A 70889-nucleotide genomic window follows, 5' to 3' on the forward strand; every position below is an offset into this window, starting at 1 on the left:
TTAATACATACTAACAATTGGCGTTAATATATTCATCTCCGAATTTATGACAATACCACAGTACTACATACATGTATATATATGTATACAGTACTACGTATCCCTTATGCTGTTAAAGGCGCTGCCAACTATAACTTTGCCAAGTATCATGTCTCAATATATTTTGTGGCCTGCATGCGAGGCCTAGGCTCGCGCCTGAATCTGTTATCATGTCTTATGTTAGCAGCATTCAAGTAACAGCTTAATTAAGGGATACAGCTTACTCAATATGTATATGGGTAATACATGTATAAATTAATACTGCACTACAATTATCCACGGGTGTAGAGTACATCGAATTATATACGGATTCTTGATATGATCAAGAAACAGTCAATTTCTATATATATATATATAAGTACAAGTAGTTTCCGGCCTTCGGCCGGTACTATATGTATATCAATCAGTCCAATATACAGGCAAACCGCTTTGCGGCTTATTTCTCTATTTACCTGTCAGTCGGGGCTCTCAGGCCGCTGCGCGGCCCTCGACCCCTCCTGGCAGGCAAAGTCCATCACTTTATCTAGATCCGAGTCTGATCTGGTCAATATGTGACTTTTCTGATATATTATCCCCCATATATCAATGGATAAGTCAGACAATTTCTCCAGTTAAAACTACAGGTATATCCCTTTAACAGCTACCAAACCGCTAAAATCGAACCACTATCGATTCCCAGAACCAGTAGAAACCCTATTAACACTCTAACACCACTCAGCACAATACCCTATGTTAATATCCAACACAACATGTTTCAAGTGAAACAAAAACATCTCTCAATGAACCAATCAGAAGACTATAAAAGCACATTGCATATGCAGGTTATAATTATATACTTATTAGATATGTACATGTATTTTATCTTTCTATTCTCTTTAGGCCCAGCGTTTGTCCTCATCCATACAAATGACTGTGCCATTGATCTAGCCAGTATTATCATAAAATACGAGGATATGATAATTATAAAAGGGTTCTAAAAGGGTTCTAAATGTGCATGATATATACGTGCGAGGCATATAGAACATTTAGTATACATAGACACAAATATAGAGCTTACAGGTTAGGTATGGAATATGCGTATATGGTGCGCACACTCTTAAAGGTGACACGGCGGTATCTGGGAGTGGAACAATCGTGGCTGCAAAGTGAACTCCAAGGCCAATGAGAGGGCTTAATCCTAGCCACTTTGCTGTATTCCTGCCGCAATTCGCTTTTGAGGGGGTATAAATGGGTATAATACTGTTCCACTTTGCTCAGTCTTGGCACTTTTTACAGACAAAAATACACAATTTCAACCTCTAATAACTTTACAACCTAGACAGATATCAAGAATCTACAAATAGAACTAAACTTCATCACTAGTACTAGAGTTCTATCATTGCACTTTTCTTTTACCATTTTTCGTTGCAAAGTTATCAGCCATTGATATTTTGTCGCGATCCGCTACCTTTAAGAGTGGGCGCACCATATATACTACATCTATAATTACAGTACCGCGCGAGAAAGCGGATACAATAGGTATAGTAGCATGCGCGCACTTCTATTAATTACGCATACGGCCAGAGCGCTGTAATGATACAGTATCCTATTCAGTGGTAGATACATGTATGTATTTATGGGTGTGTTTGGGAACGCCTACATGTACACGGAGGTTAACAGGGACATAAAACTCTGAGCTACCCCAATAAAACTTGTACAAACGGTATCTGTATCTAGCACGCCAAAACTAAATTTCTCAGTTCGCAGGTTGTTAACGGGACTATTGCTTAACGCAGTTAATTCTTCAAAATGGCCCTAAGATTACATTTTCCAAGGATCTGTATTAAGTCTTGACTCACGAGTTCTCACTCGACTTTCCTTAGGAATCGGTGATCACGTGAGACACCAGTGAGACGAGTCTAGGCTTTCTTTCTTTTGTTCTTCTTTTTTTTTTTCGTCTTGAATGGCCCCTTAGAGCTGATGTATAATTTAACGCCAGTCCAGTTACTTGTCTATGTAATCAAATAATTACATGTAAATAATTAGCCTTGCAGAAACGTTACCTAAAGCATGGGCCGGGTATGTCGAGATTGGAGGGGATTTATGTGTTCCTAGGGAGTACCCTTTACGTACGTACGTATGCAAGTGTATATCTCAATAAGGATAAGAAGTGCCTTCACAAAATTGACTTTCCATTGCTCGTTGCGTGATGTCCTGGGTGTTTTCACATATTTCAGGTATGAGAAGACGCAAGCTTATTACTTATAGGGCATACATGGATACATATACATACTACATGCAAGTAAATGTACATGTACAGGTGTGTGGGGGGTGTACATCTAGCTACATACATGTATACATGTATGTGCATTATTTATCGACACAACACACACTCATGTATGTTATTCCTTAGAGTTTTCTACTAACTACATGTAGTACGACAAATCGCGTTTTGCGTTCAGGTAATCTTGAATAGGCCTAGTATATGTACTTACATGTACATTACAATAGAACTTCGGAAAGTTGCACACATGAGTGTGATTAATTTGGGCTTCTGCTCCTGAGGAATATTACGTGGTCACGATAACTTTCTATTTGAGCTGCGGTGCATGCCTCTGTTCTACATCTTCTCCAGTCTTGTGACCAGCTAATCTCGCTGAACTCTTTCTCTCCTATATATCTACATCTCACCTCAGCAATGGGGAAAAGAAAAGCATGTCCCGACTCTACACCCAAACAGAATAAAGGTGGCCGGATACTTCGACCACGTTCTAGAGGGGTGGAGTCAGTAGCAGGGCTTTCGAGAAGAAAAGATGAACAGTCGTCAACCTCCAAGAAAATCCCAGAGATACCTCCACTTGTTCTCGATACATCAAACGCAGCATCATCTCCCTCCCCAGAGTGTCTTTTGGAACCACCTGGGAACTCTTTGACTTCTCGACAAATCACCAAAATTAATATCCTTACTGTCATCTCCAAATCTCTTTCTGGCCTCCGTCTGCGTCAAAGCCAGTTATTGCTACGGCGAGTCCATCCTGATTTTCAGGCTTACGCTTCCGCAATCTCACGTTCTGCCCTCCTCGCCGATAAATTGCTCGCATTCCGGACGTCAGGACCTAGCTTCATCGCAATCAGAAATACTCTTTTACCTTCTGTAGATACAGAGGTCAATGCAGTATTTCTAATTCGCTGGGTGATCATGCGTCTATACGCTTTTGGACACCCGGACCTAATCATCTCCCTAGGAACCGTAAAAACCCCTAAAGATGTCCTAGAGGCTAGAATAGCCTACAAAAAATCTACTGGCTTGGGGGTCAACTCATTACCAGCTTACGGAAATGTGAGATTTAATCCGAAACACATCCCAGGGCACATCGAAAAGATATTCAACATAGTTCCAGAGTTGTTTGCAAGGATATGTGAGGAAAACAAGATGGGGGGCAGTGTCATTTTATTCAAGCGGATGATTGAACTGATCGGGGAGGCGGGCATTCCTTTTCACAGTCCCGGGTCAATATTTCAGTGGTTACTCGCATGCGATCTGGCAGAGCTTGATGGGATCGTGGCGCCGCCGACAGCTAGAGATTTAGCTAAGAGGGTTGAACGATCAGTGAGGGAGAAGAAGGGTGGTTCGGGAACTTGGGGTGGACTGATTAAGGATATAGAAGAGCATCACTGGCCAGAGGCGACTGAAGATGTTCTCACCGATCATCTGGAACGGATTTACCATGGCGTTAGAGAAGGTTTAAAAACGCAGGAGAATATCTTTCGTGAGCAGGGATTTTGGTATTCTGATCTAGAACACTGCTTGTGCAAAGTAATCCGTTCTGAGAAATATTGAATACCCAAATGGCCTGAGAAACCTGTGATTGTCAAAGATTGTATTGGTTGATAATGAGATCTACATATAGAACCGTGTATTCATGTCCACAGATACACTAGATGTTTTGAAGGCTCAATGGGTCAATATCAACAACAGGCAGAGAAAACAGAGAATCGATGTCTTTACAATGAGCTGGAGAATAATGAACAAAGCGACGTGAGAACAGGTAGGGCTGCCTGAACTCTACGTAGAAAAAAAGAAGATTACTAGGTTTGGGTGCCTATAGTAGCCTCATGTCATTAACCTTTAGCCCACTCATTAGGTCAGTTATTGCCGCGGTAGGTTATTGCTGCGGGGCTTTTGTTTCCAGTACTATATGATGCATTGAGGTAATACATGTGTATACCTTCTCATAGTTTCTTAAGTCGGAAGTCCGCAGTGTTATACCGGAAAAGTGTTTAGGGTGTATAAGTAAAGCCCATCTGTAGAGGTTTTCATAAACACCTCTATATTGACCGCATAAAACATCTTTTCATGAGATGGAGGCAGGATCGTGATATTCTAGCTAATATATTGGCTCAGTGGTTTCTCCATTTTCATTAAGTTACAACTCATGTAATGAGTTCTGTTGCTCAGAAAGAATTGTATAGTATGGATTGTATATATATTACATGTCTAAATAGGATAGTCAGGTATCTCTGTCATCACGAAAGGTCTCTATTGGCTGGTTAGTTACCTCCCATCTCCGGTGGGTTACAGCTGTCGATAGGCAAAGAATTGGGCGCATTAAGGGAGACGACATGTATGTTTTCCTAAGTCATCAAACCATGAGTTCTATCGTGATCAATATATATATATATATAAGTAGGCCCTCTAACCAGTATTATAATTTTCATACTTTCCATCAATAGTTCTTCTCAGTTTCTTCCGGAACTAACACTTCACGCGAGCAAGGGGGGGGGGCCAACATGCCGCGCAGCGGCAGGCGGCCCCGACTGCGTGAGGAATCGATTTATTTCGAACCATTGCACGTATAGAGCTGTATGTATGCTTAATTTGAACTCTTAAATAGAGCTATGAGTTTTCTGGATCCTTACATAAGTACTTTTCTTTTAATATCGGGGGGTTCCTCGAATTACTAATGTTTAATTTTTATATGCGGCCGGAGGCCGCTCCTCACTATGTTGTACATGTATATACATATATATACATGTAACTCTCATGATCAGGGTATTCGCTTCTTCAAATACATGCTAGCGCTCTTATAGGTATGTGTATGTGCTTATATGGACGTGTATTCTGAAATATGTATGAAAAGAAAAATAAGCATCAGCAACCTACCTTATTTTCCAAAATATAGCCTTATATCTGTATCATAAAGATGACTGACTAGTAGGCTAGTACATACTTAATCTATAACAGATTTCCTCCTACAATATATATGGCATGTGCACTCCAGAAGTACTTAGATGTTTGAAGAGTCTACTGCAGCGCCATGCAAGAAGTGTTGTAATGCAGCGTTAGGAAGGCACATGTTCCTAAAAGTGAATACCCCTTCTATGTCAAAACTAAAAGTCCTGGGTATGTAACCCCCAAAACATACCAAAATTGACTTTTGAAGCACTCGCCAGCAATCAACGCTAGTTGGTAGCCCTTAGAATTTCCAATAATACTTAAGTAGTGTTTATGTTACGACACCCTGAAGCTCGATAATTTTGATTGTGTGTGCTGTGGTACCCGCTGGGAGTTGAGTGATATTGTGGATGCCGTACGTACGTACGCCAATACCTCGATTTCCCATGAAAACTTGTTTTCTTAGTATTATCTTAAGGAGTCCTTAAGAAGAGTGTGTCTACACCTGCTATTTTTATGTTATTGAAAATATATTTGATCAGGAAGTGGATGCGTCACCGAATATCACTCGGTAGTTTTGCCACAATCACGGAGTATCACTCGCTTGTTCTCTGCAGGATTAATGTATGGTGCGCCCACTCTTAAAGGTGACCAAAAGTAGCGGAAAGTCAATCGCCGATAACTTTATGACCATGATAGATATCAAAAACTCGGTAAAATAGAAGTATAGTAATAGTGATGAACTTTGGTTCTATTTTACCGAATTTTTGATATCTATCATGGTCATAAAGTTATCAGCGATTGAAAATGGCTGTTTTTGTATGTAAAAAGCGCCAAGACTGAACAAAGTGGAACAGTATTATACCCATTTATACCCCCAGAAAAGCAAACCTGATCGAGTTGTGGTAGTGGTGCTAGAAATGAGCCCTCTGGTTGGCCCAGGAGTCCATATTGCAGCCACAATTGTTCCATATCCATATGCCGCCGTGTCACCATTAAGAGTGTGGGCACCATAGTTTCTCCTTCCCCTTTTTTGTTTAATTCATTAATTTGCAAGGTTAATGCATTTACAACCGATTAAGTTATTAAGTGAGTAAGAATTTACATCAGCTTGGTGATTGAATTTGCTGTAATATGAGCAGCAGTAGAAGGGGAAGATTAGAAGAAAGGGTAAACATAGGCTGGAAAGCCCGGTGTAAGAAACGTAACTAGCAAATCGCAAAAGGATGTACTGGTTTATTCCAGAGGGGTCACGTTTTCTTTCCTTCCATGCCTAAGCTGGTAACCGATTACAATATTTACCGAGTGGATGCAATACATTTACAGCAATAGCTAAACCAGAATTAGAGTACATTTTCGATTAATCGACCTCTTCGATATACGAAGACTCTGCCTTTGCTTTACCTTTCCCCTTTATATCGGCTTCCGTAGCAGTGGTAGTGCCATCGGTGCTATCAGAGTTATTTGCCCTTGCTTGTCTCTCATCCTCTTCGATTTGCTTTAGCTTCTCTTTGCCTTCTTCCGTGGTAGCGTCAATGATCTGGCTTTCAAGCGATAACATGCCCCCCTAGAAATTGGTGAGTATTATTACGTCCAATTATTACTGACGTAGGGATTTACCTCTCCAAGAAGTCCAACAATTTCTTCCGCTTCCTCAACGCTCATTTTTCCAAGTACCTTATTGACTTCGTCTAGACTCCCACTCTCGAGTGCTCTTTGTAGGCCTGGCGGAAAGGATTCGAATATCTTCCTTGAGCCTTGTATTTCCGGGTCTTCCGAGTCAGCCGATGGAACGGCAATGGTGATTTGAGTGTTAGGATCGACAGCGTGCAACTGGATTTGTTCCACTCCGGCAGCTTGGTTATTGCGTTCTTCAGCCATGGTCCTTGCACGTTCACGAATTCGTAGGTAGGTTGTCGAGACATCTTCGTGAAAGACCTTCTGTGCTTGGTGGTTTGGTGTTGTTATACTGGACGCATTGTTATCAGCAAGGATACACGCATGGAATTTCGTAGGATATATACCGTTTGAAAAATAATGCGACACCGTCCCTTCCCAATTGGCGGCAGTATTGTAACAATAGCGCCTGGTGTACGCATTGCTTTGCATACTCATCTTTACCCTCAATCTGAGCATTGAATGCCTCGATCAAGAGCCCATCTGTTTCTCTCTCAGCTACTACTGCTGGATTTCGTGAGACATATTCCATGCACTGCCTATAATCGCCAATCTTAATCTTTGCAAATTCTCGACCCAGTCTTGTCGGCTCAATATGGTCTTCATTATCATCCTCCGCCGATTCTTCCAAATCTGCCTCGGCGCCCGAAGATGTAGAATCATTACGAGATTCTAGGGGTTTAGCACCCGGGTTTAACTGTTCCACGGCGTGTACTTTCTGAGAAGTCTTCTTCTTCTTTTCCGAAGCAGCTGGAAATGGTACAGACTTATTGACATGGCCAGCAGAAAATCCGTCATGGAGCTGATCACTTGTGATCTTTGAACTTTCCTCCTTTTCCAACTCCGCCAATCTTTTACTAGACTGAGCATAAACTTCTGTAAGTTTCACCTTATGTCCTTTAAGCTTATCTAAGAACGCCTTTGCGCGGTCTACCGGGGATTCTTGATCGATTTCTTTCTTTATTGAGTCGACTAATGATGCCATCATTTGTGCATATGTGGGGGTGTTTAGAGGGAGAGGTGGTGTCTTTTGCTCTCCTTCCTCGGACGAAATATCGACAAGAGCTTGGAGTACCACTTCCTCTGGGGATTTAGATGTAGAACTAGATTCCAAAGTGGAAATAAGTTTCGTCAGGCGTTTGAGAAGAACATCATTCATAGAAAGTTCCATGCGTATGTTGGTGATATTTTGTTTGCGTACAGCGCGCGTCTCATGTATCTGACGCCTCTTGGCGTTGATAAAAGAGCGTTTGTCGACATTAGCTATGGACGTTCCTGTCAGCTAGGATTTAAAGAAAAGAGGGGAAGGCCTTTGCGCTTACGGTGGACCTCAATATCAGAGTCATCGGATAATTCAATCCTATTATTTGCGGTTTCGTTAGCTTTAGGGGGCTTGCGTTCTTCCTAACACAGGGGTAGTAGATTGTAAAATGAGAGGAGTACAGAAGAGAGAGGGAAGATACTAAATGAATGAACAAGTTGGAGCACCTACTTATCCCACTTGGAGTAATCAAGAACCATGGCTGATCTTTGTTACTGACTATCGAGATGGACAAGTGAAGGCGGTGTGCTTAAATAGTAGCTACCGATTATCGAAGGCGGATCGCTACAAGGTAAGTGTAGATGGATGGATGGAACGGATAATATAGTGGTAGAAAAAGAACAAAGAGGGGTGGTGATCGTGGGTTTATGTGTTGATGAAAACGATATGGTGCTGATTGTTCGTGGGGAGTGCTTAGGCAGTGTATAAAGTAGGTATTTGAGGAGGAGGGGTCGTGCAGTTAGTTACATACGCAATTGGTCACACTACTGGCAGTGATCAACTGATCGGAGAGATAAGGATAGAGTGGAGGTAACTGATGTCTAAATGCTGTTGGGTGGTTGAGTGAGGACCTGCACCGGTCGACTGCAAAGCTTTATAATTTATAAACGGCTATGTAAACCGTTTCTGTATATACTCAAGAGTGCAGTAGACCATGGCTGCACAGTGTATCGTGAGATCTTGAGTCGTCTAGGCACTTCCATGCATATCATGCATGTTCTCCATCCAACCATGGGTCTTGGCGAAGTTCGGCATTCACCACCCCCACCATCAATAATATACTGTGCTACCTGGTGCTTTCAACCCTCTACCATTTGCCCGCCAAACAGAAGCATCGCCATCGAAAATTCTCGAGGCGATATATTGCTCCTTTCAAACGTTGAGCTATCGAGGCTTCAAAGGCACTCGAGTGTTCGCTTCTTGCGATCAATTTCCATGTCATGCGCTCGTTGATCCCTCTTCTACGCTCAGGGCTCCGAGGCTCCATAGTCTCGCCCCCTAGAGCACTCCTTCCACTACCAGCTTCACAATGCCATTCATATACTACTTCAACTCAATTTAATACCCTTAGATGCTATCCCAAAAAGTCTATTTCATTTCATATTGCTCAATTGCGCCCCCAAAGCGCTCTGAAACCTTTTCCGGGGTTCTTTACACAGAGCCGTGTCACTTGGAATAGCTGGGTCCCAAGAGAACAACGTTACCCATTCTCCACATCACGAAAATCGAACTCACCCCAGCAACCAGATAATAAGGCCAAGAAACAGGATATAACACCGGCAGAAGTTGAAGGTTTTGGACGCTCCGAGAAAGCAACTCGTGCAGCTCAAGTTAATCTTTCGGCAAGGCTCAATAAAGATGGATCACCAAACTCAACTAAACCAGGAATGGGAGAAATTATTCGACTCTTAAAAATTGCCCGTCCAGAGGCGAAATGGCTTGGAGGTGAGTGTTTGAGTATGTTAGGTTTAGCAGTACATTTGAATTCTAAAAGCGAATTCCAGTTGCCTTTGTCTTTCTATTGGTTAGCTCTACCATTACGATGTCCATTCCGTAAGTATTCACCGAAAAAAATGCACGAGGATATGTAGTCATACTAAAAATGTTCAAACAAGCTTCTCTATTGGAAAAATATTGGATATGGCAACAAAGCCTGAAGGAGAAGCTGGAACATTGTTTGGATTGGCACTTCCACAATTTTACATGGCTCTCGCAGGGGTATAGCACATTCCACATATTTTTAGGCGTGAACGGCGGGTTAATATTGATCCAGGTTTTAATTATGGGCGCTGGGGCCAACTATGCGCGCATAATTCTCCTTCGTATTGTTGGTGAACGTATTGTTGCCCGTCTTCGGTCTCAACTATTTCGTCGAACCTACGTCCAGAACGCCGAATTTTTCGATGCAAATCGTGTAGGAGATTTGATTTCACGTCTTTCTTCCGACACTGTGGTCGTTGGTAAAAGCATCACTCAAAATATCTCTGATGGTCTCCGAGCCCTTGTCACTGGTGGTGCTGGCTTAGGATTAATGGCATACGTGAGCTTAAAGTTGACCGCGGTTATGACTATCATGTTCCCCCCAATCGCTATCGGCGCTTTCTTTTACGGAAGGAGTATTCGAAATTTGAGTAGAAAGATTCAACGAAATGTCGGAACCTTGACAAAAATTGCCGAAGAGCGTCTCGGCAACGTCAGGACGAGTCAAGCATTTGCTGGGGAGATCTTGGAAGTTGGGAGGTATAATCGCCAAGTTAAAAAGATCTTCGGGCTCGGAAAACGAGAGGCTTTGATCAGTGCAACCTTTTTCAGCAGCGTAAGCAAGCCTCTCTATGGATGAAAGAAAGTGGGCGGATGATTATTCGTGGCGCTTTCTTCCCTAATTTCCTACTAAGGGATGTGGTTTTTAGACAGGATTGATCGGAAATATGACTATTCTTGCAATCCTTTACATTGGTGGCGAACAGGTGAAGTCAGGTGCGATTAGCATCGGTGAATTGTCTTCGTTTTTGATGTAAACCCTTATCAACGCCCCCTCAAGAGGTTTTTCTAAGCGAAAATTAGGTACACCGCATACGCTGGGTCAAGTCTTTTTGGACTGTCAAGCTTTTACTCCGAACTCATGAAAGGGGTGGGCGCTGCTAGCCGTTTGTTTGAGCTGCAAGACAGAAAGCCATCAATTTCCCCTACAGGTCAGCTCCTTTTATCTTGGCGGTATTTGAATATTCTCGGGTCTCGTGGTTTATCTATCGTGGAGATAAAAACTCTCTAAAGATGAACCACGGTGCCCAGGGACCTTTGGAGGATATTGGTAATACCGCTGGAGTTTCATTTATGACTGACTTCCATACTAGCTGGAAAGCCTGTCACATCGGCCCGTGGAACCATAAAATTTGAAGATATTGTTTTTAGCTATCCGACCCGCCCGGCAGTCAATATTTTCGACGGATTGAATTTTGAAATTCCTCCGGGTACAAATGTTGCTATCGTCGGTTCCTCTGGGGGTGGAAAATCTACAATTAGTAAACGATTCATTTACTTCTTTTCTTCTTTTTTCTTCTTTTTTCTTTCTTTTTCGGTTAATGGAGTTCTAATCCCAATTTATAGGCTCTCTACTTCTCAGATTTTATGCACCTGCATCTGGTTCAATCAGAATCAATGACGTAGACATTTCGACATTTAACCTCAAGTCACTACGTCGAAGAATTGGTGTCGTTGCCCAGGAACCCGTCCTCTTTTCCGGAACGATTGCCGAAAACATCGCTTATGGAAAGCCCAATGCAACAAGGGCGGAGATCATTACTGCTGCAAGGAAGGCAAACTGCCAGTTTATCTCCGATTTTCCGGATGGCCTCGAAACCTCTGTAGGTGCTCGCGGTGCCATGCTTTCCGGGGGACAGAAGCAGCGCATTGCTATTGCTCGAGCTCTTGTTAAAGATCCCGATATTCTCATTCTCGACGAAGCTACTTCAGCCCTAGATGCCGAGTCTGAAACCGCTGTAAACGAAGCCTTGACGAAACTCATGCGTTCGTCCTGTACAACTATTAGTATTGCCCATAGGCTTTCAACTATCAAGAGAAGCGATCGAATCATTGTGCTGGGTTCTGATGGACGAGTTGCGGAACAAGGAACGTTCAAGGAACTGAGTTCGAGAGATGGCCCTTTTAGTAAGCTTATGGAATGGCAACTTCACGGAGGGGAAATCTCTCCAAGACCGCCACACGGTCTACCAATTGAAGCTGAAGCATTGATGGAAGAGGCGGAGGAAACAGAGGAGACGATAGTTGAAGATGACGAGGAAGAATCTCTGAAGGCCAAGGGTTCATCGGATAACGATTCACATCAACGTTGATGATCCTGAGTTTATTTTTGGACGGTCGTGAAAAGAGTGAGGTATGCGTACACACGCACACACACACGCCGGCACATATACACATACACACATATATACATAGACTGGTTGGGCTATAAAAGTTAATTTTACAACGAATTTAGTGGTTTGGTGGTTTGGGGGGGAGGGGGTTGTAAAATCAGTAGCAAGTAGCTGGCCGTGTTAATTTTCCCTGTTTTCACTTATATACCGAACGTAATTCGGCCAGGGGAAGATCACCTATACCCGGTAAGAGTTTTGTATAAGGTTGAGGGTTGTTTGTACATACATACATATGTACATACAGACAAGTTTGTCATTCGATGTATTATAGAGTAATACTCCGCTCAAGATTATGTTCCCAGCGTTTAGTGACCACTTCTCTCGTAGTTCGCTAACAACTTTCAAGCTGCACCACCCGATACCGGCCACAGGGTTAGGTTTAGTTTTTTGTATCCCTTAAGCCGTCAGGACAGATTTCAATCTCGTTACTCATACCTAATGCGGAAGTCGTGATATGAACCTCGCAGAGAAATGATCATGGTGCGTAGCTGCTCACGCTAGTTCTTATCATTAAACCGTGATAGATCACCTCATCATGATCACTTCTCTGCGAGGTTCATATCACGACTTCTGCATTAGGTATGAGTAACGAGATTGAAATCGGTCCTGACAACTTAAGGGATAAATCACAGTCGTATATGAAAGCATACCGAAATTGGACAAAATCGGAAATCCTCCTAGCCTTCAATTGTCTAGCGAACCATAAACCCCACGGAAGCAACTACATGTACATGTAGTTTTTATGGAACGAAATTCTAAAGCCTCCTGTAGAAAACAATTTGTCCTGATAGTATTGTGTGCATGGCCGTTCTGAATAACATTGCTAGAGTAGATTCCTTAATCCACATTGTTCTTCAATTTTGATTTTATGTTCCTATTTTTAAGTATCCATTCTGTTATGTACTAGCAAATACATACATGTACCGTAAAATCTGAGAAATTTCGTTGCGCTGTAGCGGGATCTTTTACACCAAAACTTGCAGATTGACGTTAAAAGACTGCCTCTGATAGGTTTATATGCGCATTTATTCCTGCTACAGCGCAACGAAATTTCTCAGATTTTATGGTATACATGTACATGTATGTAGTATACATGTATGCATGCTTCACGGTGACTCCGGTGTGCCCATGGAAGGGAAACAAACCTAACCCTCTGCAAAATTCACGAGAGACTAACGGCAATTTTGGATCAAGCTATACTTACTCAGGTTAGCTATAGACTAAATACAGCTTATCGCAGCAGTACTACATGTACCGGGTGTTGAGGGTAAGTGATCAGAATCTGATAAGTGGATGTTGCGGTGAGTACGTGTATTTGTCTTATCAGATTCTGATCACTTCTCGCTACACCCTAGTACTCTAGGTATGGAGTGGTCTTGTTCTCCGAGCGCACACACGGGTTTTGAGCAGCAGGGTAACTTGGTCTGTTTCACAGAGTCGCCAAGTCTGCCAATTAATCCTCAAAAAAAAATATACCCCGAACCTTATTCGAGAATTCATTCAACCCACAATTTAACAATGAAGCGAAAACATGGCGAAGATGAAACCACGGCGATAGCTGACGAGTCAACACTTGACTCAAATTCCTCCTTTTCCAGTCTAGGCCTAGATGCTAGATTATTACAAGGTATCGCAAAATTGAACTTTGCGCATCCTACATTGGTACAGGCGAAAGCTATTCCTCTGGCATTGGAAGGAAAGGATATTTTAGGTACTAGTCTTTCAAGTCCCTATTAAAAGGAGCGGCTTGAGAGTGTTCCTAAAGCTAGAGTGAAGACTGACAATAGTTTGTGTCTAGCTAGAGCAAAAACCGGTTCCGGGAAGACAGCAGCATATTTATTACCAATACTCCAAGCAATACTCAAACGGAAAGAGGTACTTCATGTCGATGCGACAAACCTATCTCTATAACAGGCTAACTTAAAATTTGTGGGACTATAGAGTTCTCCGGACGAAAAGTTCACAAGTGCCCTGGTCCTCGTTCCAACGAGGGAACTTGCACAACAGGTTCACAGGACCACCGAGAAACTTGCAGCTTACTGCGCGAAAGAAATTAGAGCTGTAAACATAGCCCAAAATGTGTCGGAACAGGTTCAACAGTAAGGACCTTTTTTTTTCTTCAAAATTACCAGATTTCCAATACCATGAGTGTTCTACAGAACTATAAAGAAGTAGAGCGCTAACATGGTCGTCTTTCTTGAAATATCCAGGTCTCTGCTCGCCGAAAGACCGGATATAGTCATTGCTACACCTTCCCGTGCTCTCGTCCACAGCAATCTTTCAGCGCATGTCCTTACATCAAAGGTTACCCACCTTGTAATTGACGAGGCTGATCTAGTGTTATCGTATGGATACGATGATGATTTACAAGCTGTGGCAAAGGCACTGCCAAAGGGCCTTCAGACGTTTCTCATGAGTGCTACATTAACTGCGGAAGTCGAAACATTAAAAGCGCTTTTTTGTCGGAGTCCAGTAATACTACGGTTGGAGGAGAATGAGGCAGAAGACGGAGAAGGCGTGAGTCAATTTGTGGTCAAGTATGTCCTACAGAATTGAACTCTGATTTATAGACACATAATGGTTGACTAACTAACCAACCAATTGTGAGGGAAATAGGTGTGGAGAAGATGAGAAATTTCTGCTGGCCTACGTGATTTTCAAGCTCAAGCTCATAAAGGGGAAGTGCATCATCTTTGTTGGCGATATAGATCGGTGCTACCGTCTCAAGCTCTTCTTGGAACAGTTTGGGATACGAAGTTGCGTCCTCAACTCAGAGCTACCCGTCAATTCTCGTCTTCATATCGTGGATGAATTCAATAAGAATGTTTACGAAATAATCATCGCCACGGACGAAAACGAAATTTTAGGAGACGAAGATGAGGAAGACGAAGGGAGAGAACTAGACGAGAATGAAGCAACACCACACAGGGCCTCAAAAGCCCTTAATGATGAAGTAAAGGGAATAGAGGTAGCAGTATCCAAAATGTCTCTGAAGAAAAAACGAAGGAAGGTTCGCCGGGACAAGGAATACGGCGTCTCCCGCGGCATCGACTTTCAAAACGTCGCCTGCGTCCTCAATTTCGATCTTCCAACGACCTCCAAGTCCTATACACATCGTATTGGCCGTACCGCACGCGCAGGAAAGACTGGCATGGCGCTTTCTTTCGCTATCCCTGCGGAGCTTTTCCGAAAACACAAACCTACCAGCTTCTCAACCTGTGGGAATGATGAGAAAGTACTTGCAAAGATTATTAGACACCAGAAAAAGCGTGGGAAAGAGGTGAAACCTTATCACTTCGATATGAAGCAAGTCGATGCATTCAGGTATCGTATGGACGATGCGCTCCGTGCCGTGACCCGTGTTGCTATCCGCGAGGCTCGTACACGGGAGATTCGGCAAGAGCTTTTGGCTAGCGAGAAATTGAAGCGTCATTTCGAGGAAAATCCAGAAGATTTAATTCACTTGAGGCACGATGGCGAGCTGAGAGCTGCAAGGATTCAGCCACACTTGAAGCACGTCCCTGATTACCTTCTTCCAACAACTGGGAAGGCTGTTCTCTCTTCTGGATCTTTGGATTCCACCGGTAGAGGAGGCTTTGTGGGTATCAGGAAGAGCAGCGACAACAGAATCAGGAAGGCCAGGATGAAGAAGACAGGCAAGGCCGGAGGGAAAAGTGCTGGAGCTGGGGGCAGGGATCCATTAAAAATGTTTAGAGGTGGGAAAAAGTAATGATAGTGAATAACTTAAGCGTATACATGAGCTAGTGAAGTCACTAGGAAAATTGAGTTAATTCAGAGGCGATTTAATTGAGCTTATCAACTTATTTCAAACTACCTAATGCTTAACTTCGTATATAGATTACGGGGTATTGAAAGCTGGGATGAGAAGTTATTAGTGATTTAATGCGAAGGCAGTGTTGGAAGTAAATACGATATCGGAGATAATGTTATATGTTAACGATTTCTGGTTGAGGTATGGTAGACCTTTATAAATTTTTCTTAAATCCTGCCAATCAAGTAGAGAAAAAAGAGGGATAAATTATGTAAATTATGTAGGTGAGAGGCTTGAGGTTTTTTTTTTTTAAATACCATACGCTCCTCCCCAATTTTCGCAGGTTTTATGCCAACTGCAGCCGACCGGATCGAAGATGCTTGACGCACTATAATGCTTCACACTGCACTCAAAGTACCGGTGATATCAATATGTTCCTATAGCGGTGTTAACGCTCGAAACTCTAACTCAGTAGTAAAACTTCCTCGTATGGTAAAAACGGCCGTTCCTTGAAAATGACAAAAGGGCAATATTAAACCTTCTCACCATTGCTATATTCATCTAACAGGATGCGTCTTTTATACACTTCTTCTTTTATATATATTACGAGAAATTTAATACTCATAACACTATGTCGTCATGAGTTCTCACTCGATACCCATTCTGGCGGGAATGCTAGATCCATAAAACCTTCCCCCTGAAGCAAGTACCCTCCGTCGAGAAGGGGTTCCCTTTTCTATCATCACTTAGCACACTGATCTGTCTGAGAGATCTCGGTTCATGATCACCGATTTCTCATGCGTAAAGGGGGGGGGGGGGGGGGGGGGGGCGGTGTGTGCTATCAATGGTGGAGCGTCGTCATCATCATCAGGTTTGCAAAGCTTTAGAGCCCGTCCATAAATCTTAAAGCGCGGGACCGGCCCCCCCCCAACCCCCCCTTCCAGCGTACACCCAAGTATGAATAAGCCCTAGCGCATTCCAAGCAATGAATTCTTCCAAGGTTTTCGGGCATATAATTATATAAATTAGAGTTGAGTGAAGAATGTGTCTGAAACTCCGCAAACCTGGTTAACGCAAGCTAGCGAAGATTTGGCACTCTGTATTCATCCTATATATATCATGGTCAACTGTAGTATAAATTACCAGGACAAGTGGGGGTTAGCAAATAACGGCTATTGATTGGTATGAATAGGAGGGAAGCACATAGACTGTGGGGACAGCTTTAAAGAGCAAAAGATGGGTTGACTGATTGTGTCTGGCTTTTACCCTTTTGGGGAAAGTCTTCGGAAAAGTATTAATTACAAGTACAAGAAAGAGCTTCCCTGGCCTTCTATATCCACCACCAATCTCCTCTTCCAGCCTATACCCAGGGGGGAAACTTCTCCACATGTAGAGTGACGGGTAATCTCTATCCAGGTCCCAGAATATTGATATTCTGCTTGAGCAATATACATGACTGCCACCGGTACTTAATTGTGATATACGAAGTTACCCTAGATGCGACAAAGATATGGAAACAGCTTGCAAAATAGAGTCACGAAAGGGAAGGACGCAGTGAGGAAGCCGAAGAAGAGAGAAGGGAATTGGGCTACGGATGGGGAACGCTGAAGGATGCAAGGGACGAGGAGTAACGAGTTTCTATTTTCTATTTTCTAGTATTTCCTTACGATGAGAGGTGGTGGAGGCAGAGAGGTGGTCTGGGGACAACTGTAAGGCCGCATGCAATTAATGAATTAAACCCCCCCCCCAAAAAAAAAGGTTACCCTAGATCTTACCTATACCAGGCGGGCGGCCACTCGTGTTACTACATGTATGATTTCCTAACCTTTTTTTTTTTAGCCCCTTTCTATATCTATTGTATACATGTACATACTAATTACTAGTCTCGTGCCCAGCCTGTGTTTTCTTTGATTCTACGCACAGCGACAACAAAGTCTGGGAACGATACTAATTACCTACTTACAGCCGTTTCATACAATTAGGCCGGCTGAGCGTCGCAACACATACATGTAGTGTGAATCTGACGTTTCTGCCGTATTGCCTAATGAAGCTATGGGAATTACTTAGAGAGGTAATCGACTGAAGATTGACACTACATGTATGCATTACGACGCTCAGCCGGGCCTTGAAAACGGCTGTAAATGTAACATTGCGAGACGATAACACTGCGACAAAATGAGTGAAAATCATATACTTTATGTATCACCGTATTTGAAGACGTTTTACGGTTTGAATTCAACCAGACCCTAACGACTTACTTCACTGAACCCCCGCAAGAATAATCTCCCAGCCTATAATTATATTTTCCCTTGTCCTCAAGATTTGGGCAAGGAATGGAGGAGTGGGCAAGGCAGGAAGAAAAGAAGAAAAGAAGAAAACCCATAGTTTACAAAAAGCATATCAAGGTGCGAGGCGTCATGACCTACTGTCAAAGATAGTGTAAATCATCCCATCAACGTTCAATTTTTATTGCCACCATTGCACGTTCCCGCACTCGACGTCTACCCTTCGCCTTCGCTAGGTTATCCTCCAATGCGGGAACGAATCGGCGGTATGCCGGGGGCTCGTCTTTCACAGGAATTGGAGGCGGGCGAGGCATGTTCGGGTCAGGAGGGGGGAGAGGTGCATGCTTTTTCGGCTTGATGACTAGAAGAATAATCATGCCGACTACCAAGAGCAGTAAAAGTAATATTGCCTTTCGTTTAGTTGTTCTGCGCTGATAACCAGAAGCCTGTTGTGCATTTATGAGTTCTACAGATCCCTGATGACCAAAATGTAGACAGGAAACAAACCACTGTCATTTCTTTGTCTGCAGCTTTAATATGTACGCTCATCTGTTCGACATTGTAGTCTATCCTGTCAAGTAATGTACCTTGGTCTATTACCATGGTCTGCAATTCTTTAAATATATCGGCGAGTTCTATAATCCCTTTTGCAATGTCCGTGATCTCTCGCTCCCGTTGCATGATAGCAGCATCGTTCGAGGTCAGAGTAGCCGACTGCTGCAGCGCTGACTGCGAGAATGAGATATCTGCGGAAGGATCCGAGTCTTGGTAAAGTTGAGATGGTGAACCAGCGCGATCCAGCGGCGTCGTCATCCCGGAGAGGCCGCGGAGTTCTTAGAGTTTAAAATCAGTACTTCACTTTTACTTCCTGACATTCCCGACACCCCGGCGTGCAAATTGAAACATACTTTTAAGATAAGCCGATTGCTTCTTTCTAAATGACGTACTTGCTTCTTGAACCTTGGTCGCTAGATTTATCTGAATATTCTTGCTCATGGCCTCTTCTGCTCTAGACACCTCGCCGGCCGCACTATTCACCATGATTTGCACTTTGCGTATCTTATTTTGACACTGGTGAAATGCGCTCGTGATTTCGGTTGTTAGTCTTTCAATTTCCCCCTCTTCCGCTGACCGATTGTCATCGAATCCAGGCAGAACGTGTTTTTGGTGCAACTTGTCCAGCTTGGCAGACTTGCGTGCTATGTCCACCAAAATTTCGTTGACGTCGTCGGAAACATCGGCCCACCGTGGGGGGAGTAAATCCATCTCAATGATTGTGTCTCCATTATTGGAGAATGTGTCTTCGGCGTCATTAGATGAGATGAGGCCACGACGCTCTTCGTCCGTGTGGAAGCCGGGGGAGAATGCACCCGCAGAGGGGCCGAAACGAGGGCGTTTAGCTGGGTGGTGGGAGTAAGACTGGCGATAGGAGATGTATCTTTGGGAGAATAGGTAGTTAGATAATAGGTGGAGCAAAAAGACACGAATCTCATCTCACAGGTTGGTTCTATCCCGCCACATTGGCTTGTAGGTGCGCCAGTGGTGATATTTAGGTTAACACAAGACAGAGGGTTCTGCCAACTGCTATTTCAGGAGGGGGTGGGTTTAATAAAGTTGACGATGCTATGTATCTATGGCCGGGTTTTGGTCCGCAGATATGGAAAGTGCAACACCTCTTCAAAGGGAATACAGCTGCAGGCGAGGGTCCTTCCTTGCTTGCGTCTAGGGGATTTGTTGTTTAGTTTTAGCAAGAAGTTTGCGGGGGGTTAACAATTGAAGTCTACTCTATTCGCGGATCTTCTTAGTGTCGGAAGTGTGAAAGAGGCTCAGCTGTGATCCATTGGGGTATTGGTATCTTGGTATCTACTCGGGTGTAGCAATAAGAACCAGAACATGCAAGTGAAGAGACTGGGATTATATGGAGTGGCGCCGCTCTGCCATACAAATAACCTCATGGCATGTTCTGGTTCTAACCCTTGTACCCGAGTACTACATTATGCGTCTTCGCCAAGGATTCGCACCTGACTTAATGCATTTTGATACTTCGATTAGTTACACGGTAGTCAAGAGCTTTGCACTTAAGTTACATATCGTTCCCGGCATCGTACACCAATGTGAGCTTATTTAAATATACGGGTAGATAGGGCTACATGTATGTACTAAAAATACGTACACAAGTTACTCTCCTCACGTAACCATGTAACCCCTAAAGACTCCCCATTGCTGACAGCTTGTTCATCGTTTTAGTTGAATTCAGAGTGTTAGGTACAATTGGAATGTAAAGATAGAACGGCTAAACGTATAGCGACCAAGATGCCTTTAAAACACGTGACAATCGCGAACCTTGATTAACTAACAGAGACAACCCTCTTGTCAACATGGTCCCTACACTACGTACCAACTAGATACATGTAGTGTGATTAAAAGTAGCCCGGTTCTGTTAAAGTAGAGAGGAGGAGCAGGGGAACCATCTAATATGTAGAGCCGATCAAAATAACTTGTAGTGCACGTGGTTGAGAAGTGTTAATGCCTGGGTCTGAAATCGCATATACATGTAGTTAAAATCATATGTCTCTATGCCAAATACTCGTTTTTCCTGACGTTTGTGGACGTGACAAATATTGCATACCATACAAAAATACGCCAAGCTCATGATTTTTGGTGTATGCAATAGTGGCCCAGCTCAAAAACTTCAGGAAGAGACGAGTATGGTGGCGGACACGACAACGGGGTCGGTAGAAGCAGAAGAACGCCAAATCTATCTCTTCACCACAAATCAATGATTTTTGAATTCAGCCACTGTACTTCTGTAGAGAATCAGTAGGAGAATCAAAGTACGGTCTGCAAATTAAATTAGGTTGTGTTGTGTTGAGAAAAAAGGATTTCAATTTTGTTAGGCAGGACAAAGTTTGTTACCCATACAAATTTGTTAAGGCCGAATTGAAATACTCACGAGCCAGCACTCGATCTGTTCTTATTAGGCTTAATAAATTCCCTAAAAGGGACTGATCAGCGCCTGGAACTTTGTTACTTCTGCCAAGACCGACCCCGTTGTCGTGTCCGCCACCATACTCCCAATTGTACATGTATAACGTACCTTTGCAGCCCAAACACATCATTAGGTTGGGACGGTTTTTACCGGTATTAGAGTAATGGCATGCCGGCATCGATTAGTCTCGGTTCTATTCCGCTTTCCATAACTATGAAAACTATATGGATCTACATGTATTCACGTTATGTAGATATATATACACATTTACGAATATAGCTTCGAATCTTCAACACAGCAGAAACCAGCAAAGCCGCACGAGTAGCTTGCATGTTAATTTACAGGTATGTACATGTACCCGTGCGTCTTCGCCAAGGATTTTCACGTGACTGAGAGATCAAGGCGTTTGACCAATTGAAACACCGAAATCCCTTTCTTCACCGAGTCAGGTGAAAATTCTTGGCGAAGACGCGCGAGTAATCATGCGGTTTTACTACATGCAGATAGTAGCATGTTCTGGATCTGGATAGGTCCTATGTTGTGTATGTAGATCTTTAGTCAACTACAAAAAGGAATGGCAGACTGGCGTTCGATGTAAGTAAATGTATGTACATGTAGTCCTCGATAGTTGTAGATTAAGTGACTACATGTACCGGGTGTTGAGGGTAAGTGATCAGAATCTGATAAGTGAATGTTACGGTGAATAGGTGTATTTGTCTTATCAGATTCTGATCACTTTTCGCTACACCCTAGTACATGTACTCTATTGAGACTCTGTATAGGTATTCTGTTCTGATGTATTTCTGTTTATCTGCTCTTGGCATACAGTTCTGTGCAAGCGTCCGCCTAGAAATTGTCTTGCGTCTTGGCATGCTAGTGTGAAGTTGGTGTAACTGGTTTCTCACCAAGCTAAGACTATTTAGTTTGCTGAGCTCTATGCCCACCAATGGAGGTCAGCGGCATGGGTTCCAGAAAGGGGAGCGCGGGGCACTATGCTTCAGCCCTGAAAGAGTTCTTGGCACTTCCTTCCCCCTCTTCCCCTCCACAAGCCAGCTCTTAGTTTGTCTCCTGTTTCTTCAACTCCTCTTCTCCTCCCGCACCCTCTTCATCACAAGAGACTCCCATCAACCATCTACACCTCACGAATCTTTCACCCCCACAATTTCATCACCACGAGCATAATCCAATATGGTATGTTCTCTACCTTCCTTGGCCTGGGCACTGCATGGCTGTAGCTGCCCCGCCTTTCGTTCACAACATCACTTGCTCTAGTAAAGAGGCATTAAAGCTGATAATGGTGTGCCATAAAAGGCCGATTCACTTTCTGAAGACCAGGTCTCCGAGTTCAAGGAAGCGTTCTCCTTGTTTGTAAGTGTTATCTCCGATTCTATCCCTGATCTGAGTATCACGTCAATAATCCTTTTTATTTTTGAGAATTTACTAACTTGACTGTTAATGTGCAGGACAAAGATGGTGATGGTTAGTAATCTATAGATTCACCTATCTACCGTTGTAAAGCATGCGATGCTTGTGATGGATGCGAATAGCTCCGATCAAGCTTCTGATAGTCGATATCCCGCCGAGAAACAGGGCTAATTGGGGGTTCAACTTGGCAGGCCAAATCACCACTAAGGAATTAGGAACCGTCATGAGAAGCTTAGGACAGAACCCTTCCGAGTCTGAACTCCAGGACATGATCAATGAGGTTGATGCCGACAACAATGGGACTATCGATTTTCCTGGTAATTTGTCTCACTGACTATAACTAGCTGGCACATGTCCTAATATTATAAATCTAGAATTCTTAACCATGATGGCTCGTAAGATGAAGGACACAGACAGCGAAGAGGAAATTAGAGGTATGAATTACTCAGTTCAACCCTAAGCACTATAACTGACTTGTTCCTTTCTTTAAAGAGGCCTTCAAAGTCTTCGACCGTGACAACAATGGATTCATTTCCGCCGCCGAACTAAGGCACGTAATGACTTCCATCGGGGAGAAGCTCACCGACGATGAGGTCGATGAGATGATCAGGGAAGCAGATCAAGACGGTGATGGAAGAATCGATTGTATGTCCAAACTATTCCCCCCTCTCAGCTCAGTCCACTGACACTAACAATCATTGTAGACAACGAATTTGTACAGCTTATGATGCAGAAATAAACTGAACATGCACGCGGAAGGAAACAGTTGTAATCATCTGGGCTGCACAACCAGGCTAAAACCACAGGAATAATTTAGGAAATTGAGAGTTGGAATACTCCTACAATGAATCGTCTTTAATTTTTCTCTCATATCTTTTATCCCAACATGCACTTTGAAAGAGCCCTAGAGTACCGATCAGTACCTCCGTAGCGCCGTTTTGAAGGGTTATTTCCAACACGGAGTATTCCTTTTACTTCTTTTTAACTTATTGCCTTGATTTTCTCTTTGTGCCCGTTACATATTGTTTTTGTCTATTGATCGGCTCTTGATTTTACTTCCCTTTTAGGATTATCGATTTTTCCAGAACGTCTGTTGTACCTACACTCTCACTTTTCATAATAAAGCAAGATCTCCATGGAGCATAAACTTAACCAAAAGACTATGTGAAGAACAAGTCTAAATGAAAACACAGATTATATATAAGACCCATCCATGCGCCAAAAAGTAATACCAACTCTTGATTATCAAAAGTTATAGCAATCATTTCAGCACAGGCTACTTCTGTAGATGGGAGGTCCGTCTGCCAGAGTCCATCAGAAACAAATCAAAGAATGAAAATACAATTATATTATACAGATGAATCTCTTGGGTACCATTTGTCTCGATTTCACCTTGAACCCCATCCAGCCATTGTTTTTCCTCTTATCCCTATACCCGCTGCAATAACTACAATCTCTTCCATCCTCATCTTCCCTGCCTCAAACACCTCATGGACCAGGGCCATGACTACCTTGTAATCACCTCGACATATTTCCCACCGCTGCTTATCTACGCAATCCCAGGTATTTTCGATAACGCGAAGCTCTAGATCCATCTTCTGAACTCCCTCCTGAGCTTGAACACATAATCTCCGGAGATCATTTTCAAATGATTGGAGCGAACGACGAGTATTTGAAGGAGGTTGATCCGAGGATGTCAGCAAAGATAACAAGCAGCGTAATATGTTTGTGACCGTTGGTATATGATCCTGAATCACTTTTTCGAGGGCGAGGTGGGTTGCGTTTCCAGCAGGATGACGAGGAACCGGTTGTACCGACCGAGATCGCGAGCAAGCAGTAGGCATTTTTTTTCTTTCCCTTTTGCTTTTTCCCAGTATTTTTTGTTCAGCCGATAGGTTGATTATTCGGACCGTTGGTTTCAGCGTGCGGATGGATGAGAGTGAGAAACGTAGAAGTTATAGATAGTTCTCCGACGTTGCGACACAAAACACGGAAGTTGAATTATTTAAGTAGCTTTGGTGAGAATTTAGGTATGTTGCAAGTTTACAAAGAAAAAAACCACAGGTAGATTTAGAGCGGCTGCTGTACTGATAACCACCACGTTCAGTTTTCAATGATCAAAAACAAATTAGATATCTTGCAGGGCAAAAACTTAAATAAGTAGCCACGGATGATAGTAGGAAGAGTCTTATAATTATCAGATCACCAGCGACGACATGACCAAACCCCCTTTCCGTTTCATCTTTGTCACTGTATCTTCGATCCGCGATCTTGATCACCGAGCGGTCTGATGTGCTAGCATGTCAATCAATGCAACCACCTAACAAATAATGTCCAAACACCCAGGTGCCGAAGAGGAGAATGAACATATCTATAGGTAGGGCCTGTGAGGGGGAGGTGTGGTCATAAATCCAGTAAAACCCGTGCATTTGACCGGTTTCATATTCACAGTGATCGGTGCCTGGTGGTGAACTTGTCGCGGCAATGAATGAAATGACCGATTCTCCCTGATCAGGCCGATTCGGCCGTTGCCAAAAGAAGCGGTGGGATGGAAAAGTCTTATGAGTTTAGAGAGATTATCTATCTACCCGTCTGCGTGGCAGGCCAGGTATTGTGCTTGGTCCGGCGCATATCGACCCCAGGATCTCATAAGCCTTATCTATTACTGGACTAAGATCAATGCTCACAAAGTCTTGTCACGCAACAAGCCAAGATCGATTCGTTCGGTTGAAATAATCACATAGACCTTGCGTCGCGCTTACTCTCAGGTATGAAAAGGTAATAAGTAGCAGTGCCATCGGGCTAGAAAGCTCAACATCAGTATGAGCTCGGCAAAGAATTATTACGCAGAGAGCCATAACTCTCATAGGGAGTGCAGAACGCCAAATGGAGAGTTAGTGGACATAAGATAAACGCTATCTATGTTCACCGCGAACAAATACCACTATGGTTGCATAATGCTTTTCGGCCCTACTTTCAGCACTTGATATTGCGTCAGCAACCACAACATTTAATTATTTTAGCTCCGTAAGAATGATCTTAGTTTGTTCTGTACAGCTTGTAAATATAATGGGTGGTGGTCGAGCAATTGAATTTTCGAAGGTTGAGTTTTATGTATAACCACTCAGCAAAGTGTTCGTGATTTAGTTTTAACGTCAGTGCGCAGTGTGGCGCACCGAAAACTATCCAATTCGCGACCTGGTCCATGCCACCTGTACTAACCGGTTCTGTAGGTCATGTGATATCAGACTGACAGGTCACGAAGAGGTGAGAATTAATGATATTTGAACGACAGCGGGATTCTGAGGGTAAATAAGATGAAATTTAGCCCACAGGAACAGCGCACTGCTCATGATATTGTACAAATCAAGCGGAACACAGAACAAAGGTACAGATATTACAAGAAAAGTGAGAAGTAGGTGCCCGCTGTCCTTTCTTTCCCTCTCCTCAGTTTCAACCTACATGATTCGCACTCCTTCCTTCTCAACCTTACTTTGGCATGGTTCTTGTGACTGAAAACAGGTGGAGGTAATTCCAACACTTTATATACTTTATTGTACCAGATAACTGTAGCTTTTCTTTGATACCAACGCTTCTTTCTGAAAATGACTGATGACGGCTTGACATGTTTCCCGAAGATTTGACTTGACAGAAGAAGGCGGAATTCCTTGTGAAGCATGAGTCTTCCTAAAGCACGAGCCTGTAGAAAAATATATAAAAGGAAACAATTTACAATAATAATATCTAGGAGTGAAATAGAAAAATGGTAACCAGTTTTTTCTCGCATTGAGCTGTGTGAATAAGTAGCTGCCGTATTGATCTGCAATATTTACTCCTCCTTTGTGAAAGTTGTAGTCATCAATCATGGTAAAAGTAGGTATATTCATTTTAGTTATGTCTACAGATGCAGGCCAGTTTAGAGGTCGACTAGTACTGATAGATATTGGACACTTTCTTATTAAAGTAACTCTATCTAATGTAACAGAGCCATTACATCCTTACTAAGTTCAGATGATTACCTCCAAGTGGAAGGGAAGCAATACATCAGTAAGCTGGCGTCCACCTCCGGGGGATTGTCCCTTTCTCCAGAGGTTGATGCCAAGACAACTAGTCTCCCTACCCCTCATATGGCTCCTCACCACCTCGCGTGATCCGTTGAAACTCCGGAGTAACCTGGCACTCTCTGGAGAACTCTCCGCCTCAATTTCTTCTCTTGAGTCTCTCCCGCTTCCTCTTTAACCAGGCTTCTCGAGCCTTCTAAAAGGCTTCCTAGACATTTCAGCGGGCCTCTCGAGCTTCTCACAACCCTCCCCAGCCACTCGACACCCTTAGACCACTCCCCAACAGGCTCCGCGAGCCTCCCAAAAAGCCTCTTGAGCCCCCTCAACCTCTCTCAAGGCCCCGACTCGTCTTATAAATCTATAGGCTTCTCGAGCCCCACAAACGCTCTTCAAGCCCCACTTAGCCACTCTCTAGGCGCCTCACGCCCCCCCTTAAACCCCCCAAAATCTATCCAACAGGCCCCTCGAGCCTTCCAAAAAGCCCCTCGCGCCACTCCTGATCTCTCAAGCCGCCCGGCTAGTTACAAAACCTAACACCTAACACTTTTACTTGAGCCTTTACCAGCCCTTGGATTTCTTATCTGTTGAATCTTATATTGCCCATGTATATACATATTGTTTAAGAGGACCAGTCGTCAGAAGCATTTGCCTAGGCTCCTTAAGCCCTCGTTAACCTTATATATGGAATTCGTTCCAAGTTCTTAAATCTACTCTAGTGTTTACCAGCCATTGTCCCTGCCCCAATTCGAACAAATGTGCCATTCCCAAGACGCTACGAGTATTAATTATCCAAAATCTTTGCCGGGAGCGCCTCGCGACTCTTAGAAGTCCATGCGAGCCTTCAGGAAGGCCCCTGTCCCTTGCCTCCAGCAGCTCAACCAAGCAAAGTTGATATGTCTTTCTAGTAAAGATATCACGTAGTCTGAATATTGCCTTTAGGTGCCCTGGTAAACGTCCCTGAAATGCTCCCCAGGGTCCGTAGTAGCTACCTTAATCCAAGCCCAATCATTCCGAACTGCCCTTTTCCTGAACAAAGCCTCTCCAGTGCATCGTATGTTATGTATCTCGTAGCTATCACTCTTTTGGAACACTGATACTGGCGCCAGCATGCATTTGAAATACCTGACTGAATAGTCAAGAAGGCTCAATAAGCCTCTTTCTTCCCATTATAGCCCCTGACAATATTCCGATACAGCTCTGGCAACTTGAAGTGTAGTCCTGGTTACCTTGATAATGTCTGCGATATCAGATAACCTGGTCGCCGATTGTCTGGCATCGTCATCTTAGGTTTCTATGGTGAATCTCCATCCAGAAATCACTCACTGCCTCCTCTTTGTTGGTCTTCATTTTTGAAAATCTTCAATATGTTTCTCAAGCTTTGTCGATAGCTCAGCAGGCCCTCATAATGCTCGATCAGGGAGAAAACAATATCTTTCAAATTCAACACTCTCATCTCCATCACCATACACTTTGAGTGGTAATCAAGAATCTGGATCATGGCATTTACCTTATTCGAATCAGCGTAGGCGATCTTAGTTTGCTGCCGATGAGCCAACTCACTAACATCTATTGAAAACACTGGCATGGGTATATTTCCGAATCCCTCCACATACTCTCTAAAGTGTGATAGTAGATGCATCTTAATGAAATTAAAATGGGACTCCTCCCGAATCTCTTGAAGCTCTTCTAGGCCTCTTTCAAGGCTTCCGGAGCCTTGCAGTGCTTTTGTTCGATCCTTAGCGTCCTTACTCGTTTGTTTATAGGCCTGGAATTCGAGAAATATATCTTTATACTTGTGGAACTTTTCGAGATACCTTTGCAGATACTTTAGAGTCTCCTTTGTATGAGTTGTATACTGTGCCATGAGGTAGAAGTCAATCCACGCTCGTACACAGCGCAAAGCTCTACTAAAGTCGTTTGGTGTCATCATTGGAGGGGCTTGTAAAGTCACTGCAAAGACTCCCAAAACTATCCAGCCAAGATGTTGCATTTCTCTACACTGTTATTGTGTAGTTGTTCGATACGCTTTGTTAGGTACAGCAAGCCCTGTATAAGGCCCGATAGAGGACTAAGCTCGATCAAATTCCTCTATTCATTGTGTTTCTTAAGAAACACCTGAACCCACTCCATCATGTGTTTCAACTTGAATAGTCCCAGGTAGATTTTGTATAGTATCTCGAGCTTGTGGAGATCATAGGCGCTGGTCCTCGGCAAGGCCCAAAAGACATTGTAGAGGTGCTTTAAATACATTGATACTACAAGGTATTCCACGGGTGCTGCGTTAGACCTATTATCCTCATATTTTTTTACGAAATCAACATATCGCTCCTGAATCCATAGCGGGCTTTCGTGAAGGCTTCCCAAGCCTTTGAAATCAACCTCACATTTTGGGCAGGCATGATTGTTGATATTTCGTAGCGAGGCGTGTTCTGGCTGATCGGCAACCCAGGCACATGGTGTAACTGGGGTGCTATGATGGTGCACGACCGTGACTTCGATCAGGTAGAAATGGCAAAAAGGGAACGACGAGTTATCATCGGGCTCGTTCGATGGAAAGATAGCGTTTATTTGTTTGATCGTTATTTGTAGTCTAGAAACTTAGTAACTTTAAGGGGTCTCCTCGCTAGTAAAGATTCCCTCCCCCCCTCCCTGAGGCCAACCTGGGGCAACCGAGTTCTTTTATGGAAGTTCCGCGCCCTGGTTCCGATTCTCTTTCTTCCTGGCCCTCCGCCTCTCCATAGTCGGGGACACAGTGACTATTTTCTATCAGGGGAAGAGAAGAGTTGCTACCACACCACGGACGAATTTTCGTCCGAGTCAAATCACGCAATCACTGCCAAGAATGGGTCAGGATTCTAGGAACTAGCGGAAACAGCTGACCAGACAGCAATTGCTTATTCAGAGTATTTAGAATAGATTTGAGTGTTTGTAAAGCGAAGGTTTGCTTTGGTAGCTTGAGTCATACTCTTACTCCCCCCAAAGATGCACCGGGCTGAAACAGGAGGGTTCCGCCGGTTCCACGCTCCGGGGGTTATTTTTGGGGGTCTAAAACGTGTTTATTTTGCACTGTTTCCTCAATTCCGCAATGCGTTCATTCAACCACCCCAAATGGACCGGAGCATCGTCAGGATCCTTTCTGACGTGGTAAAGCATATTTTCCGGGCATCGATTGCTAAGTTATTGCGCCTCAAAGATTGATTGCCAAGGTAGGGTAACTTATGTTTGGGGTTACCCTTCCTTATTTGGCATACTCGTCCTTCTGCTCTAGTTTTGGTCCAGTCATCTAGCTTGACTTGTAAGACTTCTTGCTCGCTAGGATCCCTACCCTCTATACCAATGGAGGTAGGGGTTCATCTGCCTTTGTCTTCACCCGGCGATGAAGAACAAGCTGCGGTTACCCTAACGCCGTATGGCTTGACTGGTAGAACAGATACTTTTGTAACAGCCCCACTGTGGGCCTGTTACACATGGTATAGAGAAACACAGGCGATCGTAGCCATCAGCGCATGCTATAAGCGCACTGTTTTGTGCAGGGCCCTGAAGGCCTTCCAAAACCTATTCCAAACCTTTGTGAAGGGCTATCTGGTTCTCTCGACACTGTTCATTTAAACATAACGTATTTAAACGCGAACCCAACTATGACCGGGTAACCGCCCAACACCATCCAAGTTTGCCCCAGAAAAGAAAATCTTCGGATAGTGTTGTGAATAGCGTGAATAGCGCTAGCATTCAAGTTCCCATCATAATTCAGAGTTCAAAATGCCGAGACTTAAGGGTAAAAAATAGGAGGAGCGTGAGATATTAATTGAGAAGGCAATGACTCACTACAGAGAATCAGGCAACTCTGCAAATATCGGGATTTCGGCCGAGCCTTTTGGTATCTTTTGGAGTACCCTTCGGGATAGGCTAAATGGAGTACAAACCAAGTGAGAGGCACACAGGGCACAACAATTGCTAAATGAGGATGAAGAAGGATGCATAGTGGGATAGTGTCAATGCATGTACAATTGGGGTTTTCCTTGGAGATTATCTTTTATGAAGGAATTAGGCGCATATTCAGTTTTTAAACGGAAGGGCCTAGGGTGTAACGGAGCCACTTCAACTGTCTAGTATATGAGTACACACAGGGCCCGGTTACATGCTGAGAGTTATTGTTAGAAGCCAGTTGCACACTGACATGCAAGTACCGGCAGTGAGGTTAACTACCAGCTGTCAGAATAACTACATTCTGAGCACTAGGAAGAGGATCTATTCATGGGAGTAAGAACTGACGAGTTCGACCCTCGCCAACGATTAGAGGGCCAACCAGAGAGAAGCTCTGAGAGCTTGGCGATCCTCTATATCCTCCGAGCATTGGGAGTCCGCCAGTATCAGCAGGGACCATGCCTGGGAAGTCTACAATAAGCAAAGAACTCTACAGCAACGATTAAGCTTACACCTGAGCGGCAGCTCATTTCATGCAGGCCGCGGTTGTGCGACAACCAAGGCTGTAGGTGTTACAACGGCTTTGACTAAGGATGGTTGCCTTCGTAACTGGAAGCACCTGCTAACGCTTAGAGGGAAGTGGGGTAGCGGTGGTATTGCTTCCCGTCCGCTAGAAGGCATCACCGGAACTTATTAAGGAAGTAGGAGTAGGGGAACGGAATCCTTTGGAGTATAAGTACTCAGGGTCCTCCCCGCTCAACAATCCGATCATTCCAGTCTTCATCAGAGCTATTAAGTATTTTCTACTGGGTAGCAGAGCCCTTAAAGATTATTGAGTTTTAAGCGAAAGAATCTTTGAATAATCTAAACCTGATTTCTATCTTGCATGGCTACATCTTACTGTCGGATTCTAGCAATAAGTGGAAAGACCATCCCCGTTACACTATGTTTACTAGTTTTCTTTTCGGTCTCAGTTTCTTTGTTTCTCTTGAATAAATTCATGAGTGTGTTTTCGCCTATTTGATTGTTTCCAAGCACTATGAGGATAGATTTATGGCATGAAACAGCTGGTCTGTAAGTACTCTGCCAAAGTTACATTTGCTACAAAGACACTTCCAACCGCTACCAGACTATCACACAAGGCCTTGCTATATCATCGCTTAGCAATAGAACAAAAGGATCTTTTGATCTTAGTAGTGCCCGCAGCTATCAGCAATGGAAAAAAGATAAAGAGAACCAAGCCCAGAACCCGAACAGAGGCGAAGAAGGTTGGAAGAGAAGCTTCCGTCCTTACCAGTACATGGCAAAGGCCAATCCTGAAGGCAGGGCTGTCATGGACAGTGAAGAACAAAGCTGAAGAGGCCCAATAGACGTTCCTCTTTGACACCGGTTGTACAGGAGCAATCCTCAACCAGAGTTTTGTCAGGAAGCATGGAATTCCCTTGGTGCGGCGAGATCAACCTCTGACAATGTATGATGCTCAAGGAGATGTCGTGATGGGCGGAGGAGAGTATTACACTCACCCAGTCCACATGAGCATGGGAGATCATAGAGAGATACTCCGTTTAGAGGTGGCTACTTTGGAAGAAGAAATATCCGGCTACTTGCCAATTGCTTGGGCAAGAAGGCATAATCCGGATATCAATTGGGAACTCAATACCATAAGCTGGTGAAGTGACTACTGTAAGCAGAATTGTCTCCCAGCAGCGATCAAGTTTGAACTCAGCTCTTCATACCAGATGATGGAAGAAGAAGATGTAGTGTATCAACTGGCCGCTTCAGTATGGCATGATGAAGATGGAGGAGATATCGCTGAAAGGATACCTCTCTGCTATAGGGACTGGGCTGATGTATTCAGTCAAGAGAAGATACAGGAGCTGCCCCGCACTCCCGAAATGATATGAAGATCAATCTCTTGCCTGGTACCGCTCCCCCATTTGGCCCGCTATACCCATGTTCCGCTCCAGAGTTGAAGGCCCTCCGGGAGTATCTAGACAAAGAGTTGTCTTTGGGAAAGATCTCCAGATCTAATAGTCCAGTAGCGGCACCCATATTGTTCATACCTAAGAAGAATTGGACGTGGCGGATTTGTGTTGACTACAGAGGTTTGAACAAGGTCACTGTCAAGGACAAGTACCCTCTGCCTATCATGAGCGAGCTCAGGGATAGGTTGTTCAAGGCCAAGATCTTCACAAAGATAGACCTGAAGAATGGCTTCAATTTGATCAGGATAGCAGAAGGGCATGAGTGGAAAACCGCTTTCAGAACCCGCTATGGACTGTATCAGTATAATGTGATGCCATTTGGTCTATGCAACGCCCCTTCCGCCTTCCAGGCAGTGATCAATGATGTGTTAAAGGAACTATTGGATGAAGGAGTGGTTGTCTATATCGACGACATCCTCATCTACCCAGAGACTGAGGAAGAGCAGAAAAGCTAGTAGAGAAGGTTCTACAGAAGCTCCGAGAAACATAACTATGCGCCTCCATCAGCAACACATCCTTCCATGTCCGAGAAGTAGAATATCTTGGCTATCATGTCTCGGAAAAGGGAGTATCAATGTCAGAGGACAAGGTAGAGGCGGTTCAGGAATGGACAGTGCCCCGAAATGTCAAGGGAGTACAGGGTTTCCTAGGGTTCCCAAATTTCTATAGCCGGTTCATTGAAGGCTTCAGTAAAGTTGGCAAACCACTTACTAACCTCTTGGAAAATGACAAGAAATGGTATTGGACCGCAGCATGTGGACAAGCATTTGAGGAACTCAAGAGGCTGTTTACAAGCGCTCCAATCCTTCTCCATTTTGACCCTAGCAGAAGAACTGTGGTTGAAACTGATGCCAGTGACTTTGCCAAAGGAGCAATGCTATCTCAGTATGGGGAAGATGGAAAACTACACCCGCTCGCTTTCTATGCCAAGAGATTCTCCCCAGTTGAAATCAACTATGACATTCATGATAAGGAGATGGGAGCTATTGTAGCCTCTTTCCGGGAATGGGAGCATATGCTCAAAAGTTGCGAGCATGAGATCATGGTTTTCACAGACCACAAGAACTTAGAGTACTTCAACTCTACCAAAGTTCTCACTAGGCGGCAAGCTAGATGGTCTGAGGACCTAGCAGGCTACAATTTTAAAGTTGTCTATAGACCGGGAGAAAGGAGTGGCAAACCTGATGTGCTATCAAGGCGTTGGGATCACCGCCCTGAATAGGGGAGTGAAACCTGGCGGCCGGAGCCACAGATGTTTTTTAGGCCAGGTCAATTGGTTTTGGATCCTGTTAAGCTAGCGGCTGTCAGGGTGAATCAATTGCAGAATACGTTCTTAGGGCGCCTATGTGTGGCAGCTAAAAAGGATGAAATCTGGGAGGAACTGCACCGCTCCCTGGTTGAAAGAAAACCAAACGTGGACCAAAACTTGTGTGTAAAGGACGGCCTCATCTTCTACAAGAATCGTTGGTACATTACCAAAGACAAGAAGCTCCAGACGGATATCCTGACCAATACCCATGACTCTAAAGTGGCTGGCCATTTTGGACAGTTCAAGATATTAGAGCGGGCGAAAAATAACTTCTTTTAGCCTAACATGGAGAAAGTTGTTGAGGAATATGTCTGGAGCTGTGATAGCTGCCAGAGGAATAAGACCTCAACACATAAGAAGTTCGGTATGCTCCAACCACAGGAGATACCTTATCGGCCATGGACTTCCATCTCTATGGACTTTATTGTGGGATTACCTAAGTCAAATGGGTATACAAAGATCTGGGTAATAGTGGACCGCTTCTCAAAGATGGCACATTACATCCCACTTCCTACACTTAACAAGACGGAAGATTTGGCTAAGTTGTTCTTGAAGGAAGTTTGGAGACTCCATGGGTTACCTGATGACATAGTCTCGGACAGAGAGAGCAGGTTCATCTCCCACTTCTGGCAATCTCTCATGAGCCTCCTCAATGTGAAGCCGAAGATGGATGTCCACTTCTTTCCATCCCCAAACAGACGGCCAGACGGAAAGAGTTAATCAGATCCTAGAACGTTACTTGCGGAGTTTTTGTTCATATCAACAGGATGACTGGGCGGACCTCTTGGCATTCGCAGAGTATTCATACAACTCGGCGGTCTCTGAGTCTACCAAAGTATCGGCTTTCTATGCCAACTATGGATATGAACCCAGGACCAACTGCCCGGCCCCAAAGGAAGGTGTAGAATGGAACAATCCAGCAAGCGAGGTCATGGTATCTCAATGGGAATCTATCTGGCAGGTTATGAATTCAACCTTGAGAAAGGCTAGACTGATGATGGGCCCGTGGTATTATGCACATGCCTTGGCACTGCCCGAAATCAAGCCTGTAAACGAGGTTATGCTAGACCGGCGCTATGTGCAAACAACACGGCCACCGGGAAAATGGGATCAGAAAAAGATGGGACCCTTCAAGGTCTTAGAAGCTATTGGTACCCGTGCCTACAAGCTCCCCCTTCCCTTGCAGATGGGAATCCACCCGGTCTTCCATGTCTCTCTCCTAGAACTCTATAGAGTGCCGGTAGACCCTGAGAGAAGAGTTCCTCCACCGGAACCTGAGGAAATTGCCGGAGAACACAACTGGATCGTCCGGGAAGTAGCTGATAGCCGGGTCACTAAGAAGAGGAGAAGGGTAGAATACCTGTTGCTGTGGGAAGTATATGAAAATGAGGACGCGACATGGGAACCCTGGGAACATCTCAGAAAGAGTGCGGAAGAAGCCCTCCGGAATTTTCACATGAGGTATCCTAACAAGCCAAGAGACAGAAGGACTCTGGGGCAGTAGCATTCCTTCGATTTTGTCCCTTTCCACACTAAAGGAGTTTCTTTGTCGCATAGTATTGTGTAGAATAAACGTTACAGATTATAGATCTCAGAGACCAAGATCCTGAAAGACGGGAGTAGTGTAACGGAGCCATTTCAACTGTCTGGTGTATGAGTACATACAGGGCCCGGTTACATGCTGAGAGTTATTGATAGAAGCCAGTTGCACAGTGACATGCAAGTAGTGGCAGTGTGGTTAGCTACCAGCTGTCAGGATAACTACATTCTGAGCACTAGGAAGAAGATCTATTTATGGGAGTAATGACTGACGAGTCCGACCCTCGCCAATAATTAGAAGGCCAGCAAGAGTGAGGCTCTGAGTGCTCAGCGATCCTCTACATCCGTTGAGCATGACAAGTCCGCCGATAGAGGCAGGGACTATGCCTGGGAAAGTCTACAATAAGCGACGAGCTCTACAGCAACGAGTAAGCTTACATTTGATCGGCAGCTCATTCACGCAGGTCCGGGTTGTGCGACAACCAAGACTGCAGGTGTTACAAAGGCTTTGACTAAGGGTGATTGCCTCGGAACCGGAAGCACCCGCTAATGCTTAGAGAGAAGCGGGGTAGTGGTGGTATTGCCGCCCTTCCACTAGAAGGCAGCACCGGAACTTAGTAAGGAAGTAGGAGCTGGGGAACGGAATCCTTTGGAGTATAAGTACTCAGGATCCTTCTCGCCCAAGTATCCCATTTCCCCAGTCTTCATCAGAACTATCCAGTATCTGTAACGGCAATATTATATTCTGGCTCGGTTGATAAATTGGATAGCGACGAGAAGGTATTACGTGTTCGAACTAGGATTTGTAATGGGGTTTCTGTTATGTTCTTTCGATTCCCATTATGCGGGGTATTAGTCATTAACGGAGTAGGAGCTGGATATATAAGGGGGCATTGTCTCATTCCTTTTCATGTTTTCCTTTCTTCCCTTTACTCTCTCACGCAACCTTCTGTATTTACTCCACGAATACTACTTTTGTTCTACGTCTCATCATAGGGTTCAACTGGTTTGTCATACCAGGAAGATCTGCCCCACAGTTCATAGTCTTGAATACCTATTGCTACGTTTTCACCTCGGTTGTATTCCTTGGCACTATAGTCTCTACGCCCATAGACCCCCGTTACAGTATCTCTCTACTCAGTAGCAGAGCCCTTAAAGATTATTAAGTTTTAAGCGAAAGAATCTTTGAATAATCTAAACCTGATTTCTATCTTGCACGGCCACATCTTTCTTTTGGATTCTAGCGATACATGGAAAGACTGTCCCCATTACAGCTAGACCTATTATCCTCATATTCTTTTACGATCTCAACAAATCACTCCTGAATCTGTGGCAGGCTTTCGTGAAGGCTTCCCAAGCCTTTGAAATCAAACTCACATCATGGGCAGGCATGATTGTTGATATTTTGTAGCGAGGCGTGTTCTGGCTGATCGGCAACCCAGGAACATAGTATAAGGAAACACAGGCGATCATAGCCATCAGCGCACGCTATAAGCTCCCCGTTTTGTGCAGGTCCCCGAAGGCCTTCCAAAACCTCTCCCAAAACTTTGTGAAGGGCCATCTGGTTCTCTCGACGCTGTTCATTTGCACGTACTCCCAATTTCCGTAGAACCAGTAAAAGAGCCAGAAGTATAAATGCAAAACTCGAGGGTTTATTGCGTATTTCTGAAGTGATATTTCCAATGGTTAAGTAAACAGGCCACGCCTTTTTGTCACCACTGAAACTCGTTAGGTTTCACGGATCGGTTGGTGGAGTAATTGGGTTACGCGGAGTTGGATTAGTCAGGAGGTTTCTATCGTGTTCTTTGGGGTTCTGTTCGGTTGCGCGGCGTGAGTCATTGGGATTAGTCATCGCAGGATTTTCTTGGGTATAATAAGGGGGCTCTCCCTCGCTTCTTTCCTGTTTTCCTTTCTCTTCTTCTTTTCCTTACGCAACGTCTTCTGTACTCCTCGCAACACCAAAACTTTCGAACAACAACAACTTTTGGCCTGCCTTTCCGATAAAACTTTTACTCGAACACGATCCTGTATGTCAATAGACTCCGTAATCTATTGGTATCTTATTGCACATCTGTTCGTACGCGAAGTTATTCACGCTCTAGTCCCTGAGCTGTGAACCTCTTACCCCTCAGCCCTCGCTTAAGCCTCGCGACCGTTGCGAAATCAACAACCTGGCCTCACCAACCCCACCAAACCCACCAAATTTCGCAGGAAGAAAGAGAACTATATCAGAAGTCTTTTCCAACCCAACCCGAACTGGAACATCAGTGATGTCCCAACAAGCCTCTTTGAGCTCCTGGTTCGCAGGAGCCCGCCCACCAGGAACACCGGCACCCCCTCGCTTCCCCGACACCCAATCAACCCAACAAACTCAGTCCACCACCATCGAACAAACCCAGCTCGGTAATGAACCTTTTTCTATCTTCGCTGAACACACCCAATACAATGAGCCATACGCACCAAAATACGATTACATCCACCCCAGCATCGTTCCCCAAGAAACCCACGCCAGAATGGACCTAAACTACGTCTCCTGGGTAATTAGAAACGCCCTCACTGTAGCACTTGAACCCCTCAACCAAACAACCGAACAGATCAACAAGGATTTAAAAGCCACCATTGAAGTCCTATCTACCCAAAATGACTCCCTCAAACACACCGTCGATGTCCTGGCCAAACAAATGTTTGAAATGACAAAGAACCAGGACAAAACATCGGAAAAACTCCACCGCCTACAACAACAGCTCACCAACCTCTCTGTCAACAGGCCCAGCAACCAAGCAATCACTGAAGGAAGAACCTCCGCAATTGCCGCCGTCGCTGCCGCCACCACCACCGCCACCACCACCGCCCCACCACACCCGCCAACAACCCCAATCACCCCAACCACGCCCAACAGCCAAAAGGAAAAGCTAAAGAAGTACTGGCTCCACCGGCACCAAAATCCTACGCGTCCGCCGCGGCAGGAAACACAAACCCCGAATTCACGACGGTCACGAACAAGAGGAAAACCAAACCCAAAGCAGACCCCCTATTTAAACCAGAAATCACCAAACTCAACCGGGAAATCGTGATCGAAACCAATAAGGAACTCCTAATCACCCCATCAGATATCAGAGCCACGATCAATGCAAAAATCCAGGACCCCGACTGCCAACTAATCGCCGCCAGGAAAACAACCAAGAATAACATAATCCTGGAATCAAAGTTCGCAACCCCAGCAACAAAGGTCCTTGAATACAAAAAGGAAATCGAAACTGCCTTAAACGAACTAAAGGTACCCTTCGTCGACATCCGAATTAACTCCAGATGGTCAAAATTCATCCTTCATGGCATCCCCACCTCCATAGGCGAAGCTTTCGACGCAGGACAATGTCTAGCATCGGAAATTAGAAACAACTACGGCAACACGTTTGAACTGGCACAAATTCCGAGATGGCTATCAAAACCAGAAGCCCGAATCGGAAAGTCCCACTCCTCCATGATCATCGCCCTCCCCGGACAATTCACCAAAGAAAACCTCGGCCTCCGATACCTTACCCTCTTCGACAGGAACTGTAAAATCGACAGTTACCTCCCTGCAAACCCAGAAACCCAGTGTGCCAAATGCCTCGAATACGGCCATAGACAGGAACGCTGCTCCAACAGCGGAAGATGCGGACACTGTGCCGAGGAACATCAAACCAAAGACCACCCATGCACAGAATGCGCCGGAGGCCTCAGATGCTCACACACACCTATCCGATGCTATCACTGTAAAGCCCCCCACAAAGCAACAGACGCCAACTGCCCGGAACGAACCAAAGTCCGAATCACAAACAGACTCGGACCAGACACAAACCCAAGCCCACTACCAATTCCCGTAGTTATCCCGGCCCAAGAACCCCTACAAGAAGACGCAGCCATGGACAACACCCAATGAGTCACATCAAAAGAACCACGGCTATCGCACAGCAACTGAACTGTGCGAAAAACGAGCTAACAACAAAGTCAGTAGTGGAGGAAGCAGAACAGGACCACAACATATTATTTCTTTTGTTACAGGAACCATGGAACAATAAGGACGGCCACCCACCGGAATCCCCTCTCTTTTATCTATTCACAGCCAGCAACAAAAGCACCAAAGCTGCCACATACATCAGAAAACATGCCAATCTAAAACCAAAACACCATTACACGCACAACAACTTCATCGTTTCAGTCACGGTGGAAATCCAGAACCAAGAAACACAAATACTCAACATATACTCACCAGGGCGAAGCGGACCTTTCGCAGAAATCTCCCACCAAATAATCACCATCCAAAACTGCCTCGTCATGGGAGACTTCAATAGCCACCACCAACTCTGGTATGGACACAGATCCCACGACTACACCAACACGATTAGAGCAGACAAATCGGGATCCAAGAAGCTTAAAAGATGGATAGACCGACAAAAGTTATCCCTACTCAACGAACCAGGCGAATTCACACATTTCCCCAGGAACAACAATAGACCGACCATCATCGATCTGACACTCGTAAAAGGACCAGTACTGGACCATGACGTCCGCTGGAACATCGACCGATATGGAGCAGGTTCTGATCATGGGAAAACGATCCTGCAACTACGAATAGAGAAACCCCCCCACATCCCCAGAAGACTATGGCACCGAACGAACTGGGAGAAACTGGAAGAAAATATCTCAGGCCTCCACTTCCCCCCCGAAGCATGGGAAAGCCAGAACCACACAAAGCAATCGGTCGACTTCATACTCGATCATATAGACAACCTGATAGACCAAGTAACCCCATGGAGCCAAGGACATCTTAAATCCAAAAAATGGTGGACCCCAGAGCTGAAGGAAATTAAATCAACCCTCAACACACTAGAAAGGAAAGCCAGGAACACCCAAAAGGACGAAGATAGGGAATCTTTCAGGAAGACCAGCAGGAAATGGACGGCAGCAATCCGAAAAGCCAAGACAGAACAAAGAGAAAAAGAACTCATGGAAGCCAAGGGAAGCGCCATTTGGAAACTAGTCAACACAGGGAAAAGAAGGGACTCTACAATCCCAACTATACAAGGTGAAGAAACGTTTGCGGGGAAGTGCCAAGCTCTAAGAGCCCAACTCTTCCCCACAAATTGGACGTCCCCCGACAACCCTCCACTCCAAGTCAGACCCCCCTCTTTTGACCTTAGTGACGATTTTCAGGAAGTAACAACAGAAGAGATTACATCCGCAATCAGATCTTGCCCGACACACTCGGCCACCGGACCCGATAACATCCCATACCCGTTTATACAGGCAACAATCAAGGCAAATACCCAACTCTTCCAAGACATGTTCTCGGCCATGCTCCGACATGGAGTCCAGCCGGATCGATGGAAAGCGGCAAAATGCATACCGATCCCGAAACCAGGAAAATCCGACTACTCGTCAGCCAAAGCCTACCGACCCATCTCCCTATTACAATGCTTCAGCAAAGTACTGGAAAAGATAGTGGCAACAAGACTATGCACCGCCGGATCCATCCTGGAGACCCTCAGCAAAGACCAGTTTGGAGGAAGACCAACAATCTCAGCGATCGATGCCCTACTACGGACTCTCACGCCCATACAACAAAACCTCCTAATCAAACGAACTACAGGAATCACCCCAGACAGACCAGCCCTCCTCACAAATGATATACAAGGAGCCTTCAACTGTGTCAACCACCTCCTACTCGCAGAAATCATGACCCAACAAAAATTCCCAACATACCTAACCAACTGGTGCAAGGAATTCAACACCAACCGAACACTCCAATTCCAATTTAACCACGAACTGGAACCACCACAACCATATGCCTCAGGACTACCCCAAGGCTCCCCCCTCTCCCCAGTTTTATTCATGATATACGCCGGGGTAATAACAGACCCCACCAACTCCCCCAAAGAAACCAACACCACCTATATCGACGATGATGCACTCGTACAACTCGCAAAGTCCCCCCTCTTCATCACCAAAAGACTCAATGAAAGAATGGCGGAGAGGGTCAAGAAAGCAGCACCCCTCAATATCAAATACGAACCTCAGAAATCCGACCTGGTCTTCTTTAAACCCACATCATCGAACACTCCAACTCCCAGAAACTCGGTAACAATCGCAAAAGAAGAAATCCAACCTAAAGAAAGACTCAAATCTGTTGGAGTCTGGCTGGACTCAAACCTCTCCTTCCGACCCCACATCGAGGAAACCATCGCCAAAGGCCTGAAAGCCCTAAGCATAATCAGAAACATCGCACACCTCCCTGGGACAACGGTAAAATCCATCCACCACCTCACCGTCCAAGGCTTCCTCCCCACCATCCTATGGGGATCAGAGGCATGGTGGACGGGAGCCGACCACATTCTCCGAACACTATCCCCACTCTATAACGAAGCCGCCAGAATAGTAACAGGCCTACCCCGCTGGACAAAAACCGAAAGACTGCTGAAAGAGGCAGCACTCCCCCCACTTGAACACCTCCTCAACCACAAATCACGAAAATACGGGACGCGCATCCTCTGCCACCCTGCCGATCACCCACTCAACGAAGGACTTATACAGCTCCTCCCCACCAAGATAAAAAACATAAAAGGCACAGGCCTACACCGGATAGCATCACTCATGCTACCCTTCCAAGAACCAGGCAACCGCAGAGAGCGATGGATCCAAAACGACACCCTCACCAAACGCATGCTGGAAGAATGGAACTCCATCCCATGCACCAACTACCATGAGCCAGGAACCCTGAAAATTCACCCCAAACGAGCAAAACTCCCCCGATCCAAAGCGAAACTCATACACCGCATACGATGCCAAGCCACCAGATTAGACAAACACGCAGCATTCACGGAACCTGAACCCTGCCAATGTGGCTCGGAACAATCCTCCAAACACACCATGATCGACTGCCCGCGATGGGCCCAAATACGAAGGCCACTTATAGATAAAATCCCAGGACCGCACACCTGGGAAAACTGGTTATTTACCAACCTCAACGTAGAACTGATTCTACAATTCGCATCAAAAACCAACCTACTCGACTGGTACGAAATGGACGAGGAAGACCCGGAGGAATGACGATAGGTTTCCTTGATTTCTCTTTCCTTTTCTGTACCTTCTTTTGATCTTCGTTGCTTTCCGTTCTCTTTCCCTTTGTCTTCTTTGTTTCCTTTGTTTTCTTTTCCTATGTTTATGGCGGAGGATCCGGCGTGCGATAAGTCCTGTACTTCAAAGCAATATAAAACTATCTATCTATCTTCTGTATCAACTTACTATATACTTGTTCGTACCTGGCATATTATACCAGGTCGAACCACTTATATATATATATATCTACGCTGGTTACCAATACATACGCTGTTACTTCTCTTCTCCACGAAGACCTCCGTACCTCGCTTGACCTCGCTTGACTAATTCGACAGCTTCTACTGTCGCATATCGTACCCTGCGGAACACCCCCTAGCACCGACCCCTGAGATTACGTTGCGTCATCATCCGCACCGTACGCCATGTCCGCCGTCGAACCACCTGCATGGGTCCCTCCCAATAATGTGGAGGAATTCAAACAGCAGTTCGAACAAGACCCCGCCGCCCTATTCGCCCACCTCGCCGAAAACTCCCAGCTCCGTATCGCTCAGCGAAACGAAGCTCGCCAACAACTCGCCGCCGCCAACGAAGTCATCGATAACTTGGAAGAGCAAATAAACCAGCTCAACCTGAACCTCAACATCGCCCGTGCCGCCGCCGTCCCCGCTCCCATCGCCTCCGCTCCCCAAAACGCCGTCCCACAGTCCAACGCCGCCCCCGCCTTCAGGTCCGAAAAGTTCCCGGACCCTGAGAAATTCGATGGTACCCGTTCCAAGCTCCCCGGATTTATCACCCAACTCCGGATGAAATTGGAAGTCAACGACGATCGGTTCCGCAACGAGGCAGCCAAGGTTATCTACGCTGTCAGCCGAATGGAAGGAAGGGCCCTTGACCAGGTCGTCCCTCTTGTCAACGCCAACCCCGCCGCCCCCTTCTCCTCCGTCGCCGCCTTCATCACCCACCTGGAAGCTTCATTCGGAGACCCAGACCCTCGGGGAACCGCCCGCCGCCAACTCGTCGCACTCAAACAAGGCAAAGGAGACTTTGCCACGTACTATTCCCAGTTTCTCCGCATTGTGGCCTACCTTGACTACAATGAGGGGGCAAAAATCGATGCTCTGGCCGAAGGACTCTCCGAGGACCTCAAAGATGCGATGAGTTACAGGACGGACAGACCCAACACTGTGGAAGCCTACGCGACCACACTCATGACCATCGACAACCAGATCCGGGGCCGAAAGGCTGAACAAAAGGCCATCCGTAACACGATGGGCCAGTTTACCGCTCCCCCCACCGCCGCGCACCCGTCCCACACTGCGGGAGGTCTCGCCCCCATGGACCTCTCTGCCCTCCAGGCCCGCTCGACTCAACGCCCCGCTCCCGAACAACGATACACCTTCGTCAACGGCCAACGCAAAACCTCCGCTGTCGAGAAGCAATGGAGGCGGGACAACAACCTCTGCATGTACTGCGCCAACCCCGGCCACGTCTTTGCCAACTGCCCCTCCGCCAATCGCCCCCGTAGCAACCAACCGGCTATGAGGGGTGCCCTCCTCGCACCTGCCCGCACCACCGATGACCCCGCCCCCCGCCGATCGCTAGCTCCGCCCCCTCTGAGTCGGGTTTTCAGTAGTCCCGGGCTTGATCAATGGCCCCTGCCCGGGACCCTCTAATGTTTCTCCTTTGTCTGCGTTCTCTATCTCTGACTTCTCGGTATCGTCTGTGGAGGATAAGTTGGATGGTGATCATTTTGTTGCTTCTTGTAAAATTTTAAACAATAAAACTACCATCCAAACCTATGCCTTGATCGATACTGGTTGCTCTGGGTTCGCATTCATTGATGAAACGTTCGCGCGCCATAACAACTTCCCTCTCCTCCCACTCAAATCACCTCGTACCCTCGAAGTCATAGACGGCCGACCCATATCTTCTGGCCAAATCACCCACCTATGTTACCTGCCAATGTCTATCGACGCCCACCATGAAACCGTTCCTTTCTTTGTCACCAAACTTGGCTCCTACCCCCTTGTACTAGGAATTCCCTGGCTCCAGCTGCATGACGCCACTCTGCGGTTCAAGGAGAACACCATACAATTCAATTCCGAGTACTGCAAGAGCAAGTGCAACGCCTCCAAGAACGCTGCCCCTGTTAAAGCAATCGCTCCGCCACCCCGCTTCCACCTTGTCAGTTCCGCCGCTCTCTGCCGCTTCGCCCGAAGGGACAAACTCCAGATCTTTAGCACAACCATGGAGGAAATCGGCCAGGCCATTGACAAGACCCCGAAGGATGACTGGAGAACCAGAATACCAACACGATATCAAAGGTTCTATTGTATGTTTGACGAAGACCTCGCTAATGGGATGCCACCTCGCCGGCCTTACGACCACAAAATCCCACTCAAGGAAGGGAAGGAGCCACCTTTTGGGCCACTATACGGCATGTCTCGCGAAGAATTGATCGTCCTCAAGAAGTACATACAGGATAACTTGGAGAAGGGCTCCATACGAGCTAGCTCTTCCCCCGCTGGTGCCCCTGTCCTATTCGTGAAGAAAGCCGACGGAACTCTCCGTCTCTGTGTTGATTACCGCGGCCTCAATGAACTAACGATAAAGAATCGGTATCCCTTACCACTCATCCGGGAAACACTCGACCGACTCTCCAAAGCCAAATGGTACACTAAGCTGGACCTTCGTCAGGGGTACAACCAGATCCGAATGGCCGAAGGCGAAGAATGGAAGACTGCCTTCCGCACCCGATATGGTCACTTCGAGTACACGGTCATGCCCTTCGGCCTCACCAATGCGCCGGCCACCTTCCAACACTTTATCAACGATTGCGTCCGCGAGTACCTCGACCTATTTTGCACAGCCTACCTGGACGACATCCTAATCTACAGCGACACCCTCGAAGAACATCAAGTCCACGTCGAAAAAGTCCTCGAAGCACTGAAGGCAAACGGGATACTACTGAAACCGGAGAAATGCGAGTTCCACACACAGAGCACCACCTACTTCGGCCTCATCATCGAGCCCAATGGCATCCGGATGGACCCCAAGAAAGTAGACACAGTGCAGAACTGGACAGTCCCCAAAACGGTCAAAGACGTACAAGCATTCCTCGGATTCGCCAACTTCTACCGCCGGTTCATATACAGGTTCTCCAAACTCGCTGCCCCGCTGAGTGCACTAACGAAAAAGGATAGAACATGGGCATGGACGAACGAAGCTCAAACCGCGTTCAACACCCTCAAGGAAGCTTTCACTACCGCCCCCATCCTCGCCCACTTTGACCCTGAAAAGGAAATCATTGTGGAAACTGACGCTTCAGACTATGTTTCCGCCGGCATACTGTCCCAATACGATGATAACAACACCCTCCGACCTGTCGCTTACTTCTCCAAGAGGCACTCCCCCGCCGAATGTAATTACGAGATTTACTACAAGGAGCTATTGGCAATAATCCGAGCCTTCGAGGAATGGCGCCCGGAACTGGAAGGAGCCGCACACCCGATCGCCGTCATATCCGACCATAAGAACCTTGAATACTTCATGAGCACCAAACAACTCAACCGGAGACAAGCACGCTGGGCAGAATATCTCTCAAGATTCAACTTCGTCATCAAGTACAGGCCAGGGAAGCAAGGCGGGAAGCCGGACGCATTGACAAGGAGATCAGGAGATCTCCCTGGAAAGGGAGATAAAAGACATTTACACCAGAGCCAGACTGTCTTGAAGAGGGAGAATTTGGAGACTAAGCTAAGTTTGTTGGCGGGTTCTTTATCAAATGAACCCGCTGAAAAGAATGCCTCACTGGGGAGATTATTTGACGAAGGATACAAAGCTGACCCATTCCTGCAAAAGATACTAGAGATGCGCAATAAAGGCAAACAACAATCGATGGAGATCTCAATAGCCGAATGCACGGAGAGCGAAGGGCGACTGCTCTATCGGGGAAACCTCTACGTCCCTGACTACGACCCCTTGAAACTCAAAATCCTGAAACTGTACCACGATGCTCCCTCTGCCGGCCACCCTGGAGGCGAAAAAACCTTCGAACTCATAAGCAGAGACTACTACTGGCCCCGCATGAGGAACTATATTGGACGCTACGTACGGAACTGCCACACCTGTCGGCGAAGTAAACCAAGCACCCACGGAAAACTCGGTGTACTCCGGCCCCTACCAATACCTGAACAACCCTGGCAGGAAGTATCAATGGATTTCGTTACGGGACTACCGGAGAGCGAGGGTCATGATGCAATCATGGTAATCGTGGACCGACTAACAAAGATGCGACACCTCCTACCCTGCAATACAACCGTTAACGCCGAAGATGTCGCTCAACTATACCTGCGAAACGTCTGGAAACTCCACGGTCTCCCTACACATATCACCTCGGACCGTGGCACACAGTTCACTGCCAAGTTCTGGAAAGAGTTGTGCAAACATCTCGGTATCGAAGCAAGAATGTCCACCGCCTTCCACCCGGAAACAGACGGCCAAACCGAAAGGCTCAACGCTGTGATGGAACAATACCTACGAGGCTACGTGTCCTACCAACAGGATGACTGGGTCAAATGGCTCCCCATGGCCGAATTCTCTGCCAACAACCAGGTCTCCGCCTCCACAAAAGCTACACCTTTCTTCGCAAACTTCGGCTTCCACCCTCGGTTCACGGTGACGATCAACCCATCCGATAAGACACCGCCCAGCCTCGATGCCAGGGACTTCGCCGGGAAGATGTTGGAGCTACACGAATACCTACGCACCAACATCCGAACGGCACAAGACCAACAAGAGCAAACCACCAACGCGAAACGAACCCCCGCGCCCCAATATAATATCGGCGATATGATCTTTGTTTCAGCAAAAAATATCCGCACCACCCGCAACTCGAGGAAACTCGACTGGAAGAAACTCGGACCATTCCCTATCAAGGCAGTTATCTCCCCATATGCCTACCGAGTCGACCTCCCCCGGAGTATGAAGATGCACCCTGTCTTCCATGTGTCGCTATTGGACCCCGCCGCACAGGATCCCGTACCGGGTCAGGTACAACCACCCCCGCCGCCTGTTATCGTCGAACAGGAGGAAGAATACGAGGTTGAGGAGATTCTGGACTCGCGAGAAACACGGAATAACGGCCTGCAATACTTCGTTAAATGGACAGGATACACCGACCCCACCTGGGAACCCGCCGCCTACCATAACGACACCGCCGCAGTCGATGTCTTCCATGTACAATACCCTGGGAAACCGGGACCACTCAAGGCGGAGGTTAAAACCCAGGTTCGCAGGAGCTCACGCTTGAAGGGGGGGCTACTTTCACGGATCGGTTGGTGGAGTAATTGGGTTACGCGGAGTTGGATTAGTCAGGAGGTTTCTATCGTGTTCTTTGGGGTTCTGTTCGGTTGCGCGGCGTGAGTCATTGGGATTAGTCATCGCAGGATTTTCTTGGGTATAATAAGGGGGCTCTCCCTCGCTTCGTTCCTGTTTTCCTTTCTCTTCTTCTTTTCCTTACGCAACGTCTTCTGTATCAACTTACTATATACTTGTTCGTACCTGGCATATTATACCAGGTCGAACCACTTATATATATATATATCTACGCTGGTTACCAATACATACGCTGTTACTTCTCTTCTCCACGAAGACCTCCGTACCTCGCTTGACCTCGCTTGACTAATTCGACAGCTTCTACTGTCGCATATCGTACCCTGCGGAACACCCCCTAGCACCGACCCCTGAGATTAGGTGCGTTACATCTGATGCGCAAATCACTGGTACCACTGTTGATCCCTCTGGCAGAGTATTCTTAACCTCAGTTAGAAAAGGCTCAGGAAGCATTCACGAGGGCTTTACAAACCTGCATCTCCCACCACCAGTCTGCCGTATGCATTTCACTGTACATTTGCTCGCCTAGCGCATTGTACTACATCCTTGGGCCATACACCAAAGATTCTCTGAATGCACCTTGCCCAAGAAGGAATCGCACTACACTCATAGGGTACCGGTAATAGTATGCAATCTTCGCGCCCCCCAACTCGACCTCTGAATGCATCCAAGTTTCTCTTCCTAAACCGTCCTTGGAAACCATCTCATCAAGATGGCGTGTAAAGCCTTTTCCATTGTGGTAGGAGCATTTTCCTACGCCTGCCACTCGAAAAAAATCGTCTATTTGACCCTGCGATACGTGGGATCGCAGGAAACAATGTGATAATTCAAACTCCTTTGCTGATTTGAAAGATTGCCATAGGTTGGACAGAAGGCTCTCTGAGCTCTCGGAATATCCTGTGGAGGGGAAAGGTTGCTCCCCTCCACCCTCATACATGGTAGTTGCTGGTCTGAACATGCCGTCTCGTTCTGTCAACGAGTCTGTTCCATCGTTTGATTCATTATCAGACTCGCTTTGATCTACGCTCGTGGGACCCAAGTAAAAGGTTCTAACATTCAACAATTCGTTTCCGTATAGTCCTCTCGGGCCTTCTACAAGGCTCACCAAATCCTCAGCACGGCGTGTACGCTAATTGTTGTACCATTCAACTGCATTCTCTGCGTGGACTCTTCAAAGATGTCGATCGAAACTACCAGGACTTGCGTAGGTCTTTATTCAGAAAGGGCATCGTGATCTCATTGTTGATTGATATTTGATGTTACGGGTAACGCGAAGGTGTCGGGTGGGCTCCTAAGACCATCCAAAAAGCTCCAATAACTTGGTACAAATGATATGTCATCTTGGTCATGGCAAATAGCTCTTCATACGCTAAACCAAAAACTGACCTAGTGCATGGGGGTTAAGCGTATTGAGCTCATAAATGTATTTGTTACGCCTTTGAAAAGGCACGAACCACCAACCCGAGTGATATAGCATGACCCAACTTCAGCAAACAATACCAACTCGATATATGATGTAGTATAGGATCCTCATCTAGGAGAATATATAGGCACCCCCCTACATGCTCGCGGGGCTTTCTAGTAGGCAATTCGCACTCTTGATACTACCCCAAGCCCACAAGTTAAGCTAGGGTCTGGATTTCAACTACCGTTCACTTGAATACATCCCACGGATATATAAAATGGTACGTTGACCTTTCTAACTCCAAATACATACCATTCACATATTTATACACAGACTCGACCTTTAGAAGAATTCCCCGATTGCCCTGGAGCTTGGTATTCCTCTGTCGAAGACTCACGAGAATGCAAACATCCACGCATCAGTGAATCCACCCCAACCCCAATAGCACCCCCTCTGGCCTTCGTCAACCCTCCAGCCGAAGCATCCACTCCGGTCGAAGAAGCACCTGCAGAAGAAGCACCTGCAGTCAAAGACCAGGCCTTTCCGGAATCTCCCCAAGTGTAACGGGGACAGTCTGTCCACGTATCGCTAGAATCCGATAGAAAGATGTAGCCGTGAAAGATAGAAATCAGGCTTAGATTATTCAAAGATTTATCGCTAAGAACTCAATAATCTTTAAGCGCTCTGCTACCGAGTAGAAAATCCTTAATAGGTATGAGGAAAACTGGGGAAATCGGACAGTTGAGCAGGGAGGATCCTGAGTACTTATACTGCAAAGGATTCCGTTCCCCTGCTCCTACTTCCTTACTAAGTTCCGGTGCTGCCTTCTAGTGGAAGGGCGGCAATACCACCACTACCCCGCTTCTCTCTAAGCATTAGCGGGTGCTTCCGGTTCCGAGGCAATCACCCTTAGTCAAAGCCTTTGTAACACCTGCAGTCTTGGTTGTCGCACAACCCGGACCTGCGTGAATGAGCTGCCGATCAAATGTAAGCTTACTCGTTGCTGTAGAGCTCGTCGCTTATTGTAGACTTTCCCAGGCATAGTCCCTGCCTCTATCGGCGGACTTGTCATGCTCAACGGATGTAGAGGATCGCTGAACACTCAGAGCCTCACTCTTTCTGGCCTTCTAATTATTGGCGAGGGTCGGACTCGTCAGTCATTACTCCCATAAATAGATCTTCTTCCTAGTGCTCAGAATGTAGTTATCCTGACAGCTGGTAGCTAACCACACTGCCACTACTTGCATGTCACTGTGCAACTGGCTTCTATCAATAACTCTCAGCATGTAACCGGGCCCTGTATGTACTCATACACCAGACAGTTGAAATGGCTCCGTTACACTACTCCCGTCTTTCAGGATCTTGGTCTCTGAGATCTATAATCTGTAACGTTTATTCTACACAATACTATGCGACAAAGAAACTCCTTTAGTGTGGAAAGGGACAAAATCGAAGGAATGCTACTGCCCCAGAGTCCTTCTGTCTCTTGGCTTGTTAGGATACCTCATGTGAAAATTCCGGAGGGCTTCTTCCGCACTCTTTCTGAGATGTTCCCAGGGTTCCCATGTCGCGTCCTCATTTTCATATACTTCCCACAGCAACAGGTATTCTACCCTTCTCCTCTTCTTAGTGACCCGGCTATCAGCTACTTCCCGGACGATCCAGTTGTGTTCTCCGGCAATTTCCTCAGGTTCCGGTGGAGGAACTCTTCTCTCAGGGTCTACCGGCACTCTATAGAGTTCTAGGAGAGAGACATGGAAGACCGGGTGGATTCCCATCTGCAAGGGAAGGGAGAGCTTGTAGGCACGGGTACCAATAGCTTCTAAGACCTTGAAGGGTCCCATCTTTTTCTGATCCAATTTTCCCGGTGGCCGTTTTGTTTGCACATAGCGCCGGTCTAGCATAACCTCGTTTACAGGCTTGATTTCGGGCAGTGCCAGGGCATGTGCATCATACCACTGGGCCATCTTCAGTCTAGCTTTTCCCAAACTCGTATTCATAGCCTGCCAGATATATGTAACGGAGGTCTATAGACGTAGGGACCATAGTGCCAAGGAATACAACCGAGGGGAAGACGTAGCAAGAGGTATTCGAGACTATGGGCTATGGGGCGGCTCTACCTGGTATGATAGATCAGTTGAACCCCATGACGAGACGTGGAACAAAAGTAGTATTCGTGTGGTAAATACAGAATTTGGATTTTATATTGCTTTGAAGTACAGGACTTATTGCACGCCGGATCCTCCGCCATAAACATAGGAAAAACAGAAAAAGAAAACGAAAACGAGAACGAAAAGCAAATGAAAAGTAACGTAGGAAGGTACAGAAAAGAAAAGAGAAAGCAAAGAAACCGATCATTATTCCTCCAGGTCCTCCTCGTCCATTTCATACCAGTCAAGTAGGTTGGTTTTTGCTGCGAATTGTAGAACCAGGTCTACGTTGAGGTTGGTGAATAACCAATTTTCCCAGGTGGACGGTCCTGGGATCTTATCCATGAATGGCCTTCGTATTTGTGTCCATCGCGGGCAGTCGATCATTGTATGTTTGTAGGATTGTTCCGACCCACATTGGCAGGGTTCGGGTTCCGTGAATGCTGCGTGTCTGTCTATTCTGGTGACTTGGCATCGTATGCGATGTATAAGTTTCTCTTTGGATCGGGGAAGTTTTGCTCGTTTGGGATGGATTTTAAGGGTTCCTGACTGATAGTAGTTCGTGCATGGGGTGGAATTCCATTCTTCCAGCATGCGTTTGGTGAGGGTGTCGTTTTGGATCCATCGCTCTCTGCGGTTGCCTGGTTCTTGGAAGGGTAGTATGAGTGATGCAATCAGGTGTAGGCCTGTGCCTTTTATATTTTTTATTCTGGTGGGGAGGAGTTGTATGAGTTCTTCATTGAGTGGGTGGTCGGCGGGATGACAGAGGATGCGTGTCCCATATTTTCGTGATTTGTGGTTGAGGAGGAGTTCGAGTGGGGGGAGTGCTGCCTCTTTCAGCAGTCTTTCAGTTTTTGTCCAGCGGGGTAGGCCCGTTACTATTCTGGCAGCATCATTATAGAGTGGGGATAGTGATCGGAGGATGTGGTCTGCTCCCGTCCACCATGCCTCTGATCCCCATAGAATGGTGGGGAGGAAGCCTTGGACAATGAGGTGATGAATGGATTTTACTGTTGTCCTGGGGAGGTGTGCGATGTTTTTGATTCTGCTTAGGGCTTTAAGGCCTTTGGCGATGGTTTCTTCGATGTGAGGTCGGAAGGAGATGTTTGAGTCCAACCAGACTCCAACATATTTGAGTCTATCTTTGGGGTGGATTTCTTCTTCTGCAATTATTACGGAGTTTTTGGGGGTTGGGGTGCTCGACGTTGTGGGTTTGAAGAAGACCAAGTCAGATTTCTGTGGTTCGTATTTGATGTTGAGGGGTGCTGCTTTCTTGACTCTTTCAGCCATTCTTTCATTAAGTCTTTTGGTAATGTAGAGGGGGGACTTCGCGAATTGTACGAGTGCGTCATCATCGATGTATGTGGTGTTGGTTTCTTTATGTGAGTTGATGGGATCTGTTATTACTCCAGCATATATCATGAATAATACTGGAGATAGGGGGGATTCTTGGGGCAGCCCTGAGGTATATGGTTGTGGTGGGTCCAGTTCGTGGTTGAATTGGAATTGGAGTGTTCGGTTGGTGTTGAATTCCTTGCACCAGGTGGTTAGGTATGTTGGGAATTTTTGTTGGGTCATGATTTCTGCGAGTAAGAGGTGGTCGACGCAGTTAAAGGCTCCCTGTATGTCGTTTGTGAGGAGGGCTGGTCTGTCTGGGGTGGTTCCTGTAGTCCGTTTGATCAGGAGGTTTTGTTGGATAGGCGTAAGAGTCCGTAGTAGGGCATCAATCGCTGAAATTGTTGGTCTTCCTCCCAACTGGTCTTTGCTGAGGGTCTCCAGGATAGATCCGGCTGCGCATAGTCTTGTTGCCACTATTTTTCCCAGTACTTTGCTGAAGCATTGTAACAGGGAGATGGGTCGGTAGGCTTTGGCCGACAAGTAGTCGGATTTTCCTGCTTTCGGGATTGGTATGCATTTCGCCGCTTTCCATCGATCCGGTTGAACTCCATGTCGGAGCATGGCTGAGAACATGTCTTGGAAGAATTGGGTGTTTGCCTTGATTGTTGCCTGTATGAATGGGTATGGGATGTTATCAGGGCCAGTGGCCGAGTGTGTTGGGCATGATTTGATTGCGGATGTAATTTCTTCTGTTGTTCCCTCCTGAAAATCGTCACTAAGGTCAAAAGAAGGGAGTCTGATTTGGAGTGGAGGGTTGTTGGGGGACATCCAATTTGTGGGGAAGAGTTGGGCTCTTAGAGCTTGGCACTTCCCTGCAAATGTTTCTTCACCTTGTATAGTTGGGATTGTAGTGTCCCTTCTTTTCCCCGTGTTGATTAGTTTCCAGATGGCACTTCCCTTGGCCTCTGTGAGTTCTTTTCCTCTTTGTTCCGCCTTGGCTTTTCGGATTGCTGCCGTCCATTTCCTGCTGATTTTCCTGAAGGATTCCCTGTCTTCATCCTTTTGAGTGTTCCTGGCTTTCCTTTCTGGTGTGTTGAGGGTTGATTTAATTTCTTTCAGCTCTGGAGTCCACCATTTCTTGGATTTAAAGTGTCCTTGGCTCCATGGGGTTACTTGATCTATCAGGTTACATCAGCAAACCTGTAGCCTTCGCCAGACGCCCGGGGCGCTCAGGGCGCTCAGGGCGCTTGGTAGGTAAACTACCTCTCCAGAGATACCGCCAGTGCTCCTGGCGAGGTCCGGCGCACATTATTCCGCCCCAGCGCACACTAGTCCGCACAACGGGCCCCGGCACTAAATAATAGCGCCCGGTGTAACTAGGACGTCACTCTACCCGCTAGAGAATGCCAGTTGCACGGTTGGATATCCTGACTGCTTCTGGAGCACTCTTTACTGCTCCAGCGGGCTCTGGGGATAGAATAATTGCCCTGACTCCCCCTGACGTTGCCGGATGGAGTGCTTTGAAATCTGGCTCATGCCCGACGTACCGATTCCTACATGTCGGCGCCCCGTTCTCTCTAGGCATACACCTCTCCGCCGTTCCGGCCTCTGGTATTCACAATTCCCCCATGAGATTACAAAAACATCACTCGCACGACGATCTCTACTGTCTCCAGAGCACTCGCGACTACACTTTGAGAATTGGTGTATTCAACACCGTGATCCTCCGCCTAAAACTAAATACAATACGCCATTTCACACCCTAACTAACCCTAATACAATATACGAATCAGAAGAAATCCCCCACTATCTCCCATAGCACTCGTGATTGTTCTACACATCTTCCTCCCCCCCCCTTCGTAATCCCCTGCTACAGGTAATTCCGGCTCTTCTTCTTCCTCCTCCCCCTCCTCTTCGGTGTCAATGCCGCGAAGTCGGGCATTAATCACTTCGTCCTGGGCGCTGTCGGAATCAACCCGACCTCCTGGAGCACTCGTGGGTGTTCTCCGAGCATCTCGGAATGCGGCAAGATCCGCAGCCAGAGCTTTATCGTCCTCGCTAAAACCCTCCCCCGGTATAATCTCAATCGTTACCCCTTTTTTATCTCGTATCTATTAGGGTTAGCATTTAGAATACCACTCGCATTACCGGCATCTAGAAGTATCATACCTTTTCTCGAAGGTTATCTTTGATTACCTCCAAGATTGCCTCCTGGTTCTGTTTACTTCTCCCCTTCCAAGTGTTGCTCATCCTGTTGAACGTTTCTACTCGTGTTTGGATGTCAGCTTGGCAATCTCGTATAGCCCTAGGAGCATCCGTCATTGCTCCCAAGGCACTCGCCATATCAATGAGGGCATCGGGCCATACTTACTCACAACACTCTCATTCTGCGACTGAAAATTATCAGGCTTCACGTAACTCCCTGTTGACCACGCCCGAATGCCGTGCCAGATCGCCGTCGATATCAGGCAAATAAGGGTAGGGGTTATCCGCTCTAGAAATTCGGGATCCCTAACCCCTCGCATTCTTACCCCATCGAAGTATTTAAAATACAATATATCGATAATTTCCGGAGCCAGGAAGCGCAGTCGGTAGGTCTAGAATCTGTTACCGGCTATCCCGAGTGCTCTCTGGGCATCCACTGGCATCATACCTCGTAATGCTGTTGGGGGCTCAAGAAACGATCATTCTTCAAAAGGTATTCCACTTGAGCCGCCCTCGCCTCAGGCCCCACAAAATTTCCAAGCCCGTATATCGTAGAGTCCGCCAGGCGCCCTTTCACCTCGTGCATCAAGTGGGAACGGACACGGGAGTGCAGACTTCTGACCTATCATTCTCAATTATGCTTCCAGAGCACTCGTAATCCTTTTGGGGGCACTCACCTGTTTAATAACGACCTCATCAAGGTCTACTCTACACCCCACTCGGCGACTAGCAGTTGCCCACATGCTCACTACCAGTACCGAAAGTCTTGCTGCAGGTGGAAAGGGCTCATGTAGAAGAGTATGCTCCCCGATTAACACGCTACACTCCTTCTCAATCCTCTGAGCCTGCACTGACAGCACATTTGCACTCCTAGAGTTAGGGACCACAGACCTCTGAGTCAATTGGCTCGAAGGAATGTCGCCAGTGTTCTCAAAGACGTCGTGAGTGTCCTCCGGAATACTAACCTCGCTTCCCGGAATCAAAATACCCTCACTTTCCGGCATCGGAGTACTCTCGTCCTCCTCCCTAGATGAGGGAAGGTACTCGATTTCGTAGACTCTTCGCGATCTACCTTGACCGTGAAGTTGGCTTGAAGGAATCTGACGACTGCTCACAGAGTTCTCGCCAATTACCTCGCTAGGCGGTGAAGAACGATATGTCCGGTAAGTGGGGGACGACTCCCCGTATCGAGAGCGCATCGAGGAAAAATCGATATGGCGCGTAGAAGAGGTATACTCATGAGCATAAACAGGTGCAGAGGGCCTAGACTGTGAGGGTGTTGGGGGTGCTCTCTGGGATGCCGGGAGTGCTCTCTGGGATGCATTCTGGCTGGGTGCTGAAGTGGGTGCTGCTCTCCCTTGACCTTGTTTACGTATTACTTTCGCGCCCGGTCGAGTTCCCCTCTGAATCGTTAGCCACTAATACTTACATGTTAAAAAGCATCAATGAGCGAGATAGAGTCGAACCTGTACCACGTCCACCAACACGTTGGAAGAAGCAATGACCTCCGCTACCGCGCCAGTTGGTTTCCTCCGAGCATTGCCCAGTGCTCTGGCAGTAGTCGGCTGAACTGTATGAGGTCTCTTTCCGACAGTCTGAGACTTCTGGGTGTAAGATGGGGGGGGGCTTGAGGTTCATCCTCATCCTCCTCAGAGCTCTCGTGGTCATTCTCCGGAGCATCATCATAGTCTGAGTGGCTAGTATCAACTATTTCTTCCACATCTGGCGCCTCAATTGCCTCTGGCGCCTCAATTGCCTCAGGCTCCTCCTGCGCTTCAAAATTATCAGTATGATCCTCGGGGAGATGAAATTCTACCCTCCTAGGACTGCTCCTCCCAGTGGGGGTTTCGGAGGAACGGAGAAGACCTTTCCGAGTTATTTGAGCGGCGGTGGTCGATTGACTACTCCGAGTGCGGGCTGGCAGTGGAGTCAATGTTCGGTAAGATATTTCAGACTCGTCAGTCAGTAAATCTTCATGTTCTTCAGGTCGTTTTGGGAGTCGTGGGCGCTTTGGGGCAAGAGGTGCTGAACCGGAGGAGCGCTTGGTGGGAGCCATTCTGATGACTGGCAGGAATATCCGCAGTGCTCTAGGAGCACTCGCGATATTCTCGATTAGAAATCAATTCTTGGCGAGAAAATTTGCGCCGCTAATCAAGAAAAATTTGCACCGCTAATCCTCTTACGGCAGGGATCATCCTATGTTACCACAATTTCTGCACTCAACCGCATCATTTATCATCACTCGTTTTACTGCACTTTCTGAAGCGGTACCGAGTGCTCTGAGAGCAATCTAGGAGTTTGATTCGACTTTGAAATAAAAGCAATGCAATTACTACCTGGAATAATCTAATCTAATCTAATCTAATCTAATCCTATCCGATATAACCCATCCATTGATATACTCTCGCAAGACAAAGGGAAATCCAAAACACCAAATCGTACCGCACCCCAATAGCTATCGCGAGTGCTCAGGGAGTAATCCTAACAACTATTAAAAGGTTAGTGACAATTCCGCAGGAAGGGAAGTTAGAGATTATACCAAAGGGAACTAATGATGCCCACCACCATCACCACCATCACCACCACCACCATCACCACCATCACCACCACCACCACCACCACCACCGCCTCCAGCTGGTCCTCCACCACCACCGCCGCCCGGAGGAGGAGGAGGTCCGCCCGGAGGCGGTGGAGGTCCTAGACCACCACCACCACCACCACCACCACCACCACCACCACCACCACCACCACCACCACCACCACCACCTCCACCACCACCACCTCCACCACCACCACCTCCACCACCACCTCCACCACCACCACCACCACCACCACCTCCAGCACCAGCAGCCGCGAGTGCGTCAGCAGCTCTCTTGGCTGCTATCCCGGCAGGTGTCCAGATCGTCCCCTGTAAGAAGTTTGGGTCAGCAACCCCGACACCCAAAGGATACTTCCTAAGGTATTTGGGGTCTAAATCGTCGATAGCATCCTGCTGTCTATCGCGACGCCTAACAAGAGTCTGAATTAGCCTTTGATTACTGGCATCAGTTCTAGGCATATATACCCTCAGTCCTTTGGCATTTATCCGGTGCTTTCCCTCCTCGTAATCCGAATCCTCTGCAGGAATATCGATCATGCTATAATCATCTTCCTCAACGTGAGGGAAAGCCGGGTTCAACGGGGGGATTCCGCACCACCCAGGTTAGCACCCGCGCCTGCTCTGTGGAGGACCGCCAATATCCTCCGAGGCCTGGCATTGCTGTTCTTCAACCAACCTTCGAGCTCCTCTGAATCGGTAATTTGTACCTCCACCGGCCGAACGGGAGGAACAGCTGCCGGGGGGACATTCTCAATTGCCCCCCAGATAGTCCTGACTGCTCTGCCGGGTGCGGTGTGCTTCAGGATCAAGTTGCATAGCTCGGGGAAAGTTATCTTGGTCAAAATTCCGATGAACGAAGGTTCGTTCAGGGGATCATTCCAGTCATAAGTAGGTGGTGGGACGAGCATAAAGAATGCCCCTAGAGCATCGGGGTCCACCACGATAACCATTATGGAAGGTCGCACGAGTTCCGGAGGTACTGCACGCTCTTTCCCTTTGCGAGAGCGTCTTCCGGCTGCCTGACCACCGCCGTCATCATCATCATCACTATCACCGGCAGCCTCTTTGAACTGACGGTCTCCCTGTCCCCTTGATAACCTATCCTTCATACCAACATCTGCGATGAGCCACTGTAGAGCACTCGCCAGTGCTCTACGGGCATCGGAGTCACCCCCAGTCCAAATTGGCAGAAAACCGTTGAGGGAGGGCAAGTTCATCAAGTAAAGGCATAGGGCATTGAACGCAGCCATACCGGACGTGCTTTTATTGACCCAACCCACATTTTGCATTTCCGCCTTTAGGCTGTTGCGGATGCTGGTGTACACTCTAGGTAGGTTGAGTAGACCTAAAGTCATCTTCGCTTTGCTTGCTTGAGTCATCTTGAATGCGGTCGAGCTCGGGGATGTCTCTTGAATACTCGGGATGTCTCTTGAACACTCGGGGATGTCTCTTGGACAATCGGCGATGGCTCGGGTCTAATTCGTCTCTGTCGTACTGGTGAGGGGTGGTCTATTAGTTCGGATGGGCTTGCACTAGAAAATAACCGAGAGGGGCTTCGGGGCTTGAATGTAGGGGTCTCCGGTGCAAGAACCTTCGGTGGAGCACTGACGGGTGCTGATGAGGGAGTAGTAGAGCCTGCTGGCCCTGTTGAGCGGCCTGTTGCTGGGCCTGTTGCTGCTGTGCCTGTTGAGTGGACTGCACTAGACTTGGACCGAGTGAGAACTTGACTTGGGACTAAGGTCTTCCGGGCAACGTTCTTTTGTGGAGCACTAGCAGGTGCTGGTGGGGTAGCACTAACCCTAATTACGGTCGTCCGTACAAGAGCCTCTGGTGAAGCACTGCTGCGTGCTGAGGAAGCAGTGGAGACTGCTGCTAGTGGGCCTGTTGCTGGACCTGTTGCTGGGTCTTGATCGTCACTTATGTATGGTTCAGAGGGTTCGGAACTAAAGTCGGGAAAGGAGTCGGAATCAGTTAGGGTTGCTCCCCAGTTACTCGGGAAGATCCCTTCAGTGTCTGATGGAGCTAGGTTAGTATTTGGCGGAGTCCGGGTTTCAGTCCAGATTGGTGGAGGTACAGGGTTTTGTTTTCGGCTCTTGTTGATCGGGGTGAACCCGGAAAGCACTGGCGACTGGTTAGGGGTGTTTCTGGTATCTCCTCCGGGATAGGCTTGACAGTTTTGCGGGACGATTTGCGACCTGAGGAAGTTCGGTGTTTCTTATGTTTTCGGGACGATTTGTGTTTCTTGGTTTTTCGGTGTGTCTTTTCGTTATCGTCGTCTATGTCACGCAAGAGCTTCTTATTGGGAAGTTGATTTGTGTTCTGTGAGCTACCGGGAGTGCTCTGAGCGGTGTTTGGAGTCTGATAATGTTAATGTATCACTGTGGTGAGTATGGTTCTAAAATTAATTGGATTAGGAGAGAGAAATACCATCTTATTTATAAAGATTGCAAAGGTTAAATCGCCTGAAAACGGAGGAACTTGAAGGATGAGATTTCAACAGGTAATGTTGAAAGCAATTGAAAACTTGAAGTGATAGGTAGAGGAGAACTTGAAGGTGGTTAGGAACTTCTCACGAACTTGAAGGAAGGGAGGGGTGCTCTTATACCGAGTACGATCAGCTTTTTTCTTGAGCTTATCACGCTTCCGAGAGCACCCACGAATGCTCTAGAAGCACTCGAGGGTGCTCGTACTCAATGTTTGCTTCAATATATGACGTTGATCTAAATGCTCCAGGCGCACTCGGGGATGCTCTGACGGTACCAATGGTGACGTCGATAACATTCTGGTGTTGGGCTTGGTGCTTGTGTTCTTGTTGGTGTTGGTACCCTGTCCTCTAGGAACTGATTCGGAGAGAATGTATTCTTTGAGCTCGTAGTCGATATTAGTGTTGAATTAGGCGCTGAGAACACTGTCTCGATCTGAAGAGACTCCGCGAGTGCTCAGGGAGAGAGTGCAGATGCTCAGGGCGATAGAATCTAGCATAACTGGCCGCCTGATTGGGGTGGTGGGTGTTTCTTCGTGTTGGTGTTGATGTTTGTATTAGGTTGGTGATGTATGACATCAGACTCGTATAGAAAATCAGCCTTGCCGACCGGGGTGCAGGTGAGAGGAGCCTCATTGGCTGACAAATCAAATCATTCGAGCACTCTGCAGCAGCACCTGCAGGAAAGAGCCTCCTCGGCCTTGGCAGAAACCAAATTTTTAGAGCACTCAGGAGTGCTTTGCTAGCATCCTGAGACTTCAATGAAATCGTCTTGCCCCTTTTGCAGGAAGCGGTACAGCTCCTCCGCGAACTTCGATAAACATCTTCGAACTACACATCCATTTGAAGCAGATGAATGGCTGGGAAACCAATTTTTACTCCTGGAGCGCGATCAAGAGGCACCCGATGACACTCACGACAGCCCGGAAGGCATTCACGATTCCTATTCAGATGCCCATGACGACTCGGATAGTTCGGAGAGCAACAGTATCAATTATCATGACCAAGATCCCGATAATAATTCAGATCTGGAATCCGAATCATATTTTATGATGGAAGAGACAGATGGAGATGCAAATAGGCATGAGGCAGCGACAACGATTTACGAGGGTGCTGGGGAGCGTCTCTACCGCTCGGAGGACTACGACGAATGCTCACAAAACCTTCTCCGATACCCGTGGCACCCATTCAACTCAGCATACGAGTTTAGAATGGCACGTTATTTCATACTGTCGAAGGCCTCACAAGGAAATATCGACAGTTTCTTTCTACACGCTCCGTCAAGCAGTGGCGAATGCTCCTACAGGACTGGGCGAGGTTTTATAAAGAGGTTGGACGAAATGAATGACATATTGGGAAAGGCGAGCTGGCATCATTCGGAGGTGGATATTGGGGGAGAGAAAATCCCTTACTATTACCGGGATCCAATGGTAATTGTGCGATATCTTCTAGGCCAACGGGCCTTTCGGGAGTCATTGGTGTACGCGCCAGTGGTAGAGCATAATGAATCTGGCGAGAGAATGTACGGGGAAATGCATACGGGAGATTGGTGGTGGGAGACGCAGGTCTGGTAAGCCTCACAAGTGCTCTAGAGGCAGTCGCTAATGCTTTCTGGACAGATACCTTACCGGAGGGGTCGACTGTGGTACCAATTATATGCGCATCAGATGGCACACATTTGACAAATTTTAGTGGGGACAAGAAAGCCTGGCCAATCTATCATACCATCGGGAACATCAAGTCATCGGTCCAGAGCAAGCCCACCGGGCATTCGTTAATTCTCCTAGGGCTACTGCCAGTCCCACCTAAGCTCGGGAAGAAATCACTCGCTAATTCCGCTTTACGACGTCAGAGTCAAATGGCGCTGCATCACGCCCTTGGGGAGATCTTTCAGAGCATTCGGGAGTGCTCTCAGGAAGGCGATCTAATCGCATGCGCCGACGGGTACGAACGTCTATGCTTTCCGGTGTTGTCGGGTTGGATCGCTGATCAACCTGAGCATTCAAACTTACAAAATATTAGTACTAGCTCTTGTCCAAGATGCGAGGTGGAATTCCACAGTCTTGGGAGCACTCGCCGGAGCCCTACGCGCAATCACGAGGATTACCGGGAGAGGGTAAAGCTATTCAGGGAGAACCCGGGAAACCTGGGACCGGTGGAATACCTTGTCGCGAGATCAGTAAAGACACTCTTCAATGCTTTCTGGGGTATGCCGAGGGTTAATCCATATGATCTCAACAAACCGGACATTCTGCACAATATCTACCTAGGGATGTTGAAGCACATGATGGAGTGGGTTCAGGCTTTCTTGAAGAAGCACAATCAATTGGAGGAATTTGACAAGGCTTGGGCCTCGATTGCGCCTTACCCTGGACTGGCAGTACCGAACAAGGCATATCGTGCCACAACCCAATGGCAAGGGAAGGAGATGAGACATCTGGGGCGGATCGTTCTTGGAGCACTCGCGGCTGCTTTGAGAAACCCGGGGGTGGCTGTCAGGGGTGACTTCGCAAAGGCATTGAAATGTGTACGAGGCTTAATCGACTTCCACTTAATGGCGCAGTATGGGAGTCATACGACGAGCAGACTGAATTATATGGAGAGCTATCTCAAGGATTTCCATAAGCACAAGGATATCTTTTTAGAATTCCGGGCGTACAAGAGGACGGTTAAGGATGCGAGAGATCGGACAAAAGCTGTGAAAACCTCAGGCTCACAGAGAGCTCAGCGAGATTTGGAGGAGATTTGGAGGAGATTCGCGAGATACGGGAAAGGTCTCAGTTCAACTTCATCAAATTGCACGTGTTAACGCACTATCGGGAACATGTCGAGCGCTTTGGGAGCATTCCCCAGTACTTCACCGACATCAGCGAACTCGCCCATGCACGTCAGATAAAAGAGGCATACGGAGCATCCAACAAGGTCGATGCTGCAACTCAGATACAGGACTATGGGGGGCGGCGGTTGGCGTTAGAGATTCGAATGCTGAATCTGAAAGACATTGTTGGAGGTCCTGAGAGCACTGACGACATCCTTTGGAGCCATCGAGATAACCTGAAGGAGTTACTTGAGATTTTTAAAATTGAAGACCGGAAAAAAACACCAAATGAACGATCCATAGTAGAAGGCCGACTGCCTCTAAGGCGTCTTTGCAACCCCTCCACGAAATCGGAAAGAGTTTTCAATATTGCGGATGGACTGCAAATAAGCCATACCACGTTATATCGCCTGATAAAGGAGTATGCAGAGGATGCGGGATGCTCTCAAAGCTTTGCCGGAAACTCTGAGAGCATTTTAGAGCGCCGGGTGGAGATGTTCACATGTTTGCAGTTCCGATACCAATCTTCCAAAGACCTGAGGTGTACGAGGTTCACAATATCAGGTGTACGGGAAACGCGGCTTTTAGGAAAGGGAAAATAAGAAAGGATTGGGTATGGGTGTCGGTAGCGTCCTCAGAGGAGTGGGGAGTGTTTCGGGGACGCTTACCAGGACGTGTCGAGGCTTTGTTCAAGCTGCGGGACAGTGGGGGGCGAGCACATAGACTATGTATAGTGGAGCTACTCGAGGCAAAGGATCGTGGTATCGCTGATAGCTCACATGGGCTCCTGAAGGTTTGTAGGAGGAGGAGGAAGAGGATGTGGGTCGTTAATATTCGGAGTATATTGGGAATGGCCCATTTGTTTGAGGTGGAGACTGGTAATTGGTTGGTAAATACTAGGATAGACTTGCGTACGTGGAATGAATTTAGTTGAATACTTGTAAAGCCGTGAGGGCATTCTTGAGTGCTCTAGGAACGTTAGACCCAATTGGACTCTCTAATTCAAAATTCGTGTCGTTCTGCTATGCATGCGGATTGGAAGAAGGAGGTAAAGTTTCGGCCGCTCAGTATCTGAGTCTGGCTATCCAGCAAGCTCGCTCCAGGAGGTGAATGCCAGTCCATGTTTGCTGCTTATGCATGGACATTGAGCTTTTCAGACGAGCCGTACCATGGCCTCAACCTCAAGGCTAATTATGCCTTTCACGAATCGACAGAAACATACACATCCGTCAAAGGTTGGGTAGTCGCACCAGTATACAGGACAGTGCTCGTATCAGTATCCCGGACTGACCGTACAGCGGCGTTGAGGATACCCACATTAGATATCTTTTGAGGGACTGGTGCGGCCTTCCTATCCTTTGAGGACGGTGTATCAATCCAAAGGAGCCCAATGAGGGTTGCCTCACCTTGAGTGGGTATGACGAATGCCTCAGGTCTGTGAGCATTGGTGAGTGCTCTGGAAGCACTCGCGGAAGCCCTCGCAGGAGTGTTCGCGGGAGCGTTCGCGGGAGCATTCGCGGGAACATTCGCGGTGCCGTGAAGCATTCGCGGTGCCGTGAGAGCATTCGCCGTGCCGTGAGAGCATTCGTCGTGCCGTGAGAGCATTCAAGAAAACTATGAGAGCATTGGGAAGTGCTCGCGTGTACTACTGACGTAATCAAAAGAAGCAAAAGTTCCTAGGTGCTGTGGGCGGAGTCACTCCATCCTAGCGTCTCCGGAGGGGGAGGGAATCTCATGGCGGCCCAGGCGACCAGAGCATTGGCGAATGCCTTCCGGACGTGAGCCATATCTCCTGGCGGTCCCAGAGAGTGGGACGGTACTGCGGCGGAGCCTGGCGCGAAGGTTGTACTCTGGCGGTGCCGGACGCGCTGGGCGCTCGTGGCGCAGAATGCCCGCCAGGACGTAGGGCTGCGCCCTGGGTAATAGTCGAGCTTGCTGATGTATCTATGTGTTCGAGTATGAAGTCGACCGGATTGCTTTGTGTGGTTCTGGCATTCCCATGCTTCGGGGGGGAAATGGAGGCCTGAGATGTTCTCTTCCAATTTTTCCCAGTTCGTTCGGTGCCATAGTCTACTGGAGGTGTGAGGGGCTTCTCTATTCGTAGTTGTAGGATGGTTTTCCCGTGGTCGGATTCTGCTCCATGTCGGTCGATGTTCCAACGGATGTCATGGTCCAGTACTGGTGTAACGGCAATATTATATTTCGGCTAAGTAATAGATTGGGTTGTGAAGAGAAGGAATGCGCAGTTGGACTATGATTTGTAATGGGTTTTCTGTTATATTCTTTCGGTTTCCGTTACGCAAGATGTTAGTCATCAATGGGCTAGGAGTTGGATATATAAGGGGTGTTGTCTCGTGCCTTTTCATGTTTTCCTTTCTTTCCTCTTCTCTTCACGGAACCTCTTGTATCTACCCTTCGCAACACCAAAACTTTCGAACACAATAACTTTTGGCCTGCACTTCGATAAAAATTTTACTCGAACACGATCCTGTATGTCAATAGACTCCGTAACTATTGGTATCTTATCGCACATCTGTTCGTACGCGAAGTTATTCACGCTCTAGTCCCTGAGCTGTGAACCTCTTACCCCTCAGCCCTCGCTTAAGCCTCGCGACCGTTGCGAAATCAACAACCTGGCCTCACCAACCCCACCAAACCCACCAAATTCGCAGGAAGAAAGAGAACTATATCAGAAGTCTTTTCCAACCCAACCCGAACTGGAACATCAGTGATGTCCCAACAAGCCTCTTGAGCTCCTGGTTCGCAGGAGCCCGCCCACCAGGAACACCGGCACCCCCTCGCTTCCCTGACACCCAATCAACCCAACAAACCAGTCCACCACCATCGAACAAACCCACTCGGTAATGAACCTTTTTCTATCTTCGCTGAACACACCCAATACAATGAGCCATACGCACCAAAATACGATTACATCCACCCCAGCATCGTCCCCAAGAAACCCACGCCAGAATCGACCTAAACTACGTCTCCTGGGTATTAGAAACGCCCTCACTGTAGCACTTGAACCCCTCAACCAAACAACCGAACAGATCAACAAGGATTAAAAGCTACCATTGAAGTCCTATCCACCCAAAACGAAACCCTTAAACACACCGTCGACGTCCTGGCCAAACAAATGTTTGAAATGACAAAGAACCAAGACAAAACCTCCGAAAAACTCCACCGTCTCCAACAACAGCTCACCAACCTCTCCGTCAACAGACCTAGCAAACAAGCAGTCAACGAAGGAAGAGCATCCGCAATTGACGCCGTCGCCGCTGCCACCACCGCTCCTATCACCACACCCGCCAACAACACGAACCACGCCAACAACCCGAACCATGCCCAACAACCCGAACCATGCCCAACAATCAAAAGGAAAAGGCAAAGAGATTCCAACCCCACCAGCACCAAAATCCTACGCATCCATCGCAGCAGGAAACACCAACCCCGAATACACCACCGTCACGAACAAGAGGAAACCCAAGCCTAAAGCAGACCCCCTATTCAAACCAGAAGTCACCAAAATCAACAGAGAGATCGTCATCGAAACGAATAAGGAATCACCAGTCACCCCCTCTGACATCAGGACAAGAATCAACTCCAAACTCGAAAACCCGGACTGCCAATTCATCGCCGCCAGGAAAACTTCAAAAAACAACATAGTCCTAGAAACCAAATTCGCCACACCCGCCTCGAAAGTCTTCGAATACAAACAAGAAATCGAAGCAGCCCTGAAAGAACTTAAGGTCCCCTTTGTTGACATCAGAGTTAATTCCAGATGGTCCAAATTTATCATACACGGAATCCCCACAACAATCAGAGATGGCTATGAAGCAGGACAGGTAATGGCCTCAGAAGTCAGAAGCAACTACGGGAGCACATTTGAAATGGCACAAATCCCCAGATGGCTCAGCAGACCGGAAGCCAGGCGGGGAAAACACACTCATCAATGATCATCGCACTCCCAGGACAATACACAAAGGATAACCTCGGACTAAGATACCTCACCCTATTCGACCGACAATGCAAAATCGACAACTACCTCCCAGCTAACCCAGAAACCCAATGCTCTAAATGCTTAGAATATGGTCACCGACATGAAGATGCTCCCACCAAACCGGGAGATGTGGACATTGCGCAGAAAACCACCAAACAAAGGAACACCCATGCTCCGAATGCTCAGGAGGCACCAGATGCATCCATACACCCATCTGATGCTACCACTGCAAGGCCCCTCACAAAGCAACAGACGCCAACTGCCCAGAACGCACTAAAATCCGCATTACAAACAAACTGGGACCAGACACAAACCCAAGCCCACTACCAATACCCATTGTCATCCCGGCACAAGATCCCCCACAAGAAGATGCCGTCATGGATAACACCAATGAGCCACACCAAAAGGACCACGGCTATCGCACAGCAACTGAACTGGGCGAAAAATGAGCTTACAACAAAGTCAGTAGTGGAGGAAGCAGAACAGGACCATAACATACTCTTTCCTTTGTTACAAGAACATGGAATAACAAGGACGGCCACCCACCGGAATCCCCCCTCTTCTATCTATTCACGGCAAGCAATAAGGGCACCAAAGCCGCAACATATATCAGAAAACACGCCAACCTAAAACCAAAACACCATTACACACATAATAACTTCATCGTCTCCGTCACGGTGGAAATCCAAAGCCAAAAAACACAAATCCTTAACATATACTCACCGGGGCGAAGCGGACCCTTCGCAGAAATCTCCCGACAAATAACCACCATCCAAAATTGCCTCGTCATGGGAGACTTCAACTGCCACCACCAACTCTGGTATGGACATAGATCCCACGACTACACCAATACCATTAGAACAGACAAATCCGGATCCAAGAAACTGAAAAAGTGGATCAATCGACAGAAGCTATCCCTACTTAACGAACCAGGCGAATTCACACATTTCCCCAGGAACAACAACAGACCGACCATTATTGACCTGACATTAGTCAAAGTACCAATACTGGACCACGATACCCACTGGAACATCGACCGATATGGAGCAGGTTCCGATCATGGGAAAACCATCCTACAACTACGAGTAGAGAAACCCCCCCACATACCCAGAAGGCTATGGCATCGAACGAACTGGGGAAAACTGGAAGAAAACATCTCAGGCCTCCAATTTTCCCCCGAAGCATGGGAAAGCCAGAACCACACAAAGCAATCAGTCGACTCCATCCTCGAACACATAGATAACCTAATAGACCAAGTCACCCCGTGGAGACAAGGACATCTCAAATCTAAGAAATGGTGGACCCCAGAACTGAAGAAACTCAAGTCAACCCTCAACATACTAGAGAGGAAAGCCAAAAACACCCAAAAAGACGAAGACAGAGAAGCCTTCAGGAAAATCAGCAGGAAATGGACCGCAGCAATCCGCAAAACCAAGGCGGGACAAAGGGAGAAAGAAATCACGGAGGCCAAAGGAAGTGCCATCTGGAAACTAGTCAACAAAGGGAAAAGAAGGGACATCACAATCCCAACTATTCAAGGTGAAGAAACGTTTGCGGGGAAGTGCCAAGCTCTAAGAGCCCAACTCTTCCCCACAAATTGGACGTCCCCCAACAACCCCCCCTCAAAATAAGACCCCCCACATTTGACTTTAGTGACGATTTCCAGGAAGTAACAACAGAAGAAATTACATCCGCAATCAAATCATGCCCAACACACTCAGCCACTGGACCCGATAACATCCCATACCCATTCATACAAGCAACAATCAAGGCAAACACCCAGCTCTTCCAACATATGTTCTCAGCCATGCTCCGACATGGAGTCCAACCGGATCGATGGAAAGTGGCGAAATGTATACCAATCCCGAAACCAGGAAAATCAGACTACTCATCGGCCAAAGCCTACCAACCCATCTCTCTATTACAATGCTTCAGCAAAGTACTGGAAAAGATAGTGGCAACAAGACTATGCACCGCCGGAACTATCCTGGAAACCCTCAGTAAAGACCAGTTCGGAGGCAGACCAACAATCTCAGCGATCGATGCTCTACTCCGCACGCTCATGCCCATCCAACAGAACCTCCTGATCAAGCGAACTACAGGAACTACCTTAGACAGACCAGCACTCTTCACAAATGATATACAAGGAGCCTTCAACTGTGTCGACCACCTCCTACTCGCCGAGATCATGACCCAACAAAGATTCCCAACATACCTGACGACCTGGTGCAAGGAATTGAACACCAACCGAAAACTCCAATTCCAATTCAACCACGAACTGGAACCACCATGACCATATACCTCAGGACTACCCCAAGGATCCCCCCTATCCCAGTATTATTTATGATATACGCTGGGGTAATAACAGACCCTACCAACTCCCCAAAGAAATCAACACCACCTACATTGACGACGACGCACTCATCCAACTCGCGAAGTCCCCTCTCTTCAATACCAAAAGACTTAACGAAAGGATGGAGGAAAGAATTAAGAAAGCAGAACCCCTCAACATCAAATACGAACCCCAAAAATCCGACCTAGTATTCTTCAAACCCACAACATCAAGCACCCCGAACACCAAAAACTCGGTAACAATCGCAAAAGAAGAAATCCACCCCAAGGATAGACTCAAATATGTAGGAGTCTGGCTGGACTCAACGCTCTCCTTCCGACCACACATCGAAGAAACCATCGCCAAAGGCCTCAAAGCCCTAGGAAGAATCAGAAACATCGCCTACCTACCAGGATCAACAGTAAAATCCATTCACCACCTCATCGTCCAAGGCTTCCTCCCCACATCCTATGGGGATCGGAGGCATGGTAGACAGGAGCCGACCACATCCTCCAATCACTATCCCCCTCTACAACGAAGCCGCCAGAATAATAACAGGCCTACCCTGCTGGACAAAAACCGAAAAGTTACTGAAAGAGGCAGCACTCCCCCCACTCGAACACCTCCTCAACCACAAATCACGGAAGTATGGGACGCACATCCTCTGCCACCGTGCGGACCACCCACTTAACGAAGGACTCATACAGCTCCTCCCCACCAGAACAAAAAACATCAAAGGCACAGGCCTACATCGCATTTCATCACTCATGCTACCCTTTCAGGAACCAGGGAACCACAGAGAGAGATGGATACAGAATGATACCCTCACCAAACGCATGCTGGAAGAGTGGAACTCTATCCCACTCATCAACTACCACGAACCAGGAACCCTAAAGATCCAACCAAAGCGAGCAAACTTCTCCGATCCAAAGCAAAACTCATACATCGCATACGATGTCAAGTCACTAGGATAGACAGACACGCAGCATTCACGGAACCCGAACCCTGCCAATGTGGCTCGGAACAATCCTCCAAACACACCATAACCGACTGCCCATGATGGACACAACTACGAAGACCACTTATAGATAAAATCCCAGGGCCGCCCACTTGGGAAAACTGGCTATTCACCAATCTCAACGTAGACCTGATTCTACAATTTGCAGCAAAAACCAACCTACTCGACTGGTACGAAATGGACGAGGAGGACCCGGAGGAATGATGACCGGTTTCTTTGGGTTTACTTTTCCTTTTCTGTTCTGTACCTTCTCATAATTTCTTACGTTGCTTTTCCTTTCTTTTCTGTTCTGTTTTTCCTATGTTTTTGGCGGAGGATCCGGCGTGCGATAAGTCCTGTACTTCAAAGCAATATAAAAAACTATCTATCTATCCTGTATCTATTCCACGAATACTACTTTTGTTCTACGCCTCGTCATAGGGTTCAACTAGTTGTCATACTAGGTGGAGCCGCTCCATAGTCCATAGTCTTGAATACCTATTGCCACGTTCCCGCCTCGGTTGTATTCCTTGGCACCATAGCCCCTACGCCCATAGACCCCGTTACACTAGGTTCCGTCGTTTATCACCAACCAATACAACACTATAGCCTACAATGTCGGAACGCGTTCCTATCGATTACCAACAACTAAGCG

At 46.8% G+C, this 70889-nt stretch overlaps 12 protein-coding genes across 12 annotated transcripts; 5 read left to right on the plus strand and 7 right to left on the minus strand.

The window, feature by feature from the left end:
- Window positions 1-2716: 2716 nt before the first annotated feature.
- LAJ45_02703 (uncharacterized protein) lies at window positions 2717-3859 on the plus strand (the record flags this gene model as incomplete). Its single annotated transcript, XM_046112294.1, has 1 exon — window positions 2717-3859. One exon carries the CDS (start codon window positions 2717-2719, stop codon window positions 3857-3859), a length of 1143 nt encoding a protein of 380 aa, XP_045974420.1.
- Window positions 3860-6467: 2608 nt separating this feature from the next.
- On the minus strand, window positions 6468-8392 carry LAJ45_02704 (uncharacterized protein; the record flags this gene model as incomplete). The annotated part of the gene is made up of 6 exons (XM_046112295.1): window positions 6468-6526; window positions 6599-6761; window positions 6815-7163; window positions 7219-8134; window positions 8194-8231; window positions 8364-8392. The coding sequence occupies 6 exons, from the start codon at window positions 8390-8392 to the stop codon at window positions 6468-6470; spliced, it is 1554 nt and encodes a 517-aa protein (XP_045974421.1).
- Window positions 8393-9133: 741 nt separating this feature from the next.
- Window positions 9134-12046, plus strand: LAJ45_02705 (uncharacterized protein; the record flags this gene model as incomplete). Its single annotated transcript, XM_046112296.1, has 8 exons — window positions 9134-9638; window positions 9698-9746; window positions 9809-9911; window positions 9967-10509; window positions 10604-10707; window positions 10758-10885; window positions 11048-11215; window positions 11301-12046. The coding sequence occupies 8 exons, from the start codon at window positions 9134-9136 to the stop codon at window positions 12044-12046; spliced, it is 2346 nt and encodes a 781-aa protein (XP_045974422.1).
- Window positions 12047-13645: 1599 nt separating this feature from the next.
- On the plus strand, window positions 13646-15857 carry LAJ45_02706 (uncharacterized protein; the record flags this gene model as incomplete). Its single annotated transcript, XM_046112297.1, has 5 exons — window positions 13646-13838; window positions 13926-14002; window positions 14069-14226; window positions 14338-14664; window positions 14744-15857. 5 exons carry the CDS (start codon window positions 13646-13648, stop codon window positions 15855-15857), a joined length of 1869 nt encoding a protein of 622 aa, XP_045974423.1.
- Window positions 15858-18351: 2494 nt separating this feature from the next.
- On the minus strand, window positions 18352-19705 carry LAJ45_02707 (uncharacterized protein; the record flags this gene model as incomplete). The annotated part of the gene is made up of 4 exons (XM_046112298.1): window positions 18352-18630; window positions 18692-19017; window positions 19093-19622; window positions 19683-19705. The coding sequence occupies 4 exons, from the start codon at window positions 19703-19705 to the stop codon at window positions 18352-18354; spliced, it is 1158 nt and encodes a 385-aa protein (XP_045974424.1).
- A 2656-nt stretch (window positions 19706-22361) lies between these two features.
- Window positions 22362-23337, plus strand: LAJ45_02708 (uncharacterized protein; the record flags this gene model as incomplete). The annotated part of the gene is made up of 7 exons (XM_046112299.1): window positions 22362-22364; window positions 22485-22541; window positions 22637-22652; window positions 22790-22915; window positions 22973-23032; window positions 23091-23243; window positions 23303-23337. The coding sequence occupies 7 exons, from the start codon at window positions 22362-22364 to the stop codon at window positions 23335-23337; spliced, it is 450 nt and encodes a 149-aa protein (XP_045974425.1).
- A 421-nt stretch (window positions 23338-23758) lies between these two features.
- On the minus strand, window positions 23759-24193 carry LAJ45_02709 (uncharacterized protein; the record flags this gene model as incomplete). The annotated part of the gene is made up of 3 exons (XM_046112300.1): window positions 23759-23899; window positions 23973-24076; window positions 24121-24193. The coding sequence occupies 3 exons, from the start codon at window positions 24191-24193 to the stop codon at window positions 23759-23761; spliced, it is 318 nt and encodes a 105-aa protein (XP_045974426.1).
- A 3781-nt stretch (window positions 24194-27974) lies between these two features.
- LAJ45_02710 (uncharacterized protein) lies at window positions 27975-28586 on the minus strand (the record flags this gene model as incomplete). The annotated part of the gene is made up of 1 exon (XM_046112301.1): window positions 27975-28586. The coding sequence occupies one exon, from the start codon at window positions 28584-28586 to the stop codon at window positions 27975-27977; it is 612 nt and encodes a 203-aa protein (XP_045974427.1).
- Window positions 28587-50773: 22187 nt separating this feature from the next.
- On the minus strand, window positions 50774-51280 carry LAJ45_02711 (uncharacterized protein; the record flags this gene model as incomplete). The annotated part of the gene is made up of 1 exon (XM_046112302.1): window positions 50774-51280. The coding sequence occupies one exon, from the start codon at window positions 51278-51280 to the stop codon at window positions 50774-50776; it is 507 nt and encodes a 168-aa protein (XP_045974428.1).
- Window positions 51281-57554: 6274 nt separating this feature from the next.
- Window positions 57555-58051, minus strand: LAJ45_02712 (uncharacterized protein; the record flags this gene model as incomplete). The annotated part of the gene is made up of 2 exons (XM_046112303.1): window positions 57555-57914; window positions 58046-58051. 2 exons carry the CDS (start codon window positions 58049-58051, stop codon window positions 57555-57557), a joined length of 366 nt encoding a protein of 121 aa, XP_045974429.1.
- A 4323-nt stretch (window positions 58052-62374) lies between these two features.
- Window positions 62375-63507, plus strand: LAJ45_02713 (uncharacterized protein; the record flags this gene model as incomplete). Its single annotated transcript, XM_046112304.1, has 2 exons — window positions 62375-62742; window positions 62799-63507. 2 exons carry the CDS (start codon window positions 62375-62377, stop codon window positions 63505-63507), a joined length of 1077 nt encoding a protein of 358 aa, XP_045974430.1.
- Window positions 63508-64105: 598 nt separating this feature from the next.
- Window positions 64106-64510, minus strand: LAJ45_02714 (uncharacterized protein; the record flags this gene model as incomplete). The annotated part of the gene is made up of 1 exon (XM_046112305.1): window positions 64106-64510. The coding sequence occupies one exon, from the start codon at window positions 64508-64510 to the stop codon at window positions 64106-64108; it is 405 nt and encodes a 134-aa protein (XP_045974431.1).
- Window positions 64511-70889: the final 6379 nt, after the last annotated feature.

The sequence above is a fragment of the Morchella importuna genome, assembly GCF_003444635.1.
Source record: "Morchella importuna strain M04M26 chromosome Unknown Morimp01GS005, whole genome shotgun sequence".
Taxonomy (NCBI): domain Eukaryota; kingdom Fungi; phylum Ascomycota; class Pezizomycetes; order Pezizales; family Morchellaceae; genus Morchella; species Morchella importuna.